Raw genomic sequence first — 67,552 nt, 5'->3', positions numbered from 1 at the left:
TCAAAAATTATTATTTCATTATATTTGTTAACCCATCAAAAAGTAATAAAAAATAAAACTCTTATGTTTTCATATTATACTTGATATTATATATGGGATTCTTTAGAATTGGCGTCAACTTAATAACATAAATAAAAAATAATTAATAAAACGAAGTTTTGAAAATGGATAACATGAGGGTCACATCAAAACTTGAAATATTCTAACAAAAATCCACCAAAGTTAAAGCCTTAGTGAGTCACCCTGAAACGGTACCACAAGACTACTGATTTGTTGTTAGAAAAGAAACATTGGTTACTTAATGATTCAATGTCATAATGCCATGTGGATTAAGAAAACTAAAATTATTTGTTTGGCAGAGAGAAAATTCTAGGAAAATATGAGTTAACCGTTGGATTTTACTCCTCTGTACACATGGCATCATGCCATTGATTCATCAGCTCATCACCATATTTAATAATTGGAGATTAGTTCTCTTGTCGATAATTTAGTGAATCATGTTATAGTACAAAGTATTTTTATGAATATCCAAAGAAATTAACACATTTGCTATGCATCTCGAGGCAATATAATCCAATTTTATGATATAATATTCAAATCTTATTAAATAAAAGGTGTGAACCAAGACTATGGTGTTGTTTTCTAACCCAAAATGGGCCATAATTCCTGCAAGTGTTCCATGAAAATGTGCTTGTAGTGATCAGCTCCAATGACTACCATAAACTCATGAATTGTGACACGTGTCAAAAAAAAGTATATATATATTTTTCTAGATGATATTTACCATTTTCCTTATCAAATATTAAAAGTTATTAAGTTATTATCGTATTAAGTGGGCAACGAATGTATCAATCTTAAGAGATTGGCATTATTTTAGTAATATTAGTTATGATGGTTGAGGACCTAAGTCAAACTTATAATAAGGTATTTTAGACACCCCCTCCATATTTTGGTAATTATTAAAACCCATGATTGTGACTTGATGACATATTTCTTGACCGAGGCCTTCCCAAATTAAGATAATAAAACCGACTAAAAGCCCCTCACATCGCAAAGTCTTGATTTCTCCCCAAAAATCATAGTCATCAATTTTTGAATAAAATATTTTACTCTCATTTTTAATTTTAAAATTTTGTCTCCCTTGTAGAAGATATTTTTTTGTAAGACCATAGGAATGGTCACATGGCACTTAGCGATCTGAGTTAGATGAGTGAGATTCAAACCAAGAAAATAGAATTTGAGGGACATGACTTGGATCGCATGGCTATGTTAAGCCTAAGCCCTCATCCTATATGTAGTCGGCCAATGCCTGAGTCTCAAGAGGTCGGAATACATTATGAGAGTGCTATGAGAAGTGTTAGTTAACTCAAATCTCGAAAAATCATAGATCAAATGAGTATGAATACAATCAAAATCCATCAAATCAAGAAGTAATTTTGATAAGGGAAAGTCCTAGAAATGAATGGATGAATGAGAGTAGGATCTTGATTGCATACATTCCTAATCAAGACCCTCTTCCTAAAATTAGGTAAGAATAGAATTAATAAGCAAGATTCAAGAGTGTCCTAAAGTTAGATCTCTATAACTACATGGGTAGGGGCATTGAAAGGTATGTTTTTTTCATCCCGTACATTGTAATTCTACTACTTTTTATATTGAATCTGTCTTTTTTTCATATTGAATTTATCTTAAGCGTCAGAGAGATTGTGTTGCAGTCACACCTAATTAAGAGTTTAATACGTGGAGATTTCAAGTCATCGTAACAAATCCTAAGGTAATGCAAATTTTTTACATCTACATCCCTCAACAAGATCAAATATCAATAACAAGATATGATTTTTGAATAGAAAAATTAATAATTCTTATAATAAATGAAATTCAAGCATAAGTTCGAATAATTTAAAATAAAGACTTTTTTATCCTCAACCCATAGTTGAAGTTCTCCATTAACATGTCCATTGGGATTTGAGGAAAGACAAAGATTGCCTAAAGCTAACTTCCAATTTCCCAAGGATTAATACACATTTTTTGAGAATCCCTAACATCCTAATGGTCATCATGTTGGCAAAGAGAGTGAAGATAAGGGCATTTAAATTACTTTATTTTTTTAGGAGTAGATATTATATTGAAGTTGAGGGGGGTATATCTTCAATTTAAAAATATACAAGGGTTTCTCAAATATTAACCGAAACCCTCATGGTATATCTAAATCATCCAAAAAACAAAAAGGCCAGCTGACCGACATTCCACCAAACTCGCACTGCAATGCAAGCAAGTACCTTGAACCGTGGACCATGTCTTTTGTTTTAAAATTCGACCACTTTCCAGGATTCGACGACTTTGGACACACGAACGGCTAAGATGGAAACAAAATTACTTAATTTTCACAGATCACTTTCCAAGCCCTGTTGGACACCTTTATATCCAACAACGTGGAAAGCTCGAATCTTACTTATCTTAAGCATTAATACCTTCTTGTTCAACTTCACGACTCTTATCCAAATTTTCAAACTTTCTTTGAGTCGGTCGTGCCTCGTGTTCGTGTTCGTGTTCGGATCACCCTAATTAAAATCTTAACAATTATTGGTGAGCACTATCATCCTTACATCCACTTCGTCCATCTCCATCATCATCAACGAATTAACGGTGCTGATATTGGGATAATCAAATTCCTCGCGAGGACATTAACATGTTTATTTAATTTAATGAGACATTTATCAAGTCTAACTGTGTGTTTCTAAATCTCCTTTTTTTAATAGTCTCCTACATGTACTTCTCAATTAGGTCTTGTAGGTAAAGTCATCGAACACATTATATTAATGCGTGGGTTTAATTCTTCAAACAAATTTCTCATAAAAAAAAAAAAGGTTTTCAAGATCAAATAAAAAAAGAGTTTGATTTTGGAGATTTATAATTAGATCAATTAGAAGGTTAAAGAAGAAATAACCTACCCAATATAATGTGATTACTCTCTTGGATTCTATTGGGTGAGGGCTGACCAATGAAAAAAGTATGTTGGAATGTGCATGTTACATTCATAACTTTAAGAAAAAGCTAAGAATATATTAATAGTGTCGACAGCCGAATTGTATGACTATTTTTTCCACGTTGGATAGGCGACCATGTGTTGTCACAATTGTGATGTAAATTTGATGTTAAAAACCATGAAAGAGACAAATGTCACGTAAAATGTGGTGGACCACATTAGTACCCATTGTCGATGGGGCATGAAATACATGGCCCAATGGTGCCCGACAATTCTTCCGTAATCATACGTCCAATTTTGAATAATGTAGGAATATTCTAATTATTTACTATTTAGTTTTTAAATCAATTATGAAGAGACAAGTTAAATCATTTAAGACCCGACACACCAATTACCCATGTCTATTGGTTGTTTCAATTAAGTCTATCTAATTGTGTGATCTTTTTTCTTAATTTAGTAAGATTATATCAAAGGTGAAGAGGGTATAGAGAAGATAATTTTGATATTTTTAATAATCTCTAGGAACATTCAATGATGAGGACCTTGGGACGACAATCCACCCTTAGTAATTGCAAAACTACCCTACCATGAGTCATAAAGTTGGTCTAGATTGCACATCAAATAAAAAGTTAAAGAGGTTTTTTGGTGAGTACATCATAGCTTACCTCATAGTTTGTCCTTCCCACCATTTCCTTTACAATAGATGTGGGGGTCAGGTTGATTTAGATGAATGTTTGAGATAATCCTATATTTTCAAACTGATAATATGCCCACTTGACCTTCATCTATGGTTCAAGATTAGTTAAAATGGGTGAGGATCCCTTAACTCCTAAGAATGACTAATGAAAGAAAAAATATTATCTTAACTCTTTAAAGGCAAAATCCAATGATTGAGATTTATCCTTAGAATAAGTATCTCCAAGATTTATGTTATTAAGTTGTTCATAAATCTCAATCATTGGATTTTGCATTTAAAGGATTGGGATCATGTGTTCTTAACATGAGCCTTTCTTAAGAGTCAACGTATCCCAACCCAATTAAAACTACTTAAATACCTCCATCTTTGTAAGTTTTTTCCACAAGACCAAACATATTCAAACTTTAGACTAAAATGTTTTACCTTGTCTTCAATCTTAAGATTTTATATCTCGTTCAACCATAGCATCAAGAGTATGGAGTCCATTCTTGTCTCTATCACACGTGTATCTAAAAGTGGCAGATCTGACAAGAAAGTTCTGAGACTAACTTGAAAGAAATTCGTAGAGTCATCTCAAGAGTAAATAATATTTTTGTTTAACGATCATCGGAGTAACGAAAATGATTCAGGGATCTATCTATCTACCTTGAAAATCCACTCGACGTTGAGTGAAGCCCAGTCAAGACAATATATGCTGAGAATCCAAGAAAAAACAAGGGCCTGATGATAAAATCGGTGGAAAGAAATGCATTTGGCACAAAAACAATGGTTGCGGAGCGAAAGTCAGAAAATCCTCACTTCAATATGACATTTAGCTCGGTATGTGAAGTACAACTTAATAAGATAGAATTTAATGCCATCTGCACATTCTAAGTATCAAATCCAGAACATTAAAATGAGATATCTTCTAATATTTATCAAATACCAAGAGTGGAGGTGACATTCTCTGACTCACCTCCCCCCCTTCTCTCAAACAGTGAAATTGCACCCGTTTAGTATTTAGTGCTCTGAAACATTATTAATCAAACTCAACATTAGTATTAATAAGGTATGAACACAAAAGTCGAGAGTAAAACCAATAATCCCCAACTGGCTCATGTCCCACATGGCATTATAACACATGGAATAGTGGAGTTGTAACACCTCTCTTGAAGTTTTGATTATAAAACCCTCAATTACAGGCTAAGAAGGGTTTTAATAAAATTATCAAGATCATTTCCAAGGAAGTAAGAAATCACTCTACAACTTTATTGTTCATCATCTTCCCCATTCTCTAATTTTCACTCTCTCATTTTTATTATTACTGACTCAATCTTCAGAGGGTCTTTAGTAAACACCACATCAAAGCTTCATCCTTCTTACCTCTTTTTCCTTCTACCACCCAAAGTCAAAGGAGAATTGAAAAGAAACCTTATGATCAAGATCAAATTCATCATCAAGGTACAAAACAACATCTCGAGAAGAGTGAGAACCCGAAAAGCTCTCCACAAAGAACAACATTGAAATTTTGGAAAGTTGAAGATGAAGCATATTTTGGTATAAAAAAAAAAGATTTTCTTGAAGAGGTTAAATATAAATTTTAGTTTCTCTAACTATCGAACGGTCATTCTTCCCCAACTTTAACTTAACGAAATCAAGAAGTCTCATTTGATTTTGGGTTGTTGTTAACAAAAACCTTGACTGTGTAATTAGAGTAACTTATAGTAATGAGTGTCACTTAGATTTCAGATATATAAGAGAACATCGAATCTTAGCTACTATATTTGAATAATCACCAACCATCGTAATAAAGTTTGGATTCGGTAATTATTTGATCTAGATTCAATCTGGTTAATTAAGGAATATGTTTCTATTTTTAATTTTTTTTTTGCAAAAGCCATAATCTTCAACCTCTCTAAAAATCTTATATTCTTCTTGATATTTAAATGTTGAATTTTGGAGATGGAGAGTTTAAATGTTACCATTTTCCACAATTAACCCATTATCAAGATAATTTTTCGATTTTTTTACAACATTCGGAGAATTTTGTGACTATATATGTCACCAACTATCCTCTCGCAAGTGTAACTTTCTAGCTGGCAACGTGAACGACCAGACCCACTTGGGTTGTACTGAGAGGGAAATTAAATGTAGAAAATGAATGAAGCTTCGGGTGTGGTTTAAGGGCCCGCACATTTCCCACCAACCAAATACTCTAAGCTGTTGCTCAGCTGCTTCCATGCCTTATCTCACTTCCATTCCATTAATTCTCTTTTGAATTGAACAACCCAACCACACACACACAAAAATCTTTTTTTTTTTTTTTATTTAAAGAAATCAACACCAAATCTACTTGAAGAGCCGCACGAGCACATTAAAAAAAAAAAAAAATTTGTCCACTTGAAATTCTCTTTATGTCTCATCTCAAATAAATCTCAGACAAAAAATAATGACTCGGTGAGAGAAACCCACGTCAACGATGGAGTGAGATATTTTAATAGATCCAATCATGATCAAAAGATATTTTCACAAGAAACATGATCAGATTAGCCAATCAAATGAAAATTTAGAGATATTAATATCATGAAAATTCATCATCATCCTCATCCTAGAAACTTTTTTACAAAGATTTTATGTAAATTCAATGGACTATGTTCTTTCATCAAAAATCACACTTTACATGATTAAAAGAATATTCAAATGGACTCTTATTATCTCCGAACACTGTTTTATAAGATAAAATTTGAATACATCTTTTGATTAGAATTTTAATTGATGTTCGTTGAACACGGTCATATTAATTTAATTGAGCACTTTCTTTTAGTTTATCAACTATTGTAATCATTACTAAAATACATTTATTTTTAAATATGTGAAATTATATTTCATAAATGAGTTACATGTTTATGGCATTTTTGTTGTCTTTTAAATATTTATGAGAAGAGAATCCCAAATTTGATATTTTGTTTTCTTCTTCATAGCCTGTCCACTTGTTCAACTTTACACCGCACCTTCACTGCAATCATTGTGTGACATCCACATCATTTCTTAATTGACAAGTACTTGAGTATAAACTTCCATTAATTAGTAAGCACTAACTCACTAGTACAATAGCATTTCATAAGTCTCTTCTCTAGCCACCCCATTATTCTTATATACGGATGACATCATCTTCAAAATTTTATTAGAGTCCGACTAGCCTTACTGTGATAGGGACGAAAAAAGGGTAACAAATCTTGAGGTCTTTTTTTGTGCATCTCGATGTCTATTAAACGATGGATGAGGCTTAATATGGTAAGGCTTCTGATTTTATTATTATAGTTATTTGATTTTAGATGAATAAATTAATTGTTTTTAACAATTTGTCAAAACCAAGGAACTTATTAATTCTATGAGACCTCTTTTCTTTTTTCTCCTTGGTGTATTTATATATATACACAGAGACATTTAGACACTTGGAAGTTAGGATTTGTGTAACTTTGGTCATGTCTTTAAAGAATGATTACAAAAAACATTCCGAGCAACTCCCAAGGGAGATACCCTTACCCACTTATATAGATAATTTAAGGCTATGAATCTATGTGATTGAATGGTCATCACCATAGGTAATTTTTGAACTCTCAAGTCTCTGGTATCATCACCTGAAGACCTTACCAACTAAGCTAACTGGCTTATAACTGCAACTATATACAATTTCATTTAGATAATAAGAAACTAGAAAATATCAGTAATTTGAAGACTATTGTCAAGATGATTATTAATAGCAAAGATAAGGCAACAAGGATGATATGATATGCTATTGCAACAACTCGATGAGATGAGCGTGTTAAGAGAAAGATTTGCACATGCACTGAAACAGGACTTGCATATGTGTATGTATAGTTTTGGGTCTCTTGTATGAGAGTACGATGGTAACTCATAGTTTACAGTCGTTTAACTAAATGAAAAACTATTTTATTCTTGGGTTGATCATGTAATGTACATTGTTGTCTGGCAATGACATTTTGCACATTCTATTAAAAAAATACTGTTATTTCAAATGCATTGTTCAAAAATTTAGTCCGTATCTTTTCAATTTTAAAATGGGGTGGCTTTTCTATCATAGGTTTACTACAACATTCACCAAAAACTGGCACATTTGTGATCGTCGGTTGAACGCCAGCTTACCCATCACCAAATAAAAAATAAAAAACACGGAAAAGGAATTCTTGCTTGAATGGGAAATTTATTAATTGTTGTTGAAGTTTTATTACACTGGCTATTGGCGAGGCCATGTACAGTGAGAATACCACATATCACAATCAGATACAAAGGGAAGCTGCACTAAACTAACAAGAAATAAGTTGAAGAAAATGGGCATATAATGAAACTCAAAATCCTGAAAACTATTGTACAACATTTCCATAATCAAGGCTACCAAATGAGCCACTTAAGAGAACTAAAGTTAGTGGTGTCCGTACCCAGGGGGAGGTGGCGGAGGTCTTCTACTCGCTCCTCTGTCTAAACTCGAATATCGATTGCCTAATTGTTGAGGGCGAACATACCCTTGGGCGACACCACTCTGATTTGGAGCCGAGCCCCAGCTGCCTCCCCCCTCATGATGGTTAGTAGCTCCATACACTTGGTAGCTCCCGTAGCCATTGTATCCAACCCTTGGGTCAACATACGCTCCAGGTGCTGTGGGTGTCTGCACCATGTGTCTAGGTGGATACTGGGGTCGTCCATTCTGAAATGTAACTGGCGGGTAGCTGGGCCTGGGATGATGATCCCTCATGTGCGTTGCTGGCAAATTGTTCCTTTCGTACTGAGGATGTGATGATCTTCCATATGGATGCTGAGCAGATGAAGGATATTGCTGCCCATACCCATGAACGTATTGATTTTGAACAGTGTTGGTATGTGCAAACCTGCCATTTTGACCAGGATAGTCCCCTCCAGATGGAACAGGCCCATGATGTTCGTGACTGTGATGTCTGCCGTTTGCGTAAGAGGGTGGTGCACCATACCTACCCATAGCATTGGGTGGTTGTGCATCCATCTGGACCACACCAACCCGATGCGTTTTTGATGGTAAACTGTTTATGACAAGTCGATGCGCTGCCTCCCCAAGCTGTCGACCAGATATGGTTCCAGGAGGGTTTTGCCTGCAACCATAAGTAGGAACCAAAAGCCTTGAAACCAAAGAAAGAAAAAAAAAACAAGGAGTTCAATGGGTGGTGGTTTATATTTTATTACACTAGGAGAGGGGGGGCACGAAATAGCCAAGCAAACATAATATTTCAAGTTACACTTTTGAACATGACAGTAGCCATTATAATGCAGGAATATCTTGAAAATTCTAGCAATGAAGGGGTTCTTTTGAAAAATTTGGTGGTGCTTATAAATGGGCAAGCAAAGCCTGGATGGAGAACTCATGTTTTATCTTTTAACGCAAGCAACTACACGGGACTGTGTTCGTTATCTGATGGAAATGAAAATTAACAAGTAAAGAAATGGCTATTTTGGAAGTTTGATGTAGAAGAAGCTTTGGGGTAAAGCCTCAAATTTTCTGTTTAAAATGGTGAGGGTTGACATTCAATTATAATGTAATAAATTTTATTGGACTGCTACCTTCCATTTTCCCATGGCTTCCTCCCATTATCTTCATGCCATAAAACAGGAGGTGGTTTCAAATCTTCTACTGTAACACTCTGCAACAAGAAAATAAACAAATATATAAGATCCAGAGCTACCTCACCCAGGCCAGCATAAAGCAGCACAGAAAACAATCAGGGAATCAGATTTCCTAGTAATGCAGTGGTATAAAATAAAGGAGCACATAATCCCCAATAAAGTCATCAAAGAGTTCAAAAATCCTTGAATGAGTTATAATGTAAATCAAACACTCCCCAAGCATCTTAGAATTGAAACCCTTTTGACCTTAAAAGGAATTTATATTTGTACTGTAGGGGAATGCAGCATTGAGCCATATATATATATATTTCAGAGAAGACATGGAATAATAGGCATGCTTTTAACTCGTATTGAAAGAAGAAGAAAAAAGTTCAATATGACTAAGAAAAGATTTTTAAAAAAAATCCTTTTTTTCCCCTTTTGATAGGTAAACCTGACGTTCTATAGGTAAAACATTTGATATGGAAGAAAATCAAACAGAACAAAACCTATCACATGAAAAAGAATAAACCCTAGGTAAAACGTCTGAGAGGTTTCAGAAGCTCTCACAGTGTGTTTGGATTTGGATTCGAAGAGATTCATCTTTATATCCTCCAGGAAGGAGATAATCAAACCAAAGGTCAATATACCATCACCTTTTGGTTAGAGGAGCGTCCCCCTGGTATGTGTGTTCTATTTTGATGGGAGGAAGGAAAGTATTTTAGTTAGTCCAGAATTTGGATTACCCTCTAAAGACTTCAAAAGTCACCCCATCGTTATCAGTTTCAATAATAGGCCCAAATTTTGAATTATTCGCCCGTGATTTACTAATTATATGTAACGGGGACTCAATTTTGAATGCAGACTTTGACATGCAGACCGAAGTATTGCATGTTGAAGGAGGCATAACCGAAAACTTCTAGCAATCAGTGTATGATAAATGGAACTCTACTAATGACATTTAACCTCGCATTCCTGTCCCAGAGCCAGGATGGAGTGTTCCATCATAACTACACCAATGTAAATTTTGCCATCTCCTTCCATGAATAGCGATCCTTTCTAGGGAGCATCCATCTACACCTCATCCCAAAGATTTGGCAACATATATCCTTTTGCACCATTCGACTCTGACTAGAGATATCTTATGTCGAGGCATATTTCAAATCTTTCCTTTGTACCTCAATCAATCTCGTTTCCAAATTCCCTTGCATTTTTTAAATTTTTAGAGACTTCAACTTGTAATGAAGTGGTCTGTGTCACTAGTGCTATCGTTGGTCTTCATTGTACATATACCCAAATCATCCCAATCAAACTACTCCGCTTAATCTCCAATAGGGTTTATTCTGAAATCCACACATTGGAAGCCAAAAATATGACACTTCTTCACATCCATCCACATGTCGATCCATGCATATATCTTGAGACACGCACAACCTTCAAGGGAACTTACGCACACGTTTTACCAACCTTCAACACATCCAACTTGATATTCATGTCCAACCTTCGGGGGCAAACCTCAAGATCTGAGTGTTGGGGCAGGCCTCCAAGATCCAACCTTCAGGATGTGAACTTCATAACCAATCTTCAGGTTCCAATCCTTGTCAAGGTTTGATCCACTAACAATCTCATAGAAACTCTCCAACAATCAAGAGTGGGATGCAACTGCACAACATTGAAGAAACTCTTCTCAAAGCTTGTCTCAATTAGTCTGCTACATACCTATCATCCTAGAGAATTTCTATCCAAACAAACTTTCTATTGTAAAGGCTTCAAGATATGGAAGGACTCTATGATTTGAACCCTATTTTAAGAGCCTCATGGTCTGTAGAACAGTAGAAGGGCAATCAATGTTGTTTATTACCACCCAAACATTATGAGTAAGGAAATATCTCCATGCACTATTTATCCCATATAAGTATATCTTTATGCTGAAGTGATTTGAGACCAGAAAACCTAGAGAGAAATTAAAAGAAAAAAAAAAACATGGTACAACATGAATGAGTTCAAATAACAAAATCGATAGACTGAGGTCTTGTAAAAAAAAAAAAAAAAATTTCCCAGTGACAGTTGATGGGTCTGTTTACGTTTGGATGTTCATAAAATGTTGACCAATGGTCAAGGGGGCACTATAAATTCAGGAGGTACAAAGGTTCTTACTAATTCAACCAACTTTCCAAGGGTGATGATAAAAATGCCCTTAAATTTATTCACCAAAATATCACGAGTTGTGGTTCAAAGTTTCATTCCCTTTCGCAATGTTCTGGCACACAATTCTATTTTTAGCAGAGAATAGAACAAAACATTGAATGTTTCGGTTGCCTCAAAATGTTTCGGTCGAGACCATTTCGATTTTTCACCTAATCCAAACATTCAATTGAAACGAGATTTAAACATTCATTATGAAAAAAATTGTTCTTATTTCCAAACATCTGTTCTCAATAACTTTTATTCTTTTCATCATCATTGTCGAAGCCTTACCAAAGATTTGGGGCTGGCTAAACAAATCATGTTCCTTCATTCAATTTTGACGAAAGCCATGTCTCTTATTGAAAGTGTGTCATATCCACCTTCACCATCTCAATCTACGTTCCTTTGGGCCTTCTTCTCACCTTGTTATTACCGTCAACTTCCATATCCCTTCTAACCGAGACTGTAACCAGCCTTTGATGAACATGCCAGACTATCCCAATCAACTCTCATAGTTTACCGTCAATTAGAGCTACTCACCACATTTTCTAGAATGTATTCATTTATAATTTTATTTTTTATTCTTTCTTAATCATATTTTCCAAATATTTTCTCCCAAAAAGAGGAAAGTAAAAAACTAGATCACCAAGAAGATTGACTTCGGCCAAGGCTCCAACATACATATTAATAATATATAAAAAAAAGGTCAACACATAAAGAACACTTGATTCATAGCATTTAGCAACCAATGAATTCACTTTGCAACAAGGTATTAAATTTCGCTATATTTCGGTCAATAAAAATGAAAACATTTGATGGAAATATTTCGGCCAGTGTGGAGATGGTGTGGGGAATGATAAAACTGACATGAAAGCACTCATAAGTCATCCAACTACGATAAATAGCAGAATGAATTTTGGAATTAAAGAGCAATAGTATTCCGTTGGCATAAGTATTTGAGATTCCAAAAGCTAAAACAACTATAATCTTCAGGGAAATGAGAACAATAATGATAAAATAACTACAAATACCTTAATATGTAAAAATAATGAACAAAGTATTAAGCAATGTTTTCAGACGCTGAAGCGTGAGGCAAGGTGCTTGACTGACCAATGCTCGAGGCAGAAAGCGTAAGCCTCACATGCATGACATATTTGAAGTAATAATATAACATATAAAATAATGAACATTAAAAAAATTTAAAAATTAGGATATTCACCCTATATTCCCAAATTTCAAATCCACATAATCAAATTATAATTTCTAAGTTTTAATTCATTAGAATAAATAATAATATAAAATATTATTATTTTATATTTAACAAAAAAATACTATCTATTTGAATAGTTGAAGTTTTTATAGTATATAGCTACTTTATGTTTATTTTAAAGGCATAACTAAATATTATTCTTTCAATACTTTCCTTTGTATAATACTAAATACTACTAAAAATTATTTATAAATCAAATCAACACAACGATTTTCGTTGCATATATAATTATTTTGCATGCAAATTTCAAGTATTCCAATTATGTTGCATGCTAATAGCAAAAAAATGAAAATGAAAGTAAAGAAGAAATTTATAATACTTAGTAAAACAAACAAGAAGAAGAAAAATATGAATAAAAGCCATGACCCTCGGTCAAACGGCAGATGCCTCAGTCATGCCTCACACTGAAGCACATGCCTTTGGTGAGCATCTTGGTCTGAGGCAGAAGCCTTACTGCTTTTAGGTTTCAACCTCATGCATCAGGGGGTCTTTAATGAGCCTCGTTCCAAGGCATGCCTCGAAGCATAACCCTCAGATGCCTCTAGAAACATGGGTATTAGGTACTACGTCCTCACGGTATTATATACAATTTTTTTATCTTTTAAATATGCAAGAATTATTTTTCAAAAAAATATATATATGCAAGAATAAGTTACTAATGATCAAACTAATTAGATCATATGAACGTATTAATATGCTTACCATAAAACAAAATAAGATAATCCCTTCATATTTAAACGATAGTAGGCAAGCTTATATGAATGTATTAACATGCTTACCATAAATCAAAATAAGATAATCCCTTCATCAAAATAAGAAGATAATCCATTTCTGCTAATCTACTAATAAAGGAAGTGTAACTTACAATTTCCTTTCTACAAAAATTTATATTTTACAAATTTTATCAATATTTTTAGAATAATTTTTTGAAAGATTCATTTCAACCAGCTTTTGCTGTTATCAAATATTTCCACTGAAATCTTGCATTTTTTTTTATTTAAGAAAATTGATTATTTTAATTGAAATTTAGTATTTACCAAAATAATTCATAAATTTAATAGTGATTTCCACCAAAATATATATAAAAGGAAACTGACAGTTAAATTTCTTGAGCCTTATGGAAATTTAAAAAAAAAAAAAAGAAGATATATTTCATGGAAATAAGTCAAAATTAAATATCAAACATTGCAATCACAAAATTCTCTTATTTGTATTCTACTTGGACTATGGACAACAAGAAAACATTGTCAAGGAAACAACTCCTATCTTTTATTTTATTTTTTGGGAGGGAAAGTAGTTGAAGGCCAATCTTGAACCCAGTAATAGATTACTAAGAAAACAAAATCTCATAATTTTGCCAACTCTAGCTAAGACGTGATAGTCCTAGATGTTGAGTGTTAAATGGTGAGAAAAGATTAAGACTACCTTCTTCGGGAATGTAACCCCTGCTGGTGGTCGAGTGATATGTTTATGGGCATCCGGGAGTCTATATATGGCACATCTGTAAAACAGAAAAGAAGTTGGAGTGACAGATGCATGGCCAACTCAGTTTACAGTAGAAATTTTCCTACAGTGCAGAAAAGGCTTACATGACTTGATTGTTCATAATATCTTCCATTCCCATAACAGGAGACCGGAAGACGGGAGGGCAAGGTTCACCACTGCAAAGGGATAGATACCCATTCATTCCACCACTGCATGTACAAGTCAAAAAAAATCAGAAAAATGCCCAAACAGATATTAAAATAAAACCACAGAAATCTTGTGAAGTTTGATAAGGATGAAGAGTTACTGAATCACAAAAGTTGTGGCTAGCATCCCAGGAGTATTTGAGATGCATACGAGGACACCCTTAGATTTTATAACACGTAAAATGAAGACTAGGCACCTAAATCATGTTGTGTACTAGATGGTTTTGGTAAATATTTTCTGCGACCACAAGGAATGGGATCTGACCCTCTAAACATACATTTTGAAAAGCCTAATGTTATTTCCCGGTGTTCACCTCAAGCCCAAGGAGACATGCTTAAAACATATGTTACAAGGATCGCAGAGGCACCTAACCCACTGCATGCATCCTGTAATAATTTTGTAATTAGCTTCATACATGTACAAGGGTTCCCTGTAAAGCTATCGCCCATATATGCATCAAACTCTATAAAGAGGGATTGATCACCTCAAATGAATGAGGGATACCCGTGCTCATACTGATTGATGTTCTTTTTTCTTTTCTTTTTTGATAGGTAAAACTGATTCATTAGCAAGGGTGGTCACAAAGACCAACCCAAAAAGACGAAAAACAAGGAAAAGCGAGAATAACAATCAGCACCTCTCAAGGAGGTTTAAAGTTTTGCAATACCGACCTGGCCTTAGGGTCAAGCCTTTCTTTGACTTCAACCCGTTCTTTATCAGACAACTGTTTACAACGGTCATCCAGAGAATATATATATGGAGAGAGAGGGTGAGATGATGACACAAAAAGCAAATCAAACATCACACTGTTTCTTCGCACTTCCTCCTCCTACAAAACAAAGTGCAATCGATAATTATTTTGTTGAAACCAAATATTTTTCTTGCACAACAACTATCAAAATGACTATATTTAATGATTCTCGACTACATAGTATACCGTCAAAGTATTCTCGACTTTTCTGATCGCAGCAAGAAGACGACCTTCATCAATAAAGGGTAATTTTGCAATACCCTTCAAATGAAAGAAGCAATGTCAATAAATCAGGTTAGAACCAAGCAATTCATGTAAACCTTCATATCCATAACCCAACTCTAAGCATGTAAGACGGAAAAAAAAAAAATCCAACCTGCCAAGCAAACCGCTTGCCATTCATGTCCACTTCAAAATCTGATCAAGATAGCCAATAAAATTTTAAGATATTTGTACACGAGGACTTGAGAAGGGGAATTGCATTGGCAAACCACAATACATACCAATCGGATAAAAATCAATAATAGGTGAATTTGGATCGCTCATCAATTTCCTATATTGCTCAGGAAGTGCATGGGAACTGGAGAAAGGGAAAAATCAGAAATACCCAACAAAATAGGAAAATTAAAAACAAAGCATGGCACTGGAACAACCTCGCAGCTGGGAAGACTCCCATCAGCTGATTGAATGGTTTAAATGGGGCACCTAGCTCAAAGCTTATTTCCAACTGACCAAGATCCTTGAGATCAGAAGCAAAGGGTGCATAATGATAGGGATAAAACCTGGATGAAAGAATTTCCAAGAAATAATCAAGATATAAAACATAAAATGGGATCCGTGTATGAAAAAAAAAACATTCAGATGTACTACAGGATACCCACAAGGCGAGGTTGAGATGTGGAATTTTCTGTGATGGGCAAAGCTCTTTCGTGCCAGATAAGAGGAAACATGTTTTAAAAAGAATACACTTATCCACACAACAAATGAAGAATAATATACAAGACACATTTTCAAGGTAAGTACATTGCACTGACACATAAACCCCAGAAGCCAAAAATTCCATTATTGGATAAAACTTTTTATGCTAGATAAGAGGAAACATGTTTTAAAAGAATACACTAATCCACACAATAAAGGAAGAAAAATATACACACATTTTCAATGTAAGTGCATTACAAGGAAACTTGTAAGTTCCTCAAATATGACAAACAAAAGATATACACCTGGGGAAATTATATAGGCAAACACATATTATCCAACTCCAATTGTTCCTACAGCAGGCACATTATGCACATAGTGCTTCTCCTGCCAACACTCCATGCCCAAAACAAATGCCCAGAATTGGTGCTAGTGACAGAAAAACTGACCCTTTGTGTTAAAAAAGCAGGAGTATATGGGCAATGCAACAGTGCAAGTTAAAAAAAGTAACTGGATCAGGTCCCTGCATCGATCCTCTAGTAACTAAAATGAGGATTTCCTTCATAACTACAAATCTGTGGGCCTTATGCATCTTCCTACAGTTCTCTAACCTTTGACAAGCTTCCATGTTTCACTAACGAAGTCATTCTGGTGAGCTAAAACAATATTTATAGTTAAAACTATATATTGCAGTCAAATTTTATTATTTACCGAAATCCCGTATTAACTCCAACTTGACTACTTTGGTTCAAATTTGCAGTTCAAAAGATATTGTCGGTCAAATTTCAATTTGAGCCCTTTAGAAATAAAGATATTTTTTGAAAATATGTTGAAACTTAATACCCATTTGCTGGGACTCACTTCTATATAAAAACCACTTTCTGTGAACCAAAAAAGACCTATTCTATCTCCTCAAATTTCTTCCTTGTTAAACATATGAAGCTAAAACAAGTTCTCTTTTCTTTTTTTCCTTTTTTTGTGACACATCTAAATCTGTACATAAGATTGGAGATATCAAACAACAGACCGAGAGAGATTAGAGAAGAAAACAGCCTCATTTAAGACACTTAAGGAAATGGGTTCAAAATGCAAGTGATATCTTGATCATGGGAATCACATTACTTAAGTTGAGACGCAAAGTCAACCCAGTAAGTTAAAAAAGACAAGAAACTGACTTGGTATAGACATTGAAACATGGGAATCATCCCATGAACTCCCTAGGGAAAGGCTGCATGTTAAATTGCCTTGCAGATCCAAGAGTTATGCTCCGAGACTGAAAACATTTTTTTTTTTTTACTGTTATTTTGATAATGTAGTATGTCACCACTCCCTATGGAAGTAAGACTAATCCATCTGGATATGGCCTGGTATAATCATGCACGGTGCAGGGGATTGTTCTCACGACCTTGGGGAGCACACCCAAGTCATCAACCACTGCTCCACCATCCGGTGGTGAGACTGAACCAATTCTATGTTTCTATAATATGTAAAGATGGAAACTGTATTTTGAAAAAGGGAATACCAATAAATATGTGTGTGTGTGTGTGTGTGTATATATATAACAAAAAAGCAAAGAACTGAAGGCTATAGAAAAGAAGTCTGACAAGCGACGTGTGCATATAAAATCCTAGCTCACAATTACACCAGAAAGAACTATAAGGTCACACCTATGAAGCAAACTGACGAATCAAACCCATTCAAATACTTCAAGATAGAACGACCGATAGGAAATAGGAGCTTTGATTTTGTTCACTAGATCAAAGAGATGGATCTCAGTACAACATTTAACAAATTCAAATGTCTAATCATAAAGCTAGCAATGAATATGAATTATAAATTTTATTACTAATCAAAAAAGAAGACAACGATAACCATTACAAGGAAATCCACAAAAAACTTATAATTGTTAAATAACAAGCACACTTACCACTGCCAAGAGCAAACCCCTTCGTAATAATAGTGCATAACCCAGCATAGGCCTTCTGTGTATTTTAGAACCTACAAAGGAAAGAAATTGAAGTTTCTTAGACAAATCACAATACCATAACTCAACAACTTCAAAAAGAAAAAGGAAGTTGCAGGTCTCTACTTCTCTTATTGAACAAAGTCGGTAATCACTACAACAAAAAACAAGACTAAATCATAAACTGATTCCACTTGAAAATAAATTATATTAAAAAAGTCTACCACTTAAACATGCCTATGTACATGGATGTGGAGATTCATGTTTGCATGCTTATAGTTCAGTGCAACTCAGGTTTGTTTATTTACTATATTTGATAATAAAGGTAATCCCTTGCACTTATTCGTATTTACTCTTAAGTGGGGATATACTCTGCAGAATTTTATAGAAGTTACAAACATCGTGTGTGTCATCTAGTTGTTGTTTTTTATTCTTTGAGATTGGCGTAATCTAGAATTATCAATCCAACACTAAAATAAACTCAAAAGGAATAAATCTAACAGTAAAACTAAGATTCTCAAATCTAGGGCTCCAAATTAAGATTCTTGAATCTAACAGTAAAATTAAGATTCTTAATGCACATACAAATTGAGATTCTCAAATCTAGGGCTCCAAATCTGAGGTTCCATCTTTTATCCTAAATCTCTTCAAGTGTAAATTATATGTATGAATAAATGAAGTGATCCATCTATCCATAATAAATTCTTTTGCTTTCCTTTTAACTCCAACCACCACCCCTTTAATATTGTTTTTTAATTAGTAAAAAAAAGAGTAGGAAACCCACCATACAGTTATCGGTGCCAGAATTTGCAGTGTCTCAATTTCCCCAAATGTGTGTCACAGGTCACTGGAGACTGTAACGTAGAGACATGGCAAGGGTGCTATATGTTTGTGTAATCATCAATCTATTGCACATGATATAGGGATATAGTGACGTAGTAATGGACTGTTGGTATGTAGCGGGGTGGGGGAGGGGGCAGGGTTTTGGTCTTCATAAAGAGAAATTGCATTCCCTCTCAGTTGGGAGGGAAAGGGAGACAGGTTATGAGTACTTCTAGAACAGTAAAACTTAATGCACTTGTCAATGACCTGGTGACCCCATGGACGTAGTTTCTGGAGGATTTCTCTGGTGACAAATCACATTAAACAGTGCAGCCAACCCGTATAGTTGGGGATAAGGCTTTTGATGATGATGACACTAGAATCCGGGGTATGCATTTTGAATACAACAACTTAATTCTGGATCTGACCTCAGACCCAATTGATCAGCTCTGAGTCAAACCTGAGCCAACCTACTGGCATCCCTAGACATGCAGGGTTCCAAAATTCAGCCAATTCACCCACTACTCAGCCTAGTCATCTTGGATTGCAATGACAACAAAAAAGTCCATGCACTTGACTCAGATGAGTTTGACATGGCCTTGTCAGCACTCAAACCAACTCATCTCAACTCTTGGTCAAGTCACTATCATTATTGTGCTATGTTATTTATTATATATATAAACTAACAACTTTAAACGCATTTGCAACTACATTTCATAGAAGGGGGGAAAACTCCAAATGATTAGTTGAGCAGCTTGAGCCAACAGCGTTTTAAAGAAAAAAGCATGAGCCTTTTATCATATTTCAATTCATTTAACTTACAACATCTTTTCGTATTGTTTGGAGTTCATCAGGAGTTTTTGCGGAAAACTTTTCTTTGTAGTACCTTTCTTTCCACCCTGGCTCTCCTAACTTGACCTGATAACATTTACATCAAATTGTAGCTTAGAAATTAATACGAAAAAAAAAAATTGCCTAAGCAACCAGCTTCTTTTAAAGTAATAACACTTTGTTGTACTCACCAACTCTTAAAAATGGGCCATACATGAGGAACCATGTATAGAACAGATCTAAGAGAGCATAACCAAAATAAATTGAAAGCACATAAGTAATTATCGGTAATCAACATTAAAGTGAAAGTCCAAACCTTGTCTTCTTCCTGGTTGTCAGAGTTAAAGAGGTCTGACTTCTCACGTAGCACTTCCTTAAGCTTTGTTTTCAATTCCTCTTTGTTTTCATGTATCTAACAAACAAAGAAAGCTACAAGTGTTACTAAGAGCTTTTATCCAACAGTTCCCACCATTAAATATAAAATTATGCATATCGGTGGTCTTGAAAGATATAACTAAACAATGCATAACTAAATCTGATTTATTGATTTTGATAGGTATATCATGGTAATCCTCCACAAAAAGGGAAACATACCTCTGTTTCATGACTATTTTCAACCTCAACAATGGCAGCAGCGACTGTAGACCCTGAAGAATATCGTGTAACTTTTTGGGCCCGCACATTAGTTTCTTTACCATTGGATGTTCCAGATTGCTTGCTTCTAGAGTCAAGAACTGACAAGTCAGTAGTAGCCTGTCCAACCCCGTTTTCTCTTCTAACAGAACCAGATCCTGTTTGTTGATATGGAGAAGGTGCAGAAGCAGAAGCAAGACGAGAACCATGAAAACGAGAAACTGGAACTAGAGACTCAGGTTTGGATTGAGGTTCTGCATCATCTCCCCTTCTTGCTTGGGTCTTTCCACGCTTGATTCGTTCTGCCTGCCGCTGAAAAATAGAAATGGAAAGTTACTAGTTACTATTTCAATGTATTGAAACAGCAGGTATCATACACCTTATAACAATTACGGGGGGCCAGCAATTCAAAAGTAACTTCCAAAGCTCTGAAAATGCTTTTGTTAAACAAACAACATAATGTTTTCCATGGGTAAATGCAAGCAGATATACATTTCTTTGATAAATAAAGAGCTTTGATTAAAAAGGCATGGAAAAAACCAGTAGTAGAACAGTTTTGAACTGAATGTTGCATACAAGCCATTCAGACTCTTACTCAGCTGAGTTAAGCCACCTTTCAGGCTGATCGAGTCAGAAGCTCAGCTGTCTCAGCTAAGATTAAAAATGCGTCAAACCAAGAAAACTATTTTTTTTCTTATAAGCGTTATAATTTGAATAAAGATGAAAAAGAAATATCCCCTGGAATCTCACATCAAAGAAAAAAAGAAGTGGGAGCACTGATAATAGAATCCCATCTAACTAAAAAATCTTCGGACGGAAAGGCATTTATTGCCACTGAAGACCAATGAAATAAAGGGGCCTTTAATCCTCAAAATAATCTTCTGACTATCGTCCTCCTTTCTGACAAAAGAGTTGTGGTGCCTTTCTTTTTAAATCCCCCATAGCACCGTAAATGGGAGTAATGACTAGATGACCGGTCCACGAGGAGAGAAAGCTCAACTTCCCCAACTACTAAACAGATCCACCACATTCCTCGGCATATAATTTCAACGCAAACCAAAACAGTGAGAAGAAAAGTACTCCAAAGATCAAATCTTACAAGGCTACAATGTAACCTGTGATCCACATTCCCCACTTGATTTACACATGACAGAAATGAACTATTAGCTCTTTTCCAGAAAAAGTCAAAATCTTCTGGCGACTCACTGTCCACGCAAAGAAAGCTATCTTAGAAGCCATTTGAAATCCCCACATACAATTAGCTGTGAAAGATTGAGGATCCACCTGACTAAGTAGAGAAATCTCACTGAAAATCAACTAAAACTTTTTTGAATCTAGATGTTAAGTCTTCGCTAAGATTCCGTAGAGACTGATAGGCTGAAAATCCTTAACCTCTTCACACCTCTTTTCTTGGAGATTAAAATGATGAAGGTGCAATTTAAACAGTCATCAAGGAAAGTCTCCAGAAATCCTTTAGGCAACTCCCATAAAATCCACAATCACTATACACCACCATCTTCAGTGGACAGTCCAACATCAAGTGGTTAGACAAGGGTATCTTGTCTATGATAATTTGTTTAACCTCATTCTTCTTTGTAAATTGCCACTCCGAAAAATTCGTATTTTGAAATAAGATCCTCTCAAGCTTGTTCCACGTGTAGATTCCTCAACACACTCAGGTGAATGAAGATAGTTTTCCTACTCTGACGGTTGGACCACCATAGAACAACCAACTAGATTTAGAAAATGGCGCATATAGGTCTTCTCTGCCAAACTTAGGACAAGGACTCGGTCTCACTTTCATGTCTATCTATGGTTCAAATTTTCCTTCCATTGTGAAATGTTTTGGACAAAACATTCAGACTTTTGGACATGCTGGAGCAAAGCATTGCTATATGCTCTTAAATTCTGAATGTATAGCAAAATATTCATTAAACAGATTGATACATACAGAAATATCTTTTACCGAAACTCGAGTGTTTCAAAACATTTCATGAAACATATCAGTACATACCACAAAAAAAAAAGCCTTACATTAGGCCACAAACTAAATTAAGAAGTAGTCAAATTTTGTAACTTCTACGATTTATTTTTGATGCAGGACGGTGCAAATTGAACCTAATATGATAATTCTAAGTGTAATCACTAAGAACAATAAAATCCATAAATTAAACTAATTCTACAAGAGATTATTAAAAAAACTACCTAGTAATTAAAATGATTCCTATGCTAAGTTACAATCATACAGGACTACTCCCAATATTAAAGCAAGAGATCTAAGAGAAGATAGGACTTCCAAACTTAGGGACTGAATCCAATATCAATTAAGATTTTCTTGAGCCCAACCAAGGGTTTCAAGAAAATCTTTTAGGCACATAAAGTTTTTGGCCTGAAAGATTTCAATAAGTCCAATTGAGTGTGTGAAATACAAATTTTGCAATAACGTTTAAATTAAACATTCGTCATAAACTGAATATCATTATTTTCAATTTTGAGAAAGAAAGAGATTAAAATTGGCTAATTGAGAAAATTTTAGGACTTGGGTGTAACTGTGTAAGTAATAGGGTAAAGGTTTTATTTGGAGAAGAGATTAATGATATAGATTATAGAGCGTTTTTAGTGTGGGGAGGATTGGACGGGGCAAGAGGATTCTTGATGAATTCTTAATGGTTTAAAAAAGAAGATTAAAGAAGAAAAAGATAAAACATTACCATAGAATCACACCAAGATGACTTCACACAAATCCAGTCACTAAAGGGTTTTATAAAGAGAAAAATCTGTAAATTTTATTCAATCATTCTCTAATAATAATTCCTTACCATGATTTAAGTAAACTAACATTTCTAGTTTGACTCTACTTTGTACTCTAAGGTACTTTCCCAAAATAAAAAAAATTAATTCAAAAAGTGAATCCTCACTAACAGACCTAAATATTATTAGCAGCTCACTTGAGAACTTGGTGTTGCAAATTACATGTATTCACACCCGAAATAGTGAATCAGTATAATTTATGGCCAACTGGATGTGGCAATAGTTTGAAAGCCTAGAAATCACTATACACAATCAATGGTATAAGTTGACCGGTAAAACCATCACCACATGTGAAATTTGATGAGAAAATTTATAAATCCAACATTTCACAGATCATCAATCTCCATTTCAAAATAATAATAATAATAATAATAATAATAATAAATATTGTGCTATTTTTTATACCAAAACATAAATATTAAGCTCAAAATCTTTAAATATTCTCAGGTCACATTTATTATTTCTATCGCATAATACAGCTACATCGCATAAAAGACAATGTCTCCATAATGCAATTTATAGAAAATATCAAGTACATAAAACAACACTCATTCTGGTGAAGTCTCAACAAATGCCTTGCCTAAGAATTTTATAATTCTCCTGATAAGACTTATTTGCAGTCCTTGTACATCAAGTGAATAAGCTACCATGAAGAACTAACCTGATGCAATCTAGCTCTTTTCTGGAAGATATTATCTTCATAGGATCCCACTGCCTGAATGAAGTGCTCAACCCTGCTCAAATTTGGCTAAGAACAAGAAGAGAGGTCATGTCAGAAAGTAAGAATTGAAAGCATCTTAAGCTGAAAGAAAAAGGAAATGGCATCAATAGACGCAAACTATTTGGGGCAACTAAAAAGGGGAATGTTCCGAGCACAATAAAGATGATCAAAATTGATTACCTTGCTTGAGTCTGTCAAATATCCCCCCATTGATGCAAGCTCCTTTTTATATATGGCAAGTAACAAGTTGATAGCACCCTAAATACCAAGTGGGCAGAGATACAGAGAATATTTGTTATATCAATCACAAATTCTTGCCTTGAGAATTTCATCTAGACAGAGTCTGGTTAGCACCTACTATGCAACTTGTAGCAATTTACAATGGAAAATAGTTTTTCATAAGGGAATGAAATGGAAAATATAGCACTAGAGGAGAATATGTACAGTAAACAATCTAATAACGACTTAAGTTGACAAAAATGGAAGTTTAACGTCACGGCTACTGAAATTTATAAAACACCAAAAATAGAAGAAAAACCATAGCACCGCAAACCTCGCGAATTTCCAGTGTGGGCATGTGCGGCAGAAAATCATTGCCAACAAAGAAACACATGAAAATGAAGTCGTCCACAATGCATTCAAAATCAATCTCGAACGGAAGGTTGGGGATTCTCATTTCATATTCCAAGTACTCTCGGAGAGTCCAAATGTTGAGAAACTGCAAACATTGCACAAGTTAGGGAAGGAAGAACACCACAAAATTAGACAAAAGCAGTCATATGTACAAGAATTACCATCCTAAGAAAATTTCGGACCCAGGCAGGAGTATAAATTAACCTGATAAGGCTTTTTAGCCACAGCAGAATCTTCACCTTTCTCATCAAACTCTCCAGACTTTCTCTTTGCCTTACCTTCACAAGCTGCTGCTAAATGACCCATCTGACCGCACAGGAAGCATTTGTCTTGTTGTGCGGTGAATACAATCTGCAAGTGTCATTTGAGAATATAGTTATCTACAGTTCAGACTGGAGAAAAACGCTAGTATAAGAAAAAGGGAGAAGAAATGAGTGCTTCAAACATGACATAAGCAACCATCAATGGACTTGAAACCATAAATATTATTTAGCAGCAAAAATAAGATCTGGAATGCCTATTTTATTTGCTGAAATGGCACCTATTCAACTGGAAATCTAACAAAAAAGAAACAATTTCTAGGCGAAATATCTTATTTCTTTTGATTGAAATAATATTTATCATGTATATGAACTAATGCATAACCACCGTCAACCATGAAAGTCTCTGACTAAAATCTGAATTCTCACACCATCAAGCACTTCGTAGAGAATGGAGGCATACTAACCTCTCTCAAGATTGAGAAATGCACTTCATGAGTAGCCAACGCCAACATGATTAAATCTGCATCCTGTCGTAAAGGACCATTAAAAGAAAATAGTTAATGACAATTAGAGGTAAGAAAAGACTCAAAGGATATTTCCCCACCATCGTCATCATCATCTTATCATGATTTACATTTCTGAAAAGAAAGCAGATCCACATGTGCATAGAAACACTGCATATCCATACAATATTACAAAAAAAAGAAGGGGTAAATCTGTACCAAACCATATAGGCAATGGCGCGTATTTGGATCATAACCAGGAAGATTTCTTTGAAGACGAATGTAAGACATAACCTTGTGTTCCCCTTCACCAGGAACATTGGCATCGGACAGGATAACCTTCAAAGCAATTTAAATGATAAGCAAACACTAGGGAAAAAATTCATTAACCATAGTTAAAGAAGTATCACAAAAGAAAAGAAAAGTAAATTAAGTAAATAATCCAAGTTGGAAAAATTGGTAATAGGCACAAAACCTTAATGGATCTCCAGCCAGGGTCATTGTTTAGTCTGAGATGAATGTAGTACTGCAATGCAGTTGACAATACAGCCATGAACTCAGTTCCGGGAGTGATGACATTAGAATCACAAGTTTGTGATTCCTGTTTTGAAGGAAGCATCCTTCCCTCCTCCTCAAAATCCTTTCTTAGCCGTTCTTCCTCTGCTGTCTGTGCAGAAAAAGGTAAAAACCTACCACAAAGAGATGAAAATGACATACAAGGGAAATATACAATTACACCCACCGCTTCTGCTGCATCTTTGGCTGCTCTGAAACGCCTAGAACGCTGCTGGTTCATTTTAGCCCTCGGAGCAACACCATCTACATTTGTTTTCGAAGAATCATTATAACCGTATTATACACAAAGGTCGAAAGAATAAAAATGACACAATCTACCATCAATAATTGTTAGTACGAAGTACTCGATCATAAAACTCACCAATAGCCATGTAAAGTAGCTTTCTGGGTCGCACCATCACAAAAAGCCTATCAATGTAATCAAACATGCACTGGAATACCTCATCAAAAGTCGTTGGAGAAGGCTGAATGTAAACAAAAGGAATCAGCTAAACCATGTTTGTACATATACTTGTGAAACATACATATACAGACTAAAAAGACAGTTATTCGTTACTTTCTCAATGAGTAATAGGGAAGACAGTTTATGATTAAAGAAAACACTTCTCATAAGCAATCTTAACAATCAATAAAACAGCACAAGTAACCACCAAAATTGCCAAATTGCCAATATATCAATTCATTAAAGGACTGCACTGTTTAAAAGGGAAATGATAGGGAGAAAAAATGAAGCATAAAAACTCATCCAAATTTCTTGCAATGAAATTAGGGGAAAAGCTTTTCTAGAATGTCTCTCCAAGCAGCTTTTTCTGTACATCAAGGGGCTTTCTTTCCATGTGAATGGCTGACATGGACAATCCAAACAGTTCATCTAATAAAAAAAAACCTTTGGATTAGCCACATGGGCAGTGCCAATATCCATGCCATGTCCATACCCCATCAAACATTGCACTCACCCCATCAAACAGATGTTAGATTCTTTATTATTAAAACATAGAAAAGAAATGAAATATGCCTCTTTCTTGCCACACTATAACGATCAAAACATTTACATAGCTATATGACCCTGCAGCGCCCAGATCTCACTAATCCAAAGCAAGCTTTTCTTATCATCTAACTTATTACCTAATATGCACATGTTTCCCAACAAGTTATACGACCCACCACTGCATCCTACAAACCAAGTGTGCTCACTCATCCCACGTGTTCCTTAATTGTGTTACATTTGACACTCTCTGGCTACTAGGGTCACACATTCATCAAGACCCCCATGGTTACCTTGACTGGTAGGACAGATGATCCACACCAAACACTCAAGCATACAACCAGGTCATCCATGCATTCCTCGAATAGTCACAAGGCTACAACCCCTATCATAAATAAAGAAGGTTTTCCCACACCTAAAGCAACCAACATTATCATCCACCAACACAAAGTCGAACGATCATACCAAGCGTCTCGACATAAGCTAATTATTCTAGTGGCTAACAATCTAACAATACTCAATATCACAACATTATATCCTCGTGATAATGCGGGACGCAAATCAAGCCAACAGTCACGGGCTCTAATGGCAATTTTGTTTGGGTTTCCACTTGTTTGATCTAGATTATCTTTTATCACTTTTATTTTGACGGGATTAGTTTTAGATTAGTTATTTTTAACTGATCAAAAAAGATTAGTTATTTTTAGTTTTGAATTGTCTTTTAATTATTTTAGGAGTTTGATTTGAATATATGTACTATTCATGTCATTTTTCCTTAGACCTAATTTTGAAGTGTCAAAAATTTTCGCATTAGGTTGATTTTCTTGTTATTTGAAATATTATTCAATTACCTATCCAACAAGCACAAGATTTATGAAACTGATTTGTTCTGAGAAAGTTATAGTCAAAATACTGATAGGGTATCAATTTAACACGAGATTGGCTTCTGAACATCAAAAGTGTCGATGTTTAAGTCAAGTTAGGATTAGGTTTAGAGTCTAAAACATAAAAGCCTATATGTATAACTATCGTGATTGATTTCACATAGTACATGAATATAAAAAAATTACAGCTCTCTTCTTGAGATTTCTATAGTGATTGGCTATGGTGTGAGACCATCGTGGAGTAATTCCATGAAATCCGGTGTGATTCCAAGGTAAATTTGTAATCTATTTCTCTTTAATCTTCTTCTTCAATCCATCTTTTTCTATAAAAAAAATTGTTTATTCACAACTCGTGAGAGATTGATCAACCCATCAAAACCCTTCTTGGTCCACAAGAAACAACACATACCTATCCTAGTTCATCTAAAACCTATCCAAACTCTATCAAATCTTAAATCTTATATCTATAGCCCAATCTACAACCTTCGAACCTTCCCTCCATCAAACTTAACCATATTTTATACCAATTAAAATACCTTATTGCAACATTTCGTAATTGCAAAACATCGTAATTACTTTTTTTTAAAAATAGTCAATTGGCCTTGTGAAACTTTTCACAATGACTATTAAAACCTTCTAGGCCAAAAACATTTTCATGAAATCCCTTTCTAGAATTTTTTCTTTTTTCTTCATAACTTAATTAATCGTTCTCCCACCCTTCCTAAAGTAAAACATACCTAAAATAATAAAACCTAGGATCTCCTACATTGTGTGATTATTAGCATCGCACGTTGTGTAAGAGACACCCTCGCTTGGCAATGATACTCCATTTTATCAAAGCAATGCTCATTCACTGTAAACTCACATTGATTTGATACCGTATGAACCCGAGTCAATCTTACTTTGGATCAACTCTAACATCCACCACACTAAATCCTAGCTAAAATAATATTCTCCGCAGCCAAAATATTTTCTTGGCTATATGACAATGAAATGCACTAAACTCACAGATCCAAATACAGAACTACACCATCCAAAGCCTTTTTCTCTGGCATATCACTCAAATGCACTTGTTTCCCATTATGGTATATGACTGACCGCTAAATCTTTCACGTTGAACCATGCTTAGCTAGCACACGAGTCCCTCCATTGAGTCAATGTATGACAATCGTCCTACTTGTAGGGTTCTCACATACTGACATACAATCAACTCAATTTTCAGCCAACTGATCCATGCCCAACATTATCAAGACTATTGTGAAGTCATTCAAGCATTCCTCGAAGAATCACGAGGTTATGACCCCCATCATATAAGTACAAAAGTGTGGTAAATGGGTTGTCATCGAGGCATCAAATATCACATAGTGCCCATCATTGCCTAGTTGAGTAGGCGTACAGAGCATCCTATTGCAAACTAACACTATGCCTGGAAAGCTAGGCATCATTAATAGAATACCCCATCCAACCACACTTGAAATAGATCAACATATCCCACATGACCAAGCAAGGCATCATATGGCACGCCTAGCCGATTAATGCTATAAACCTCGTGATTGATATAACATCAAAACGCAATACCACCTAGCCAAGCATTGTTCCAAGGAATGTCCTATACCAATGGAAATTACAAGCCCCCTCCCCCTCTAGGATTCCAGGAGCAAACAATGGGTCGGCCTAGGGCAATGTCCAAGCCACTTTTCCCAACACGGCCAAGCTGACTCCAAGCCCACTAGTGTGTGAACTATGGCCTCCTTGTCATGGCCACACACTCCATGAGACGAAAGGAAACAATAGCCAAAGGGTATCCAAAAACTCCCTCTCAGCTGAACGAATCATTTACCGCAATTACCTCCCGATGGATGAACAGAACATAGATTGATTTTCAAACAAGGCCATTAGGCAACCAAGACGATATGGACACGATCTATAAAAACATTTGTAATCTCGGTCACTTTCCAACATTTAAATAATTATTTTATTTTAGGGTTTCAAAACCTTGTGAACGAAGAGAGATTGATTGGTTGAGTGCTCCTTGTTCAAATAACGCACAGACATTAACTAATTCAAAAACTAGCTTCGTTTTACAACAAGAAACTCAATCCACGGAGATAAATTAAACACTATCAACTATAGGCAGCCATTATTACTGCATAAAAGCGAATTCAAGTATAGAGAACTGAAGATCTGGGGAAGAAGAGACGTACCCGGTCTTCAGGGTGGAAACAAGGATGAATGATGCCATTCATATCGAGATAAAGATTGTCATATTCGATCTTGTTAGGGTTAGGCTTACTGGTATCTACTGGGATAGAAATTCCATCGATCTCTACTGGTTCTTCCTCGATTACATCTACCACCACCATTGGATACTTCTCTGCTAACCATCTGTAAAACGCGGGAACTCCCATGGCGGACCTGTTGTGAGGAACTTCGTCAGAGAAAGAGATATATGTGCTTCTCCTGAAGCAGAAATATCGAATAGAAAATTACCTGCTCGATACAGAGATTTATTAGGGCTTCCGGTTTTTTTAACTTGTTGGATAACGATGCCTACAATTGGAATATTCTTAACCAAAAAGGATAATTTAGCCATACCCCCTCCGTTTTGATGAATATTTAACGTATCCGTGTGATTGTGTCTGAAACTCGTGCCATATCTTTGACCGTGGTCTTGTATGAGAGATCTATAAAATCATCATAACCTCCACCTCCACAAACAAGAACTAGAAGTTTCAAATTTCAATTGAGCCCGTTGGCCCCCTAACCTAGGCCTCCTAGACTATAAAGAATTAGGGTATTGATGTTTAGCCCACAAAATTGGGGCCACATTTTGGGTCTCGCTCAAAATGTTACAACCTAACGAATCTAGAATCTATATCTTAATAATGATCAACTTGGCCCGATCTGCTAGTATATTTTAGATGAGTATCTTACATATAAGTAGATGCGATTTTGTAACAATACCGGAATTTGTCCATGCTTGCATTTTCTTCGCGGTTAAAAAGGGTAAAAGAAGTAATATAGTAAAATTATAAGGATATTATTGAGAATGAGAGTAAAAATGAAAGACAATGTAATTGGAGATATATTGTTGAAAAAGGGGAATGAGATGGGCAGAGGAACAAAAATATTTGAAAGGGTTAAGAGAAAGATAACATATTGAGGTAATGTAGACCCCACTCCATTATACCTGAAATTGGATGTTTATTTCCCACAACTATTGTTGGAATAGGATCTACCGTTGTGTTTTATTATATAGCATGTAATTTAAACATTATTTGGGGTTAAAAGGGTAAAAAATGATAGATGATAAAATTAGAAGAGTATTATTGAAAATGGGATAAAAGATAAAATATAGTAAAATTAGAGAAAATGGGAGAAAGGAGACGAAAGACCATCAAGTTGATAGGGTGAATAGAAACAACAATAAAGTGGATATTGAGGATCTTACTCCACTACATACCCAAGTGAGATGTTTATACCCCTACAAAATTGTAGCTAGAGCAGGATCAACCATTGTGTTTTATTATATAGATATGCAATTGACAAAAAATATAGTTCATTTTCAATGCTTTAATTTGGCATATAAATCTATTTTCGCATCTACTATTACTGGAGTTTGCTATTCAAAAAAGGGATAAAGGGGGAAATTAAAAAAAATTATAAGGGTACTATTGAAAAATAGATAATAGAATAAATATAATAAAGTTATAAGGGGTAGTAATGAAAAGAGATATAAAAAAAGAAATACAATAAAGTTGGAAGAACGTTATCGAAAATGAAGAAAAAATGGAAGACAATAAAGTAAAATGGTGTCTCGAGATATATTAAAGTTCGTCTGTGCCTACAATACTGGCATCCTCTACGGGGTTAAAGTAGAAAAATAATAAAGTTGGAGAGGTATTATTAAAAATCTTTGAGATTAAAAAGGTAAAAAAATAAATTTAGATGAATATTATTTAGAAAGGGGAAGGAGAGGAAAATACAATAAAATGAGTTAAAGAGATGAAAGAGGAAATATCATTAAGTTAAAGGCCTATTATAAAGAAGTGGGGTAAAAGATGAGAGATGGTCAAATTTGAGGGATGTTATTGAAAAAAAGAGAAAGAAAATGAAAATAGTAAAGTCGAAGAAGAGTAAGGTGTGGACCCCACTCAACTATAATTAGCGAGGATGTTTATGCTCTGTAACTATAACTGAACTGGGGCCCACAATTGTGTCTATCATATAGATATGACTAAAACAAGAAATAAATAACAAATTTACTATCATCTCTAACCATTTTTTCAATTGGGATTTAGGATAGCTATTGGATCCCTAGTTTGATGAAAAAATAATCTAAGATTACTCCCTATGATTTTGAAAAAGATGCAAGAGTTAACTTATTTACAAAACCTGAGAATCAATACAAGCCTTATCCCTAGCCTAGCCCATTAAGGTGGAGCTCGGGCCTGGTTGGAATTTAGCGATGATCTAAGGTATAGCCTTTTTTTAAGGTCAGTGTAGGGCTCAACCGAGCTCAATCTAAACACCCCCCCTTCCTCACTAACTATGTACCAAAAATTGAAGATCTTCGTTGGGTTTTGGTGATAAAAGCACTCATCTTCATGATTTCGTCAATTACTCAATTTTCTTTATATAATTTCGACAAATAAAATCTGGAATAAAAAATATGATAAGATAAACAAATCAATATTTTTGGAAAAAATGCTTAATGCAACCTAAGGTGGGTTTTTCCTTCTAAATGCCCCCGAGTTTTGGTGGTGACTCAATAGCCGAATTAGTTGATGGTTGATAAAAAGAAGACCACAAATAGTTGTAAAGTGTCAATTGAGCCCACTAGCCCGACCCAGACCACAAGACAAAATGAGGGTTATGACCTCTATTTTTATTTGTCCCAAACCCAATCTGAATCAAGCCCAAGCCATAATTAGGACCTGAGCTAGGGCCTAGTCCAGTTAGGCTTGATAGGGGTATAGGGTTGGTGTAGGGCTCAACCAAGCCCAACTTGAACTTGCCCATTGAAAATCCTAGATGGTTTATCTTGACCATTTTCTCAACCAGAATGGTTGACCATGGTGCTGAATCATCCAAAATGGATGTCTTTGACGGATTTAATCATCAATCATCGATACAGGTCTCGAAAAAGGTGAGTATGTCATTTAATTTTTGTTATTTATCGGTACAATTTTTCCAAATAGAACAAAAGTAATTCTCAATGCTCCCTCACCCATATGAAAAGTCAAATTCAAATGCTTGGGATCAATGTCTCAAATTGTCAAGATAAATCATTCAAATCATTACGATCAACCATTGTTGATCTCGACTAGTTAAATTGTCGATACCAATGAATTTTAATCAAGTGTCAAGATTGATTATTTACGATCAATGATCTCGACGATTGTAAGAGGTAGATGTCAACGATTTTAAATCATAGGGGTGAGGAGCATTAAGAGAAAATAAATTATTAACCAAACTATTAAGTTGCAACCCAGAAATTAGGGTATTTATAAAGAAATCCTTGGATTGATTAGATAATTTTTTCTGAATTTAAATCATCCAAACAGAAATTGTCTAACGACATGCCCTACGATTGGTTTGGACTTTGGACAGACTGGTGTTTAGGGCTGCAACTTAGGTGCGTCAAACCCAAACACGATGGGTTGAACCCAACCATGGGTCAGGTTTGGGAACAGTTAGTGTGGATTTGGTATGAGGTTCAGCTTTAAAATGGCATAATCAAATTGGGTTACGATCTTTTCTTTTTTTTCTGCTTTTCCTAATATTGCTTTGTTAAAAAATGACAAAATCGAAGTGGGTTTGGTTCAAGCATTATCATTTGGTTATCCAATTTGCCCGAACCCAAGCCTAATACGATTATAAATCAATATGATTTTCTAATACTGCTTTGTTATTAATCTTTTGTTAATGTAATTCTAGATTGCCATACAATGATTATATTGTAATTTTAAAGGCATGCTTGATAGAAATTGTGATTAATAGTACACACAAGTGGTTACTTTAATTAATCGTCATAATCTTCTTATTTAATTTGCTTGTAAATTTTATATGTGTAAACCTTGGAGCACATTTTTAAAACAAATATTTGCAATTTTTTAGTTCTTTTATATATTGTTTATCTTTGTATGGGTCCCTATTTCTACTAAATTATCAAGTATTAATGCATAATTAACCAACACGACCAATATGATTTATGTTGGGTTCGGGTTGAGCATTTTACGCCCGATGTCGGGTTGGTGTTTGTCAAGTTTGGGCTGGGCTTAGGTTGATGCCAACCTAGCCCAAGTTGCAGCCCTATCATATATATTTGTGACCAATTGATCGACTAATATACCAGTAATGCATGCTTGAATAATTGTACTTGCTTGTAACATTTTTATGTTGTAAATTCAATATCTTAGTGAAAACCAATGCATAAAATTAGAGTGGGCTAGTTTTAAACTCGTAAGATCAACTCGATTTTTCTGGTTGTCTAAATCATTGTGTTCACCCATGGGCCCGAGCCAAACATACATAGGTCCAACTTAGGCTATTATTTGCCAAGGTCCAGCTACTGGGTCATATGTAGTATCTGAGGTCCATCGGGGGTGTCTGATCCATTGGATCTGATGATTTTGAACAATCAAATGATGAAGATTTGTTAAATTGGGCATCATATAGGGCAAAATTCGGATTGAATCACAACCTTACGCATGGCCCAACTAAGCAGGACAAATTTTCGTGTAACCTAACCTCGTGGTACCTCATATTTTAGGAAGCTCTCACAATAAGCTCAAATTTGATGGCCTTGGGCCGTCAAATTTCATAAAATTTGACGGACCAAGGGGTCGAATTGGTGTTGAATTTTTCATTGTCAAATTTTTTTTTCGACGAATCGAATCTATTAAATTAATGAAGGATGAGAGAAATTTAGCAGCTCTAAGCCGTCAAATTTGGGAACATCAACAATTTCAATGGTCCTAGACCGTCAAAATTCGATTTCTAAAATTCGTGGGCGTTGGCCCGTCAATTTTTGCTATAGAATTTTCCAATTTTCACATAGTGTCTGTTCGGCTTAGTTGATGAGTTGAGCTGAGTATCTATCCTGGCTAGCCTTGTAAAGAGTCCACTAGGGTGAAGTTTAGGATGAGCTCTCCCTTCCTCTAAGTAGGGAGAAAGAGAGTGTCTAGAGAATTTTGGAGTTATTGACCACCTCAATGACACCCTTTCTAAGTGGATGGCTTCCAAATTATGGCTTTTTCTACTAAATAGCTCTTTAATTGGGGGAAGATTATTCTGATATCTATGAGATTTTGGGATAAATTGTTACAAACCCCTCTAAGCAAGGATTACATGTCAAAAGGGGGGAGTTAAAGGATAGATAGTTGCTTATAAAAATGGAAAAGGCCATTGGCAAATGGATTTTTGGGTGGTGAAATAGTCTTATGTCCATTACATAGTACAAATTCCCTTGATTTATCATTTAACTTGGGTGTCAAATGGTGTTTTGTAGGTACTATCTTGGTGCCCTAACTTGACGAATAAGAAGATCACACCATTAAAACCACAACTTGAGGTGTTAATGATGAGTTCAAATTTTACCCTTACAATGAGGTTATTCATCCACCCATTGCAAACATGATTAGTATTTTAGAGAGCCTATTAAAATCAATTAAATAAGAAAATAACCCTCTTCATTCGTTGTACATTGTTCAAAACATCAATTGATGCTACATCTTTATCTCATATTACATTGATCCTGATGGTGTTCAACATTCATGTGTTAGAATTAGTTTGACCACTTCAGGTGTTGCAGCATCTTCCATTTCAAGTTAAGATGCCCGGTAAAATGCCATTTCCCATTTTGATGTCGGTCGAATTTAGAGCTTTATGACATTTCTCCTTCTAGCATGAGATACCAATGAAGCCATTGGATTGATTCTAAAAGATTAATTATACGCAATTGATGAATTATACAATTGTTAGTACAATATTCAAAAAACTGCTATTATTATATATTGACTTTATAACACATGAGTAACTCAAATATCAACCAAAACACACGAATCAGTTTGCGATACAATTTGTTATTCACCAAATCAAACAAGTTACTTTATTTTAACTTAATTTCCTCACACCCCGTCCACATGTTGATTCATTAAGATAGCACTAAAATTTTAATTTGATATGATACCCTTTTGACCTTTGTCTTTATTAATAAATTGATGAAAACATGATCAAATACCTTTATCTTTTTTATTTTATATTCGTTGCCTCAATTTTCAAATGCCCTCATATTTGTCAACCCCTACAAATCTAGTTCGAATCCAAATAATGTACCACGAAGTAGGAATTAGAACTCCAACTAAGCGAACCCATGACTCAGGTAACAAAAAACTTATAACTAAAATTATTTATTATTATTATTATTATTATTTTAATAACGAAGGATATTAAGTCAGCTTATGCGCACTAGACTAATCCCTACACCCCGCACCCAGGCCATGGTCGCACTGCGATTAAGTAACTCCCTAGTGCGTAGCCACCAAAGATTTTTTTATGAGTAGTGGGATTCGAACTTGAGATCAAAAGAAGAACAAACTCCTTTGCTTCAAGTCGGTACCATTCAGCCACCCCCATGGTGGTAATAACTCAAATTATGGCGCCATTAACTCCTCTAGAATTTACAACAAACGTGTGGTGGAACTGTTTGCAGTTATCTGTAGCTTTCCGTCTTCTCCGTTAAATCTTTACCAAAGTTTTGTGGGTGGAAGCACAGTTTCCTAAATTTGGCGGATCTTTGTGCATCTCAAAGAAAAAAATAAAAAAAGCTCTCACAAACAAATGGCTCTAACCATTAGAGCACACACCACTACTAACCTCATCCTCCAAACCTCGAAACCCATCTCGAAAAGAAACAAAATCATCAGAATTCAAACCAAACCCATATACCATTTCAACCCTTTATCCCATTTCATGTCTTCTCCTTCAATGTCTGTTATTAAGAGTAGTTCATCTGTGATTAAAAGCTCTCTGATCGAACCCGATGGGGGGTCTCTCGTTGATCTTCTTGTACCAGAGAGGGAACGAGGTTTGAAGAGAGCGGAAGCTGAGTTGATGCCGAAAGTGAAGCTTAGTGAGATTGATATTGAATGGGTTCATGTAATTTGTGAAGGGTGGGCGAGTCCTTTGAGAGGGTTTATGAGAGAAGATGAATATTTGCAGAGTTTGCATTTTAATTGTCTTAAGTTGAAAGATGGGACAATTGTGAATATGTCGATTCCGATTGTTTTAGCCATTGATGACAAGGACAAGGACGCAATTGGGTTGTCTCCCGACGTTGGGTTAATTGGGCCAAGTGGAGATTTGGTTGCTATTCTTCGAAGGTCAGATTTTATTTTATTTTTAAAATTTTATTTAAGAAAAAATGTGAAATATTGAAATGGGTTCTTGTTATTTGCATTGGTGATTATAGATTCATGCATATATTATGTCAAAGAAGCACTAAATATAGTCCATTAGTCGCTCCCCTTGAAACAAAATCCAATCTTTATTTGATAGATCTATGGAAATACTTTGTGTTCATCTGACTGCATTGGTCATCTTGTTGGAATAATTTAAGTAGAAATCAATTGGAATATTGGTGCTTTTTGAGATCACTAACTACTACCATCATTTGCAATTCTCAACCTTCCATCCCTCTCTGCGAATTCCATTGTATACAAAATGGGTTGATCCACAGCTAACTTGTCGTCGTCCATGATTTTGTTGTGTTTCTCACCACAATATCTGCAATGTTTGTGGTCCATGAATTTATAATTTTTTATTTTTATCAACTGATTGGCTATCTTGTTTGATTAATCAAAGTAGAAAGGAATTGAAATATCAGTGCTTTTTGAGACTTTATATCATGGTTTTAAATCTCGTCTGAGAGCGAGATGACTCACCTGAGTCATCTTGGTACTGTCCATAATGAGACGGATAGACAAGAAGACAGATCTCATGTGCAAAATCTCGCGAGACAAGCAGGATGACTCAGACGATTTTTTGAAAATCTCAACCAAGTCAATAAAATTCGTCCAAGTCAACCTGGATTTTGTATATTTAAATTAAAATATATATTTTTAATTTAAATTATTTATTATCTAAATAAAATATGATTTAATGATTAAACATCTTCTAATCTACCTTATTTTGTAAAAAAAATTATAATTATTTTTATATAAATATATATGAATAAATAATTGTAAAATGAGTTAAATGGTTTATCTTGTCTGAGATTTGTTGACTCGTCTGAAACAAGCCAGTCTCGTTCGCGAATAAGACGAGACGTCAAAACGAGTTTCGAAACCATGCTTCAAATTTCCTCCACCATTTGCAATTCCTAACTTTCCACCCCTTCTCGGAGGCGGAACTCCATTATATTCAATGTGTTTTGATCCCAAGTAACATTTTTGTGTGTGTGTGTGTGTGTGTATTATTACGTCTACCAAGACATTGATACACTAGGAATCGACAACCGTACAATGTTCATTTACAACCATGGAACAAGTATACTTCATACTATCGGTCCAGTCTATCACGTTGGTACATGGTTTATGAGTTTAAGATGGTTATGTGGAAAATTGGAAACCTTTATTCGATTTGGTATCTACTCGCAAACATATGAGAATAATAGTTTATGAGAGTAGATTTCTGGAGTTTCCTAGTTTGTCTTCACTCTATATTCACTCTAGTTTTAACTTTTAACATAGTATCTTTTTGTTCTGTCATGCAGTATTCAAATATATAAACATAACAAAGAAGAAAGAATTGCTAGGACATGGGGCTCAACAGCTCCAGGATTACCGTATGTTGAGGAAGTAATTACTCTAGCTGGAAATTGGCTTATCGGCGGGGATCTTGAAGTGTTGCAACCTATCAAATATAATGACGGTCTTGATCACTATAGACTCTCTCCCCGAGAACTTCGAAAGGAATTTGACAAGCGTCAAGCTGATGCAGTGTTTGCTTTTCAGCTAAGGAACCCTGTGCATAATGGGCATGCATTATTAATGAACGATACACGTAAGCGACTTTTGGAAATGGGTTACAAGAACCCAATCTTGTTACTTCATCCTTTAGGTGGTTTTGTAAAGGCCGATGATGTGCCATTGGATGTTCGGATGGAACAACATAGCAAGGTTATTGCTATTTATTTATACCGCTTCATAATTATGTGTGGTTTTGTCTCACTTGTAAATTTTTGTTTGGGAAGTCTTTTATATATATTTATTTATTTTAATTCTGTAGGTTCTAGAAGATGGTGTTCTTGACCCTGAGACCACTATTGTGGCTATATTCCCATCACCGATGCACTATGCGGGCCCAACCGAAGTACAGTGGCATGCCAAGGCACGGATAAATGCGGGGGCTAATTTCTATATTGTAGGTCGTGATCCTGCTGGTATGAGTCACCCAACAGAGAAGAGGGACTTATATGATCCAGATCATGGGAAAAAGGTTTTGAGCATGGCTCCAGGCTTGGAAAAGCTTAACATTTTGCCATTTAGGGTATGTAGACGACAACACATTGCTTATCCCTCCCCTTGCGGCTATTCTTACTAAACTCTAAAAAACTACAATTCTGGGATGATAGAAAACTACAATAGCTAGCTTTTTTATATGTGGTATCCCTGTCTGCTAGAGATTTTAAAGTGTGATGGTTGGCTTTTCTTGATCATTCCAGAAACTTGGGAAATTATTAAAATGCTACAGATTTGTCTATGTTTTGAAGCTTTTAGAAATTTTCTGCGATATTTCTAGACACCACAAAATGCTTCCTATTTTTCCTCTTTTACCCCCTTAACCCCACAGTGGCACGGGCACGGGCAAACTCTAGGTAGAGAAAGAAATAAAACTTGGGAGCTTCTTAGTGAACACAGTAATGCTCTCTAGAATTGTATCCTCTGGCAAATTTGGAGTAAGTATTTTTCTGTGTGGTTGGAGAGGTTGTGCTTTGACAATAACTTGTGTTGCTGAGACTTGTTGAAGCCCTTAGGAATGTCCCTGCACTCTTGGCAGATTCTTCAATAAAAGACTTAGTCTTTTGAGGTTGATGAGGAGGGACATCTCCTTATGGAGGCTTGTAACCTTATTGAATATCATGGATCATTGTTGTGTATGCTGGTATTGAATTCTGTCAAACCTTTAGAAGGTGATGGACATGGCTGATGCTATAGAAAATCATGGGGTCCTTTTGGAGAGATGCTAAGTTTTTTATATTGAACTTTTGATCTCCCAGATTTTTTTTTAATTGTTTGTTTATCTTTTTAGCGATGATAACATACTATGATGTTTTATTATGACGTCTCTATAACAATGTCATCTAAACCATCTGATTGCCTCAATTTTCACAGGTAGCAGCATATGACACATTGGAAAAGAAGATGGCATTTTTTGATCCTTCACGTGCTAAAGATTTTCTCTTCATCTCTGGTACCAAAGTAAGAACAATGTCCTTATAATTCACTTTTAAGTTCTATACTTTTGTAAAACTAGGTAAAATTAGTGTAGTTGAGACACCACATACACTTTATTTTTTTTGGATAAGCAAGGACTTTATTTAGAAAGCAAGAGGGAGGTCGAGGACTCGAGATGACCATCTCAAAGATACAAGGGAGAGAAAAAAGAAGTGCCCACACTGACCCTTTCCCATCTTATAAGGAAATCTTCAGAGAAAACCCCCCTAAACACTTTGAAAACTTTTCCTCCAAGTAGTTACTAGAATAGTTATTATCTGAAAATCTTTACTTTCTTACAAATTTTTTCTTTTTGGCTGGACAAGTGAGATTAGTGGTCATTGGTCAATAATTAGTAGGTGAAGGCGGGTTTTGAACCTAAGTCATGGTATGAACACAAACTTTAACTAACTAAGCAACTTGGCACCACTTTCTTACAAGTTTGATGTTCTATTCATTTTCATAATATTTATGCTATTTAGATATGCCATCTAAGGATTGACCATTGTGTTTCGCCGGGGATCAGTGGCATAGCTGTAGGTGGTTTGTGCTTGGTGGCCAACTATTCAATGAGTCCCGCCTAGGAAATCCCATAGGTTAAAAACTAACAGATCTGATGATCCTAACCTAGAAAAAAAAAATCTGTCCAGTAAAAATATCCATGTCACATGGTCAGGATCATTCAATTGAGTTGATTTCATGTAGATCTTGGTGGGAACCATCAGGCCTTAGATCATGTATCTTAATAGCATAAACATTATGAAAATGTATAGAACATCAAAATTGAAAGAAAGTAGTGCCAACTTGCTTAGTTAGTTAAAGTTTGCACTTGGAATACATGATGCGATACAGGCCAATAGAGAATGAGAGTAGCTGCCAACTAGGGTGTGCTGAAATTACTATTGTCCTGTTTTTTGATTGGATCCCACAGTATGCCACGACCCATATTTCTCTTCCCTTCACGGTGACTCTGATTGAATCCAATCCATAAACCTGGAAACAAAACAATGTTCGCCCCCATGAGTATGCACTGTAAAGTGCTGTGGTGACGCATCTCAAGCCGCCTAAAACTCCTGCTTTTGGCTTTCTTTTGCGGTTGCGTAAGTCAGAACTCCAAGTGAGTCAGAAAGACATTCAACAGACAGATCAGGAAAGAACTTTCATGCAAAGAAAGAGTACTGCATTTGCAGACTTTCACTACTTTTAGCTTTGCTCGACTTGACTACTGCCCTAAGCACAAGGAATAAAAGAGATCTTTCTGGCAAGTGGCTTTAGAGAAAACAACCTCTTCTGTTCCGGGTTACAATCTTGAAAGAAAGAAGTATGGTTATCATAGTTGAAGTAATGTTATCTATCACTCAGCCTGTATTACATTGACCCTTCGCTTCCCTTAGCTTCATTCCGTGCGTAAGCACTTCACTCGCTCATAAGCACGGAACGAGCCTTGTTTTTTATTCTGGTTAGGTCATTTTTATTTGGTTAGCAATATAGTGCACCTGCTCTTCTATTTTGTAATTGAAAAATGACTTAACCGACAACATACAAATTCAGCCTCTCTTTCCTGCTATTGAATGAACTTAAACTTCATTTACAAATCCGTGTTCTGTTTTTTTTCCCCTCTCTCTTTCTAAGTTTAGTTACTGTAAAGGTAAGAAGAGAAATATTTCATTTTTCCCCTAGGAATCTCTTGATATTAGAAGAACACGAGTCATGGTAGTTTTTCCCCAAGGAATCTCTTGAATATTAGAAGAAAACGGAGTCATGTTATTTTTTGGTTCCCTAGAAGACTTCTTTTGCATCTTATTTGTTTGGTTAATTTCAATGCTACAGATGCGGACTTATGCGAGAACTGGCGAGAACCCTCCTGATGGTTTTATGTGCCCTGGGGGGTGGAAAGTCTTGGTCAAACATTACGAGAGCTTGCAAGCTGAAGAGTCTGATCAGCAGCCAGCTGTTGTGTCTGCTTAAATAAACCTTTCTAACCAGAGTTACTATAAGTGGGAGCAGATGGGGTGAGTCTGAATTGAGTTACTACTCTAGGGTCTAATGGAGGACTATTCTGAGTAGAAGTTCCTGTTAGATAACATTATTTTGTTCTAGGGTTCTTCGATGTTGGGATTTTGGGATGATGCCTTATATTCACATATTCATTTTCTATGATGTATTTACCAACATTGTGCAAGAAATTCAATAAGCACAAGAAAGATCATCCCCTATAGCGTTGACAAATAGATTCTGAAAATGCAGACTGTTTTTATTAAGAATAGTGATAATCTGACTACCCCACGTGGCAAACTCAATCGACTACTCGGACGTGACAAGTTCGGGAACTGTAGATCTGCGCTCCTCGGGGTACATGGCTGCACTTTCCCATAAACAAGTGTATCTCATGGGAACCATGTATCTTGTGCAGCTCAGATCTACAGTTCCCGACTTATCACGTCAGGTAGTCGATTGAGTGTGCCACGTGGGGTAGTCAGATTATCACGACTCTTTTATTTATGTATTTTTTTTCCTGGGATGTTTGTCTCTTAAAAACTCCACATCCTCCTAGGCTGCTGCTAAGATAACTTAATCCAGCTTTCCTGCTTGTTTCTGATCTTGTGAGTTATGTTGAGAGATAATTATTTCTAACTCAATCTGTATATCCGAACTTCTAGGTTGCTCTGTTGCTTCTTGTGGAAAATGAGTTGCATTAGTTTCAAACTTTTGGATCTTTACGATTTCTTTGAATGCGATAAAACATTGGGGCTAATTGATAGGTACTCCACATATTTGATCACTTTATGGTTCTGCTTTTGATATCACACCACTTTTTTTTTTGTTCTTGTTTTTGATAAATTGATCACAATATACATTATGAGTCATGTCTTTTTCTTTGTGTAGAGAGTGATTGGCCATAAATGCCAACTCTTCTCCCTCCACATGTCCTTTTGAAGGTCTTTATTTTATTTTTATTTCGATTGGGGAGGGGGTTGGGGGATAGGAGAGTTTTTCTAACCAGATTGCGACTTCAAATGTTCCAACGAGTTTGGTCAATCTTTAATGTTTAAGTTTGAATAATTGGATAATATGAGAATCAATAATTGTACTTTCTTTTGGAGGGAGAAACATGGAGTTAGGCAGACTCCAACCAGCTTACTTAATCAAAGAAATGTATTTAAAGTCTGTGATGTATACATCTTCTAGGGTCTTCGACAGTATATTTGGTAAGTTCACTTGGGAACTTAGGAGTATAGACAACTAGGGGTGCAATTTGGTTCGGTTAGAGGTCAAATCGGGATCTAACCGACTTAGATTGATTCCATTAAATGAGAACTGGAACCAAACCCATCCGAACTGAGTTAAAGTCGGTTTTATGGATTGTCAATATCTTAAAAACCTAATTGAATCAACATATTTTTAACAAAATAAATAGATATAAATATGAGATCTCATATAATGAGTCATTTTTCTATCCATATAATGTATCCCTTAAAAAAAATGTTAATAGTTTTTTCATCAATTAAAGGAAGTCATTAATCCCATTCATAAAAAAAAATGTGATTAATCTATCTATAAAAAAATAATCAATTTATTCATAAAAAATGGGTATAATTTATTAAAAAGATTAATAATATTTATTTATAATTTTCTTAATATAAGGATTTGGTTCTCAATTTGCTTCAGTTCTTATAAGGCATGAATCAAGAACCGAACCAAATTGGTTGGTTCTCTATTTTGTTAGCCCGGAATTGAACCAAAGTTAATTATAAACCGAACCAAATCAAATCAATCTAAAGCTTTCGGTTTGGTTCGATTCTCGGTTTGAACTAGACCAAGTTGCACCCCTATTATATAATTATCTCAAATGAGAAGAACAAAAGTTGGTCAAGAAGCAGCTTTTGTTTGAAGTCCTCATGCACCAAGAGGATCACTATTGATTTGATTATCACTTGCATTGAGGTGAAAATGATAGTGGCATTCTTTCAATCCATCTGGGATAAGAGTTGCGTGAAATACCAGCTTTCTATTAAGAGTTGTTACATCCTTCCCAGAAAAATTGCCAATGATACATGTAATTTCCCCTTCCCATGGAAAGAGCAATAGCTCAGAGCATTTACTACATACATGTAGCTTTGGACAACATTAAAGAGAGGACCAAGGTTTGTTCAGTCGACTCCAAATTTTTAGAAGAAACGTAAATCATATATAAAATAACTAACTATGGTCATCTTCAAGCTCCTCATCTTCAATCCATTATTTTCAATTTCATTTTAATGAAAACTCTTAACTTTTTTACCCAAATTTCCATCATTTTATATTTCTTATAAAATTCTATCTTGTTCTTAAGGTTTGAAGGTTTAAGTAGATAAAATCTCAAAGTTCAAGATGTGGGGAAATTTTTTACCCAAGTGGTTTAAGATAATGGTTTTAGGAAGAAAAACCAAACTTATGCTTTTCGTTTAAACATTGAAAATTATGGTATTTTTATTTGTTAATAGGAAAAGACCAAGGTCAAAGGATATATATGTCATTAGTTTGAAAAATGTGGTCGTATTTAAAAAATATAAGTACCTGACCAATGTCTAAATCATCTTAAAATATACCATTTTTAAAACGATTAAATATTTAGTCATGATTTGCTCTTGATAATTTTGAGATGAATTGTGATAATCTAATTTACCCATGTGGCATACTCAATCAACATCTCTGATGTGACAGATTTGAGAGTTGTAGATATGTTCTTTTTGGGATACAAAATTGCACTTCTCCATAAAAAGATTCAGTTTTGTATCTTGAGGAGAGTAGATGTATGATTCCCGAACCTGTCACGTCATATGTATCGATTGAGTTTCCCATGTGAGTAAATTTCCCTAAAACGGGTGGGTAGTAGTGGTAAGAGGAAGAGCCATGTTTGATCCCAAACAAATTCCATTTGGTACTCTCCTTGAAGTTGAGCCCACTCTGTGGTGATATAAACAGGACATGTTTACAATTTAACCTTTGAATTGGAGAATCTTTCCATCATGGGCCTCTTTTGCTAGATTGTATTCTCATGTTCCAAAACAATTATGAAAAGATTAATGATTTTTTGGCACCCCCATCATAAAATCATAAATCATTTGCTTCACAATAGACGTAATCATAAATCTTTTTTTTATGTATCTCAAGACAAATGATCTACGGTTCTGTGACGAGGTATCATATTATGACGACTCTTATGACAATCTCATTATGTCAAATAATTTGGCATGGAAGATCCCAACCACCCTGGTATTTTGACTTCCACAATTCTCATTAATCTAGAAGGATTAGACAATAGATCTTAAAAAAAAAAAAAATGATAATGTGACTCGTCAGGTGGAATTCTCAATCAACTCCATGACATGATAAGTTCGGGTATTGTAGATTTATATGTCTCGGGATATACAATTCTATATTCTCATAAAAAATGTATCTTGAGGCATACAAGTCCATGATTCCTAAGTTATCCACGAGTCATTTGAGTATGCCACCTAGTGAGTCATATTATCCAAATTCGTTCCTAAAGTCAACTCCATCTATTAGGCTCTTTATAAAGTTTTCAAAAAAATTCTCAAAAAAATATTTTTTTAAAAAGAAAATTTATATTGTTTTAGAAATTCTAAACGGCGAATAAATTTCTTTTTTAAGATAAGAAAAATAAATTAAAGATAATTTTTTCTCTATATTTTCATGAAGATCTTAATTAAATTACTTATTTCATCTAAACACCTAAATACAACAACATAATAATTGGGTCCACAGCCCAATCACCCTTTACTGGGTCCCACAGCAGATCCAACAAAATAAAAAAACAAAGACCCCAAATACCAAATTAAATTATACTCAAACTTGTACCAACAATCTGTCCATCATCAACACCTGGGCAGATCAGGTGGAGGAGGCTGTAAGGTCTCTAATTCTCCAACACCATTCTGAACCAAGAACACCATCGCTAAACCCCATGTCAGATGAGAATCCAAATGACAATGCAACAACCATGCACCTGGATTATTCGCAACGAATCGAATTGCAGTCCATCCTCCAACTGGTACTCCAACTGTGTTCCTCTTAGGCGGATCAACAAGATTGAATTTTGCAGTATCTGTACTCGGATTAAAATTCCCAAATCCCTGCCCAACAATATAAAAACTATACCCATGAAGATGAATCGGGTGATTCTCAGTCGTCACAATGGCCGTATCCTGCAACACCAATTGAACATTCGACCCGAATTTCAATAGGTACGTTTCGGTTCCTGCAATTGGGGTCCAAAGAGACTGACTAACATTTCCAGTGTAATCGAATTGAAGTGGTGGTACAGCAGGAAAATTTGCTGTAAAAACCCCATTGTTTCCTTGGGTGAAAGCTTGAAGTATGGAGAAATTGGTGGGTAAGACGAAGGAGACATTGTTCATGCTAGCTGTGAAGTTGCCTCCATTGGGACCTTGACACGTTCGACCCCGTCTACACGGGTTTAGACCAAGACCCACTGTGAAGAAGAGGTTTTCGTCTATTTGGGTTGGAACAGAGATCTTGAATTTAATGGAGGAACTTCTGAGGTTGGTGGTGAAGGCGGTGACAGTGGGGGTGTCGTTAAAGGCAGGGAGAGGTGGCAATATTGGAGAAGGTCTGGACTTGGGGCAAGGAGAAGGGGTGTCGTATTCGAGGATGGCTGTGGTGGTGGTGTTGCCGAAGGTCATGTTCATGGCGCTTATGTAGGCACGTGCGGCGAGGTAGTAGCGTGCGGGGGGTTGGTCAGTGGTTATGAGAACGTCTGTTGTTTGACCTGGTCCAAGCATAATGACTGAGGTGGTGAAGGGTTTGGTGTAACAGGCGTCAGTGGCGACTACTGTGAGTCTGTGATTGGCGACTGTGAAGAAGAGTTGTATGTTCATGGCTGAGTTGACGACTCGGAGGAGGTTAGTCTCGCCCGGTTTAACTGGGAGAATCACAGTATCTGTATGACACGAGTTGGTTAGCAACATGTATCGGAGAGTACAGGATTGATTCTCATTTTTTTTTTTAATTGTGATATTATATGGTTCATGGAGTTGGTTAGCCACACAACATACTTTTCAAGCTCACTGATCAATCAATTACATTTTATAATTAATAAGGGTTGGTGAGATGGCTAAGACTGCCTCATGAAGCGGAGGTCTTGAGTTCGAATTCTACCTTGTTATCCTAGAAATTAGTTAAGTATGTAGGAGAGTGATTGCCTGTGCCTCGACGATTAGTCAGCTGTTCTAAGAGGTCCAAATACCTTGACAAAAGAAAAATTACTTGTTATTCTCTTGTCTAGTCTGCCTAAATTTATGATTTCAAGCCATTTGAATAAGTCAGTCTTAATGCTTGAATCCAAAGACCAGGAATCATCCATTGGATGATTTTGTTTAAAATGTATTCTTTGAAGGTGAGATGAATAAAATTTTAAACAAAATCATACACATTTTTACTAGACTATCCAACAATTTTAGTACAAATGAATGCCAAAATTGATGTTTAAGATAATATACACATATACAAATAAGATAGTAGCTCTGATTGGATACTATTAAGCTCTGACATATGTAGTTTGGATTTAATGAGTTGGAAAAATATGAACTCAACCCTACCTTTACAGGCTCTGTATCTAGGCCCTAACATGCACAAAATAAAAATAAAAATTTAGAAAGATTAAGTGGCAAGCCAAAAACCTTGTCTAGAGCAATTATAAAGATCCCCTGGTTGACCATTAATGGTGTATGCGTCAGATATGTTTGGTGCTGCTCCAGTTCTTAATCCTTGTGTCACAACAGCAATGGGATTGGCATTCCACCATTCTCCTGCAACATCATCATCATCAATGAGTAACATAACATTCATACAAGATTTAGCGAGTCAACACGGCTGGACTGGACTCGATAATTAATAAAAAAGGATGATGAAAGGGTGGGTTACCAAGAAGGACAGGGAATTCTCTATTAGGTTTAGTGAAAGGGTAGGAAGAACCCTCTCTGGGGTAAATAATTAGAGCTCCATAAACAGTTGCTCTGAGCCATGAAGCATGAGCATGCCACCACAATGTTCCTTCTTGGTTTTCAATGGTGAATCGGTACGTATAACTTCCTCCTGGTTGGATTGGACATTGGGTTATGTATACCGGCCCATCTGCCCATGCTGTTCTCAGTTGTTGAATCCCATGCCTGAATAGTTAGAGCAATAACAATCATATTTATATATATAGTAGAATAAAGAAAAAATAAATTAAAATACATATGAAGCTTGAAACCACCTCATGTAATACTCACTGTTTAGTGAGTTGCGAGCCCCCAAGCATGTTAATTTTTTTTTTTTTTTTTTTTTGGATCCTCGCTACAAGGGTTGCTGGGTAACAAATTTGATAAATTAAAGTACAGCTCCCTTGGAGTTGTCAGAACTCCAAGGGAGTTTTGTAATAAAAATGCAACAGTTAAGTCTGCCTTGTAAAAACCTAATGTATATTTTTTTTAAAAGTGATGTCTAAAGTCTTTTTTGTCGTAGTTAATAGTTTGTTTTCTCTTCGGATATCTATAATTTGTTTCTGACTACATCAGAATGTCAAATGGTGTCCAATTAAAATGAGGAGGGAGACTATGGAGGTCAGCAATACGTCGGTATACAACACAAATTTCGAGATATGAGGAAACAAAAACTAAAATTTCACAAAGTTAATATTTTATATGTGCATGCATGTATGTATGCAACTACCCACCAATGGAGGGTGATAGGGTATCGGCCTCGGTTCACAACATTGATCACTAGGCTGTCTCCATTTCTCACAGCCAAGGTTGGCCCTGGAAATTGCCCGTTCACCGTAAGTATGTTACGGGTTTTGCACAGCCTCTTCACTGGGGTAGTTTGAACCTACTCCAAAACAAGAAGTCAATAATATACCAAATTACCAAAACTTACACTAATGATAAATAGTAGAAGGAGAAGAAGACATACAACGAAGTCATGGTAATGAGTTACTGGTTGGGCGAAGGATGCTACAGAGACAAATAGAAGCAAAAGGCCTAGGAAACAAGAGAACCATGGCTTGAAAATGTTGCTGTAGGCCTCCATCTCTACTACTAAGACCTTGTTGAATGTAAGGTACTTTGAGAGAAGGCTAGGGAAGGGAGGTTCTTATATATAGAGCAAGAAAGGAAATTTGCGTAGTGAGGGTTGTTCTTTGCTCCATATTAATATATGTATTAATTCAATAAGAGGGTCAGACACAAGGATAACTTAGTTGAACTGGACTAGAGAGGAGTTGGTGCATCCACTTGCCTCTCTAAATTAAAAAAGAAAAAAAAGTAAAAAAATCACGAACGATTGCTTTGGTTGAACTTCTTCAAAACATCACTATTTTACTGTTAATTTTTTTTATTTGAAATGGGTTTATTTAGAAAGTGGAAAGTTCGATTTGGCATGAATTTTTCAAACCCTGACTCCATCAATATAACCAACTAATTTTAATGTCAAACATACAAGGAAAATAAAAATTGGTTGATGCAATCCGACATCGATCAGAAAGGCAGCTTCCAAGCTATGGAGCTGTCACATATGTCAGTAAATATAGGACCAACATGATTGATCAACTATCTCAAAAATGTTGTTGGCATCCGGACACCCCTCCCACGCATCACCCTGCACGCACTTGTTTGACTTTCAAGGTGCCCACTTAGTTGCGGCATTGCACTAGGAGAAGTTTTCTTGTCCCCTTATTTCCCCTATTTGAAGTTTTCAACATAAGCCCATGACCTCTCACTTCCGTGTGGCATAAAAAACATGATCATTGGCCTCAGGAATGTAGAGAACATAATCCTAAGAACTTTAAGGGAAAAAATTAAAAAGAATAATTTTCACTGTTGGAATTGAATTTTATGTTGGAATTCAGTGACCATCCCTTTTCAAAGCCTGTAAAAAAAATAATTCTCTCTCTATATGTAGGCTAGTGTTTGGCAACCAATATTAGGAGTCAAAATTTGTCCTATATGACTCAAAAATTTCAAATTGGGCTGATTTTTTGTGAGGACAATCTTCTCACCATAAAGATCATTCTTACAAAAAAACAGCCAATTCCAAAACTTCTAACCTATATAAGACAAGGCGTTGACTTTCAAACGAGACCGATATATATATGGGCTAAGATGTTACTTAGCCAACATGAGTTTGGAACACCTTAGGAAATATTAAGGACAGGAGTATGATTAAATGGAGCATAATTCGCAAGGATACTACATTTTCTAAGAATTGACACTTAGGTACAATCTCTATATAGGTACATGTTCGCACACTTTACCAAGGAAATCTTTAATTTGTGTAATATTTTGCTTTGAACAATTACTTTCATTTGTTTTTTATGATTTTAAAAGATGCGAAGGATTATTAGTTTCCAGTTGATCCTCACAACTTAGGATCACCACTTCAATCCCTTCAATTTGAGGTCCTCTTTTTTTGTTATTGGGCGTCAGTGTGAGGCTTGCCAAAATGTCTCCGATGCTCAAGTTAGATTCATAATTCTCATTACTTAGTAACCAACCCATCAAACTAAGTCAGTCCGCTCTTTATTTGATATGTATCTAATATCTTTCTTCTAATTAGGAATTTCTCGATCATCTTCTTTCTGTTATAAACATGCTAATAATGTTTCCCTAGATTTTCGACTATAATGGTCATCATTTCAATTGAATCTAACATAAAATTTGAGTATTTAAAAAAATTGGAAGGGGTCCTACGTGTTGGAAAATGACTTGAATGAAAGTTTTTGAATCTGACAATAACAGTAAAATAACCAAAACGAGAAATGTTGAACTCGAGGCACGAAATTGTTTTCTTTAAAATGTTATTCTCACTCAACTCAAGTAAAACTTTAGTTTGCAAAAGGGTTTTCAACGAGTGTTTCCAAGATACAACAAGTCTAATCTCTAGATCACAATCTATTGTCTTGTAAAAACGGAGAATTGCCTTGATAACTCAATTGAATACATATCAGAAGCTGAAGTAGGAAGAAGGAACTAAGAATTATGTATTCTGGAGAAAGGCTAGAAATTTTTGTATATTTATCCATGTCTACAAATCTCTTTTTATAAAAATAAAGTGACTCTTCAAATAGTTATCATGACTGTTTGTTAAAACAATCATGATTAGATGGCTTGGATTTCTCTAGATCTGATTTAATAGTCATAGGGTGAAAAGACACCATTTTCTGGATTTTTGAAGAGCGGTAACTCTTCATGAACCAAGAAAAACACACATTGGAGTATGGTCAAACCCCAATGACTAATTGTCAAGTTGTTTGACTTGCAATCAAAGTCCATTAACCAATGGTCCAATAGACATTTTTCATGATCAAACTCCTTTGACCAATTTCCATGATGTTGGTTTAGCCCATCCGGTTCACCAAACAAAATCCTACATCCACTATGATCATCCAACAATCAAGATCAAATCTCAGTGTTTGACTTAGCAAATAGAAAATGCTCCTCAAGCTCAAGTGCAAAGTGTGTCTCTAAAGTGCCCTAAACGCCTTTTTGCGTGACACACGTGTGTGAACGCGGTGGTGAGTTGTCACTTGGCAACGAAGTATGACCTCTAAAACACATAACTAAATTAGTTATTTGAGAGATCTCATACAATCTCAAAGAGAGTATTTTATTTTTCCAATGTGGGAGTATCCATTTTAGGAGATAAAATCCTAAGTTCCACACTTTCTCTAAAATACAAAATATAGAAATACCCTTCAACTTACAAAAAAACCCAATTTATCCCAAATTTTTAAAAAACAAATAAACCTATTATTTTTATTGAATCTAATAAATATTTATTTTATTAAAATAATAATAAATATTAACACTATGCATGTGACATTAATAATTTATAATAGTGTTCAACACATTCTGGACATGTGTGTGTGTGTGGTATTTGAGCAACTCCATCCATTTTAATTAGAATAATGCTGAAGTGACTTCAAGAATCAAGATTGGACCTCACATCGTAGATCTTGACGTGAAAGTGTATGGGAACCATAGATAATTTCATCGAGATACGAGTGAAAAGCATCTATGGTTTATATCCGCTTTCACGTCAACATGTGCGATATGGTGTCCAATCTTGAGGTCACTCCAGAACTACTATTTTAACTAACTTAAGAGTTCCTAAACAAAAGAAAAGTGCAAGGTCCACGGTTGGTTAGGGTGGTTATGTTCAAAATTTCAAACCAATCATTTTCTATTTTAACAAATCCACAACCATTTTCTCTAATCAAAGGTTTCGTTTAAGAAATGGAAGTGTAGTTGAAGGTTGGTTTGGGTTGTTAAAAGTGAGTGGTACAGTAAGACTTATTTCTCATTTAATTTCGTTCTTCTCTTCCTATATTTAGTCCGAGTTAGGTTGCAGATGGAATTAAATTCCAATTTTGCCATCAATCATGGCCACAATTAGTATAAATGTATTTTTCACAAGGGACTTAAATTCTTCTATATGAGGTTTGGTGGGCTCACAGTTTTCTTGAATAGTTGTTGTATTAAAATGGACTTGAACATGTACTTTATATTGACTAGCTAGCCAGTATTGTATTAGGTACCGAAGAATCTTAAATTTATATTTATTTTTTGAATTTTCAATTAAGCTTTTGGCATGTTTAACAGTCCCACTAAACACGATTCCATGTCCCATTTTCAAAGAGATGAATTTATTAGTTGAAAAATTATTAGATACTATAACATCTTTTTTTAATTATTATTATTAATAATTAGATGGTGAATTTGGATTTTGAGCCCAGATCTTGGAATCGACACTCATAGACTTTAACCAACATTGCAAGTTGGCACCTTCTAATGGATATATGCTAAAACTTTATAGGTTAAATCAAAATTGATTATCCCAACTCTGGATCCGATTGACTTATTTCAGTATTATAAGTGGAACTCGACCTAATACCACGTGTCGTATGAAGTCTACGGGTGGCACAAGATAGTTTGATGGCACTTCACAAATGTTCCATTTCTCACTTGTTTGAAACCATTAGTTGATCTAACCTCTAAAATTCGCTTTGTTTGATTCTTTGTAGCCACTAAATTTTTAGGATTTTTATGGTTCAATCACCAACAAATTAGGCTGATTTTTGGTTCTTCTGGCCCCAAGAGGTAGGGAAAATATTCATGGGTAAGCTATTTGGATAAGTTCCTTAAGGGACGTGCACACCCTTCATGGACCTCAGTTGAAAACTTACTATTTTTTAATCAAAAGCCCACAATGAAAAAGCCTGATTCCAATGGTTAGAAATCATCTATCACCCAAATTATTGGTATTAAGGTCTACAAAGGATTGGTATAAACATTGTCCCTTCATGGACCTCAGTTGAAAACTTACTATTTTTTAATCAAAAGCCCACAATGAAAAAGCCTGATTCCAATGGTTAGAAATCATCTATCACCCAAATTATTGGTATTAAGGTCTACAAAGGATTGGTATAAACATTAATAGATGACTCTGGACGTTTGAATTTGAATTGGCTTTTGTGAACTGTTATGTACTTGAACTGATTCCAAGCCATGAAAGAAAATGCTTGAACCCAACATCTGGAAATCATCATCAGTACGATTTTTGATGTGCAGTTCCTTCAAAAGATGAACCATACATTTATGAGTTAATAAGCCTGAAAAGAATGTTACGAGACGAACAAAGATTCGTAATGATGTATGGTCTCATTACTAAATATATAGAGAAGTTTAGATCCAAAATTGATATTTTCGCCAGCCACTAATGGATTTATACACCAAAAAAAACATCGACCGATTGATGATTTTCAACCACTGGATTTGAGTGTTTTTTTATCAAGACCAATTTCTGCTCATAAAACCCATTAAGTCAAAGATTGGGCATCTCTGATTTTTGGACTAGAAGAGCCCGAAAATGTAGAGGATGATTTTGATGTGAGCTCCTCCCATAACAAGCTATATTATCCTAGATTGACACGTCATCAGTCATGAATTTACCATATTCTCGTAGAATACTTTTTGGCCCACGCACTATAGGCGGAACATGTTGGAGGATTTTATACAAATTAACATTCGACTTACTATATTTTATACTTTGATATATTTGATTTCTAATTATAGTTTTGATCATTTTATATATATATGTATGTATGAAACTTCTAGTCCCATGTTTACAAGTTGAAAAATTTTAACCGTCCAATTTTTGTAAATCACTTTTAATGGGGTTAGAAGTTTTGGAATGGAATGATTTTTTGCAAAGATGATCCCCTCACCACAGAGATCATCCTCACAAAAAATCAGCCCATTCCGAACCTTTTTAATCATATAAGACAAAAACATTGTAACTTTATGAGTAATTTTATGTGTCTACCTAATCCGACCCATATATATATATAGCTTTGAATAACATTGGTTTAGTGGACTTAAAATGTGTGAAACAAAGCATTTTGAAAGAGAATATAAATATATATTTTTAACTTTTTCTTGTGGAGCTTGCTTCGAACACGAACTCAAACTGGGCAAGTGAATGGAATTCGATGCAAGCGGCGAAAGGGAAGAGATTCTATATAGCCCTGATTTATCATTTGCATTAATAAGAAGAGGTCGATATTATCTCCTGAAAATGGCTTAAATGCAAGCTTGCTAAAATTCTGGAAGAGGAGGAATGCTATGTGGTCTAAAAAGATGGAATTAATTTCTTTTAAAGAGGATGGGCTTTTTCAGATAACAGGATGGGCTGGAGTAGAGATGGGTAGGCCCATGAGCACGTAAGGCTAATTGACCCAAACTTATTTCAAACCTTGGAGATGGACGGAGGGTCAGCTGAAGTTATTGTACCTAAAATCATAATTCCAAATAATGATCATAGGCTTAAGATTTGCAATAGCTATGAGCATCTGAAATCAGAGTTAGAACATTGGAAGACCAAGTGTTGGTGGAGGAATTAAAGAGTGATGTCGCAGGAATGGCCCACTCTGAAGAGATGAATAAATGGGATATTATTGAATCTGAAGAAATCAAGTTCTAAGAGTGGTGGTAGATTTAGATTGAGGAGGAAAAAGTCTCCAATTGACACTAAATCCAGATTGAGAAGATGAGCTTAATTTCATTATTTTTTTATTTATTTTCGAAGAGTTTTATTACTGTTTGGGACAATCTAGATTACAGGTTAATTTTTGTAATGAAATTCAAAAGTTACATGGTAGGGTAGGGTGCATTCCCCTGAAATGTTTGCAAGTTGCATTTTATCTTCGAGTCGTGATAAAATGACTCTCGAGGTGGCATACTCAATCGACTCACCGACGTGACAAGTTCATAACCGTAGATCTGTACGCCTCGATATACACGATTGCACTTTCCCATAAAAAATGTATCCCAAGGCGGAAAGATCTATGGTTTCCAAACTTGTCCACGTCAGTGAGTTGATTGAGTATGCCACTAAGCAAGTCATTTTATCAGGATTCTTTATCTTCACATATTCCTTTGCCTGCTTTGAAGAAGAAAAAGAACCTTATTTATCGCCCCTATAATAGTATATGTTGCTGGTTTATGGCCCTAACTCAGAGGTTTTTTTTTGGTTTTCTTGTAGCCAAGGGTGTGGGGGACCATCAGGCCCCCCGCGTCACAATTTTTAGGGGCATTTTTGTAATAAAACATATGTATTTTGCCCTAGGATGTCACATATATTTCAAGTTTAGAAACCCTAAAAGTTATATTGTGCTTTTGCCAAATCACGAAAATATCTCTTGTTCTTTCTTTTCTTTGTTTTAATCTTTGTAGTTTATCAATCTTAATCAGTCAAAGGGAGCTTTTACACAATATACGCGTGTCGCTTAAATTGCGCACGGTACATTGTGTGTGTAACTCATGCACATGTATACATCACAAAATATATGAATCTTTGGAGTTGCAGAGTAGGCTAGATCTCACATCAATGTTTCTACCACTACTGCTACTGCTACTACACAAGAATGTAGGTTGGGGGTGCTTTCATAGCACGTTACACAGTACTTTTGACTGTCAGTATGAAAATGGGGGCGGCAATTGGGTTTTCAGTGGGCCTCCCATTTATGTGCTCTCAACATCCTGCCATGGCAATTCAGCTGCGTCGCTCTCATCCTGCTTTGGTTTTAATTCATACTAAATCTGTTATCCAACCCATCTCTAAATCTCAAAGATATCTTTAATTTCATGGAATGGGGTGTGACAGCCATAGCTCATATATAAAGTGTTGTCTAGCCTTTTTAAGTATACCACAGTGAAGTTCGGCCTATTTGTACCCATTGATAGTTATGTGTCACACCATTCAGTTAGTTTTCATCAGTTTTGTTCCTTTCTTATACAATCCACATGGGCTTCTTTAAGTCTTGCTTATGTATTTGCTTATGATATATCACCATCATCAATCCTATCTCAACTTTTAAAGCTCTATTTCACTACCTTTGCAAGTAGAGAGAAATATGAACAATGTCACTCCCCAACTAAATATTAAGGTGCCATGATCTCAGTCAGGTTCAAATAATTCGGCTCACATGCATGCACCACCATATCAAATCGCAAAGCCAATAATACATACATATACATAATAGAACTAAATTCATGCTTCAAAAGGGATTTACACCAAGGAGTGGATTCCGTCCTCACAAAAGCAATTTCTTAATAATCTGTCATAGGGGGCAAATATGATATTTTGGGACGAAAAATGAGTATGTTACGGTTTGGGTAATCCAAAAGGAGAGTTGATAAGGAGAGTTGATTTTGGATAAAAAAAACCTTTAGTTTTCTAAATAATACGGGATGTAATCATTTTAAATATAAGAAATAAATAAAACTCTCGTCTTTCATCGTTGGACATTGGCAAAGGTGATGAATTGCGTAAATCTTTTGTTTCTTGATTGTTCTAATTTATTTTCATCATATACAATATCGCTATATATGTGTAGAGACCAACAAAAGCAATCACTAACTCTAAGAAAGAAATTATATATATGAATTTCTTGCTGTAGCTCTCTTGAAGTTCCTAAAACTCTAATCTTACTGTCGGAACCCTTATTTAGGTATAAGTTTATTGTACTTTGCTCACGTGCAATTTATATCCCTCGTAGTCCATCTTCAACTAAATTTAAGGCATCAAATTGTTATAGTTCAAGGGATGGGTTGACCCTGTTAGAGTATTACATATGAAACATTGTAATAAGGTGTATTATGATACACTAAATTATATTTTAGAATTAGATTAGATAATTATGGATCAAATCATATCTAATAATTATGGATCAGATCATATCTAATAAGATTAATTCTAATCCATAATTATTTGGTCAAATCCTAAATAATGATTTGGTGTATTCTAGTACCTCTAGTATACCTTATTACAATACTCCACATCTAATACTCTAATAGGACTCATATAGTCAAGGGTGGATCTAGTAAGGAGTCTGCGGGGGCAATTGCCCCCACAAAACTTTGAGATAACCATGTATTTTCAACTAACTACATGCCTTATTTGCCACCATCCCCTCACCTCCCTCCAATTTTTGCCCTCCTTCAGTGTTTGAAGATGACATTGCCCTTGACTGGGGTCTTCTCTCATAGACTAATTGGAAAAGATCTAAGTATCATTTTCTTTACGTCCAACAAAAAATCTTTGAATTTCTCTCCATAACTATTCAACTTCAAGTTCTTCAAGTGTACCATTAACTATAATTTTCCCCCACTCAGGGGCGGAGCTAGTAAGGAGTCAGTGGGGGCAATTTCCCCCACAAAACTTTGTGATACTCCTGTATTTTTCACTAATTACATGTCTCATTTGCCCCCACAGAACTTTTGAGATACCTATATATTTTCAACTCATTACATGCCCCACTCCCCCACCTCCCTCCCCATTTTCCCCTATCTCATCACCTCCAGCCATTTTTTGAGAACACCCCCTTCAATTTTTTGAAGATGACATTCCATCTTGGCGGGACTCCTCTCATAGACTAATTGGAAATAACCTAAATATCATTTTCTTCAACTTCTAATAAAATAAAATAAAAAACTTTAAGTAGTTTGTCCCCACTAGAATAAAATCCTGGCTCCACCCCTGCATGTGGCACTCTTGCAAACCCACTGACGTTGAATATTTTTCATAGCCATTGGGTGAACCTTCACACTAAAGTTCAATCTAATTGTGATTATTAGTCATCATAGTTGAACATTAACTTTCATAGCTGTTGGGAGTCTAAACCCGAAAGAATGTGCCATATGGCAAGCAAAGGTGGCCAGGAGAAGGATTGGAGACATACCCAAAAGAGCATAGTATACAAACCCTCGGGTAGAGTGGGTTAGCGGTTTAAAGCAGTTGGGGATGATCTCACAGGGACTTAATTTAGTTTTTGTCTTTACAAGGGGTCATGTAGCAAGAGTAACATGCCTTCTTCTGTTTAAAAAGAAGATATGGTGACCATCAACCAAAGAAAATGCCTTTTCTTGATTGGCTATGGTTATTCCCTTTCAATGGGAATGGTGGTCCATCCTCCAATTTCTTCTGATTTTATCTTTATTCACCAACAAATCTCATTCACAGAACATGCGTTGCTATTTCTAGAGACTCTGACCCATGGCCAATCTAATCCTACCTTCAAGAGTTAACTCGATAACCCAGTTTTCATTCTACAATTTCCAACTCAATCAGCCAAGTCAAATAAATTATAAAGGACACGGTTGATTATGATCAAGAAGTCATCATGTATCCTAATTCCTAACTAGGGTGTTGAGTTTAGTCCCACATCAGACACTCATTGCCTTGACTCTCTCCTTATAAGCTCCCGGGCCTCTTCACTCATTGCTAATTGATTTTGAGTAGAACCTCTAAATTTATTATGGGATAATAATTAAAATTAGTGTAACTTCTTTTGATTCAATCTTAGGCACAGTGATATATATAAGACTGGTGTTTTACGTTTCACCAAAGAGGGCATACTAGCAGCCAAATGTGTGTTCTATAAATGCACTTTATTTGAAGTTTATAAGAAGGTGAATTCAAGAAAATGCATGTAAAATGGGTAAAAGTTTTCAAATGATACCAAAATGAAGAGAATATACTTATGCTAAATATTTCAAAAACATGACAGGTGTGTCGAGATAATTTTGGTATCTTTGTCACCAATTTTGGTAAGATTGCCCTAAAAAATATCAAGACCTACATTAGGTTTGTACTCTCCAGTACAATTATTATTGATCCATGAATTATAAAGGGGCACATGTATGAGGGGCTACAATAGTCTCAGTACAATTATTATTGATCCATATTGAATTATAAAGGAGCAGATGTAAGGAGCTAATTAATCTGGACAACTGTCCAAGCGATTTGAGACCTTCATGACGGTACAAGGTTACACTAAAAAGTGATGACAGCTTTATCTAATTCAATGCTCACTTATATAGTTCCTTGGTCTATATATTATCTTTATTGTGATATTTTTATTACTGTTAAAAGTAAGTTTGAAATCAACAAATTGAAAGTTTTGTTTAACATGGAGTTCAATATAAATGATTTGTGAGTGGCAAAATAGATTTTGGATCTAAAAGTATATAGGAAAACAAATATATATGGGCTGGTTTATCAAATTTTTTATTTTTTATTGCTAAACAAGCAACGATGATAGATAACATTATTAGTACTTCATTCATAGTCCACTTTCGACTTTCTTGAAAAATTATCTCTGTACCAAAGAGAAAATAGATCACATTTAATATAAGTAAATGTGATTGGCATTATAAAGTATGCTATGGTTTGTACTCGACTAAATGAAAGAGCACTGGTAAGGAGGTGATGACATTATTGTTGAAGTACTTATTAAAAGGTACTACCGTGAGTACGTATAGGACTTTATATGAAAGGGATATAAAGTGCATAGATGCCAACTGTGTAGATCACTTGGGAAAAAGATGATCCACTACAGGTTATGTGTCCAAACTCGCTTGCGGTGAAATTACTTAAGAGGTTGATGTAATAAGACATGTACAAGATAGCTTAGCCTATTAGTTAAAAAGCAAGCTTATATGGCACTAGACTCAGGCTGTGAAGGAATATTTAGCCATCCTCTTTTGAGGGTCAATAGGGGACTTGGATTTTTTTTGTATTAGGAGAATTGAGGTGTTTTGAGATCGCTAAAGTGCAATTCATTCAGCGAAAAATCTGGCTCATATATATAATTAAAGAATCAAGCACATAGGTGTATCATTTTATTCATGAGAAAATCAATGGTTGTGGGATTTTTCTCAACATTGATGTTATCTAGCAGACAAGACCATGAAGCACTTCCAATGGTTAAGTTTGAGCTAATCATGTCAGTTTGGATGACAATACACCCACATGGCACAAGTTGAAAAGGTGATTCAAGGAGAAGTTTTGATCCAAATTCAAGGCAACGTGGAGATCGTTGTATGGTGTCTTGAGCTTTGCAGAGGAATCCAAGTGTCCCATTTAGGAGAACTACATACATACGTCAATGATTTCAGTGGGAAAAAAAGAGAGTAGGAATAATGCATTTTCATTGTTTAATCAACGGTATGTTTGTACATAAATTTTTTGAGAATTTGTGATATTTATCAAAATTTTATTGAATAACCACTACAAAACCCTTTTCTTTTCATTAAATTAAAAACAAATGAATTTTCTAGCCTCAAATGTCATTTGAGGCACTCCATCAAACTTGTACTTAAGATAAGATGATCAAAAATGCCAATTTCCGGAAGATGAGTTCTAATTTTCTAGAGATCTCTGCAAATATTGTAGAGATACATTCATTGGTATGGAGTAACCTTCCATCTCAACAGTTCATTTGATGGAGAGCCTCAAACCTGACTAATGTTTTCCTAAAGACAAAAAAAGAATATTTCTTAGGAGTATTTATTGAAGCTACATGGTGGCAAAGAGATTGAGGAAAATGTTACTTATAGAATTAGAGATGCATGACGGAAGTGTATAGGTGTGCTTCTGGAGTCTTATGTAACATATGCATGCCAATCAAATCAAAACAAAAGTTTTAAAAGATATAAGACGAACTATATTTTATAGAGTTGAACGATGGACAATTAAGAAGTATCTTATTAATAAATTGAGCTATCAAATATACGGATTTTTAGATATTTGAATGCACAAGGGTTAAGTGATGCATTTAGATATTTTAGTATAAAAGCATATAATTAAAAAAAAAAATTAAATATTTATCAAAATGATCACAATCTCTTAACTCCTAAGAATGACTCATGAAAAAAACACATGATCCCAACCCTTTAAATGCAAAATCCAATGGTTGGGATTTATCCTTGTGATAAGTATCTCTGGGATTTATATTATTAAAATACTCATAAATCTCAACCATTGGACTTTATGTTTTAAGGGTTGGGATCATGTGTCTCTTTATGAGTCATTCTTAAGAGTCATCGGATACCAACCCCAACAACATAAAATCGTGATTTGGTATTTTGGAACTCGTACTATCCAAGAAATTTGGAAGACTAATGATTTTTGAACTCAACTTGATAGTTAGACTCAAAAACTCATCGACGAGTCATGTGCAAAGAACCATAGGATTTTTTTTGGCTTAGGATATACAATTGCAAATGAAAGATCGGTTATGTATCCCGAGGGACAGAATCTATGATTCTTTGCCCATGCCACGTCCTGAGTTTTGAGCCCCTAGCAGGATAGTTAAAAAAATCGTCACTCAATTTGGAAATCTCCCACTCATTAGTGCGTAAATTCCTCAAGAATCTTAACCCCCAAACTAGAGAGAGAAAAAGAGACATCACATAAAAAAAAAGTAAAAAGAGAAAAAAGAAAAGAAAATGAGTACTTGTCCAACTTCGTGAGAGAGATCCCAAAATAGAAAAAAAAAGTAAAAAAAAGTGAAATTAGAGAGAGTGAGAGGAGAGATTTTTGCCTTTAGGAAGGGCAACAAGTGAGATAAAACCTAATAGAGTAGTCCTCCAGCACGCCTTTACACTCTCATAGTCACATAGACCTCATTAAACCCCATGGTATGTCCTTTACCCCCACAACCCACATGTTTTGTTTCTCTCCCTCTCTCCATAAATACTCCCACTTTATTTTCTTTCCTCACCACCTTCACTTCACCTCTTCTCTCTTTATTTGTTCTCAACCACCATCTTTGTTTCTTGTTTCACACTTCGACAACTTCTCCCCATAAAAAAAAATGGCCTTCAGAAAATCAAACAAACTTTCTCAAGCAGCAGCCCTTAAGCAAATTCTCAAGAGATGCTCAAGCTTCGGCAAGAAACACGAATATGATGGCGAAGAAGGGTATCCCGTCGACGTACCGAAAGGCCACTTCGCTGTATATGTTGGAGAGAAGAGAAGCAGATTCATTGTCCCAATTTCCTTCTTAACTCATCCTGAGTTTCAAAGATTACTTCAAAGAGCCGAAGAGGAGTTCGGCTTTGATCATGACATGGGTCTTACAATTCCTTGTGAAGAAGTCGTGTTTCGTTCTCTAACATCCATGCTTAGTTGAAAGAAAGGGTGATGGTTTGTTTGGACTTAGGAGTGATGATGATCAAGATGAAGCTGCATCTCTGCTTCTCTTGTTTTTTTTTTCCTTTCTTTGTTTGAATTTTCTGTTACAGTAATTGTGATCCAAAACCCATAAAGATTTTGGGTTAGATTTGTATATTTTCGGCGCTTGAGACTTTCCTCACTGTGGTGCTTGTTTGCACCCTGTGAGAACTGATTAAAGGGAACAAAAGGTGATTCCATTGTTCTAATTAAACCTTTCTCTCTCTCTCTCTCTCTCACACACACACACGGGTTGAAAGAGAAATTCTTGAAATATTCTTTATTATTTTTATAACAGTTAGCCAAACAGATTTACAAAATCCGGAATCTGGATCATTATGGAGATTTGGAATTCTTTGGTTTGAGTTGCCCAAAGAAATGAACGGTGGTTACTGAGTAATCTACGTGGTCCCGAGTAATATGGATCAATCTAGACAAGATCATCAGAGCCTCTAGTCTAAATTTTAAAACCAGTGTGCAAGAGATGGACCACCTTAATTGGTCCGGAGTCTGCGCTCGCTCCCGTAAACCTACCCTCTAATCCTATATGATTAATTGGTCCAGAGTGTGCGCTCGCTCCCATGAACCTACCCTCTAATCCTATATGTGGTCTACTATATTTATATTTCCTCTTAGACAACATGAGAATCATATTATGATACGTGAGATACATTATATAGTATCAAGGCATCCATCAGAAGTAAAGTAGTGTTGGAGAATATTATACGTAGCAATATTTACATTATGAAGTTCTAATAAATTAGAATATTTATGTTAGGTTAGATTCCTTATCTTGATTGATGTAATCCCTATAAATATTTTATCATGATTCATGCAATATTCATTTAAGAAATCTCAATAAAAATCACAATTCCAACCTTCCAATCAGTAGTTCACAAATATTTGTTGATTTTATACTGTAAACCACCGGATCTATGTATCTTTTCTTTTCTTTTTATTGATTTTATTTTGATTGATTTAAATATAACTGAATGAAGTGAAAATATCCATTCATCAATAAAACTTTGATGATGATGATGATGATGATGATGATGATTAGGACTGGGAAGTGGATATAAAGGTATAAGTCTGTGAGGGTCCATTGAAGATGATTAACCCGAGACCCATCATAATTGGGTTAAATGATGATGACTGACCTGAGGCCCATCAAATAATGCAAGGCTAACTCTTTAAATCAGTTTAATGATGAGAGTGACAACACGGGCCCACACACATACACCCTTTGATGTGTTTTCTACTTTCTTGATTCCATAAAATTCAATCATACATTTTTTTTTTTCATTTACAAAAGATCATGCACTTTAAGATTTGAATAATAAGAAAGGCTCACAATTCAGATCTTTCTCTCTTTTGAAGTTTAGAAAACTCTCTCCACACCCAACTTTTAGCGACCTTTGTTACATATATTATTTTCGTCTCAATTGTCCATACCAACATATTTTGATTAAAGAATAACTTTTGTAATAACGAATCTTCGTAACAAGACTTGGATTCGGAAGATGATGAGGACGAAGACTTTTTAAAATTTCGTATATAATCAAAATATAGAATTAAGATGCGGGTCAGATCATCATACCTAATACTATATAACTCCACGTGCCTGATAAAGATATATGGGGTCAGGTCCAACGCATTCTAATCCCTTAGTTGGTTTAATATAATTATCTTTCACTCAAAATGAAAAATAAAGGGACCACCACTGATTAATAGGAATGAAGATAGAGCACACATTTAGAGTCCACGAAAATCTTTCACATCTACTTAATGAAGGGTTTTATTCAAATTTAGATGGTAGTAGATTCCAGTTGGGTTTGATGTTCCTTTCGCTTCTCTAGTCATCAATGTTTCTTCCCTCTTAGCTCTTTTGACAAACCATGTTTTGGTCAATTTAACCCTTCATCACTTTCTCCCAAAATCAGGTTGATAATACATGATTTAGTTATGTTTTACCAATCCATTAAACTGGCTTATCTGGACTCTGTGATTCATGACATAACGTATGGTAAATAAGTAAATAGTTATTTCAAAATAGAGAAACTAAGGAAAATATCTACATATGAGCATAGCAACCAAGTTGTAAATATTTTTTGTGTTTTTAATTCAGTTAATTTAGATAAATTTGAGAAGGTTTCATGAAGAAGTAAATTTTTTTGAAAAATACACAGATGATGTTTTTGGGGCGGCTCTTACTAGAATCCATCATGTTTAGAAATCTTATCTTATTCTTGAGATTTTAATATTGAAGAAAATAAAATTTTGATGGAGAAATATAAAAATATTACTTTATTCCATAGGTAATCAATAAATCATTAATTAATTCTTCGATTCGTCGATTTAATTGGCTAGTCCCTTATTTCAGAAAAAAAAAATGGATAATTTTGTGACAATACATCTAAAGGCTCTTCAATATTTTTTTTTTCCTTTTAAAGAAACAACTAGATGAATTTTTTGCTTAAAATGTAAATGTTCTCTGTGAAACTAACGAGAGCATGATTTGATATCTCTTGAGGGCTAAGTCTAACAGGTCTAAGGAATGGCCTTAAAGGTGGACAGTGTGTCACAGATATTATCAAATGTTCTCCAACTTCTTAATCTGTTTTCAAATTTAGTACACTTTTCAACAAAAACAAATAATACATCATGAATTTGTTAGGACGGGCACAACGCAAATTATGTTTCCTATGCAATTACGCCTACCAACCTGAATGGTAGGTGGTTTATGTGTCACTCTCTAATGGGCTTCCATCTTATTGTTGTTGTCGAGCAAACACCAAGTCCAATGTTGGTTCGATTTTTTTCTCGATAAAATTATGATCAGATTTTACAGTTCTAGTATGCCTTGATAACTATTCTCACCAAATTTCAATCCAATGTATCATACTTTTCTGGCTTTAATTTTAGGAATATGGACTATTTATTTGAATCATTAATTTAAGATAGTTTTTTTTTAAATATAATTAGTAATATTAGAATATATTAATTTTTGTGATGAATGATTTTCATGTTGAGAGTAACAATATTGTATGGTTGGATCATCCAATGTATATAATAATTTACAAAGTAATTTAAATATTAAATCATACATAAATCCTAATTTTTGTTATACACGTACATTTGCACATGCCACCTACTAATATACATAAACACTGGCTCAAAGGACACCTTTACCCTTTAAGGTTTATGGTTTAGAAAATAAAATCAAGAAAAACTTTTTTGCCTAATCCAAAGCTCGAACTGCAACTGATAAAGACACTTTTATTTAGGGTAGAATGCAGGGTCAAGCAAGGATTGCTGAAATTGTTGTTTATTTCAAGTAGGACCAAGACATAAGTTATAAAATAATTGAACATAAAATATTATTCAGCAATATATTGTTTTAATAATTGGAAGCACGCCTATAAAAAAGAAGTTTTATAATTGTGATTAAATAATGAAAACACCATGTCCAACCTCCTCGATTATAAGGGAAATGAGCCTATTGTTCCTAATCAATTTGGGTTTAAGAAACAGTTATTGAGTTTAGTTCCAAATCGGACACTCGTTATCTTGTATCTCTCCTTATAAGTTCTTGGGCCTTTCCACTGATTGTCAATTGACCCTCAAATTTATCAATAGTCTTTTACTAGACATTCCCTAAACGTATATGATGTACAAATTCTTCCCTGAGATTTATAAAACACTCTCCACACCCAATTTTATTCATGTATTCTCCGATTGAATGATCCCACAATTCAAAAGTTTCATGATGAGAGATCACAATTAAACTAGCTTTTCTTTTCATGTATAAAGTTCCCCACCATAATCACATATTATGTGATTAACTGTTTCATTAAGTAAATTATTTTGTTTATTAAATTGAAATAAAATAATATTGGGCAAATATTTTTTATTGTGTTGAAAAGTTACGTCAAGAAAAGAATATTTGATCATATTGAATAAGTTAGGTCTTGAAATTTTTATTTTTTTTTCAAGGGAGATTAGGTAAAGCAGTCTTAAAAAGTACTATATCAGAGGAGATAAAAGGATAAACTCAGAAAAAAGTGAATTTTTTCAATCAGTTTTCCCTTGTTTCTCAGTGGTACTTAAGTTATTTATAAATAGAAAAATTAAAACATTGCCTACTTAAAATAAAAATTAATAGTTCTAAAAAGATAAATTTATTCATATAATTTCATCTCGTATTTTCGATAAGTAGAACCCATTTGAATGATATTCTAATGTGAAGATGTAATATAGAAAGTTTTAATAAACTCTTCAATATTAACAATTCTAGGATCTTCCTCACACCCAACCTTCAAATTTGACTAAAAGATATAAGAACAAAAAATCCCAACATGGATGAAGATAGAACAAGATGTGATATTTATATATATTTTTGCAGGGGTGATATTATTCATACCCACCACCTTGTTTGATGTTGGTTTTATTATTGTTTTAGTTTTTGTCTCATTTATTTGAACTGAAGTAATAGGCAAGGATAGCCACTCGTGTTGGGAGGTGGGCTGTGTTGTAGGGTAGACATGTTGGGTTCAAATTAGGTGAAGAAACTGTTGTGTCAAAGTGTCAGATGCTATTCTCTTTCCACCTTTTCAACCTTTGTATGCTCTCAGTGCCACAAACCTAGTAATCAATCCAACTAATATCTATCACAACTAGGCAAAATAAAGAAAACTATCAAAATTGTCTCCCAACATAA

At 35.1% G+C, this 67,552-nt stretch overlaps 3 protein-coding genes and 1 pseudogene across 3 annotated transcripts; 2 read left to right on the top strand and 2 right to left on the bottom strand.

Annotated features, from left to right (window-relative positions):
• Positions 1-7,867: 7,867 nt before the first annotated feature.
• XRN3 (5'-3' exoribonuclease 3) lies at positions 7,868-30,254 on the bottom strand. Its single transcript, XM_086436070.1, has 23 exons — positions 29,962-30,254; positions 26,250-26,352; positions 26,055-26,131; positions 25,788-25,979; positions 25,532-25,651; positions 25,274-25,336; positions 24,751-24,897; positions 24,467-24,631; positions 24,094-24,171; positions 23,854-23,940; positions 20,343-20,693; positions 20,065-20,160; positions 19,740-19,835; positions 18,060-18,130; positions 15,868-15,996; positions 15,718-15,794; positions 15,591-15,631; positions 15,401-15,475; positions 15,135-15,292; positions 14,361-14,465; positions 14,197-14,272; positions 9,273-9,352; positions 7,868-8,806 (listed from the first exon to the last, which is right to left on the bottom strand). The coding sequence occupies exons 1-23, from the start codon at positions 30,163-30,165 to the stop codon at positions 8,107-8,109; spliced, it is 3,291 nt and encodes a 1,096-aa protein (XP_086292196.1). The 5' UTR covers positions 30,166-30,254; the 3' UTR covers positions 7,868-8,106.
• Positions 30,255-36,459: 6,205 nt separating this feature from the next.
• LOC147407482 (ATP sulfurylase 2-like) lies at positions 36,460-42,466 on the top strand. Its single transcript, XM_086436069.1, has 5 exons — positions 36,460-37,143; positions 38,535-38,940; positions 39,050-39,310; positions 40,156-40,242; positions 42,088-42,466. Exons 1-5 carry the CDS (start codon positions 36,602-36,604, stop codon positions 42,223-42,225), a joined length of 1,434 nt encoding a protein of 477 aa, XP_086292195.1. The 5' UTR covers positions 36,460-36,601; the 3' UTR covers positions 42,226-42,466.
• Positions 42,467-45,969: 3,503 nt separating this feature from the next.
• LOC147407481 (laccase-12-like) lies at positions 45,970-49,465 on the bottom strand. Its single transcript, XM_086436068.1, has 5 exons — positions 49,234-49,465; positions 48,998-49,149; positions 48,205-48,449; positions 47,961-48,089; positions 45,970-47,221 (listed from the first exon to the last, which is right to left on the bottom strand). Exons 1-5 carry the CDS (start codon positions 49,348-49,350, stop codon positions 46,137-46,139), a joined length of 1,728 nt encoding a protein of 575 aa, XP_086292194.1. The 5' UTR covers positions 49,351-49,465; the 3' UTR covers positions 45,970-46,136.
• A 12,854-nt stretch (positions 49,466-62,319) lies between these two features.
• On the top strand, positions 62,320-63,049 carry LOC147407480 (protein SMALL AUXIN UP-REGULATED RNA 12 pseudogene; annotated as a pseudogene).
• The last annotated feature ends 4,503 nt before the right edge of the window (positions 63,050-67,552 follow it).

Source organism: Akebia trifoliata, chromosome 3 (assembly GCF_017979445.1).
Source record: "Akebia trifoliata isolate Shusen 1 chromosome 3, ASM1797944v1, whole genome shotgun sequence".
Classification (NCBI taxonomy): domain Eukaryota; kingdom Viridiplantae; phylum Streptophyta; class Magnoliopsida; order Ranunculales; family Lardizabalaceae; genus Akebia; species Akebia trifoliata.
The sequence above is the reverse complement of the archived record's forward strand: the minus strand, read 5'-3'. Positions and strand labels throughout refer to the sequence as shown.

What these genes read in the sequence shown, in the direction of transcription:
- XRN3 (XM_086436070.1), bottom strand. Translation starts at nt 30,165, where the DNA reads ATGGGAGTTCCCGCGTTTTACAGATGGTTAGCAGAGAAGTATCCAATG. An exon ending in CTGGCTGGAGATCCATTAAG is followed by an intron (nt 25,652 to 25,787) that starts GTTTTGTGCCTA and finishes ATTGCTTTGAAG; the next exon opens with GTTATCCTGTCCGATGCCAA. An exon ending in ATTTCTCAATCTTGAGAGAG is followed by an intron (nt 24,898 to 25,273) that starts GTTAGTATGCCT and finishes TGACACTTGCAG; the next exon opens with ATTGTATTCACCGCACAACA.
- LOC147407482 (XM_086436069.1), top strand. Translation starts at nt 36,602, where the DNA reads ATGGCTCTAACCATTAGAGCACACACCACTACTAACCTCATCCTCCAA. An exon ending in GGATGGAACAACATAGCAAG is followed by an intron (nt 38,941 to 39,049) that starts GTTATTGCTATT and finishes TTAATTCTGTAG; the next exon opens with GTTCTAGAAGATGGTGTTCT. An exon ending in TTAACATTTTGCCATTTAGG is followed by an intron (nt 39,311 to 40,155) that starts GTATGTAGACGA and finishes CAATTTTCACAG; the next exon opens with GTAGCAGCATATGACACATT.
- LOC147407481 (XM_086436068.1), bottom strand. Translation starts at nt 49,350, where the DNA reads ATGGAGGCCTACAGCAACATTTTCAAGCCATGGTTCTCTTGTTTCCTA. An exon ending in CTCATTACCATGACTTCGTT is followed by an intron (nt 49,150 to 49,233) that starts GTATGTCTTCTT and finishes GTTTTGGAGTAG; the next exon opens with GTTCAAACTACCCCAGTGAA. An exon ending in TACCCTATCACCCTCCATTG is followed by an intron (nt 48,450 to 48,997) that starts GTGGGTAGTTGC and finishes CTAACTATTCAG; the next exon opens with GCATGGGATTCAACAACTGA.